Raw genomic sequence first — 69,831 nt, 5'->3', positions numbered from 1 at the left:
GATTATTCCATTTCCGTACAATTGAAATGTTTCTGGTCATCCTGGTGTTCTAATACAATATTTTTAAAAACGCACGTGCGTCTGAGTAGTAATGATTATTGGATAGCGTTTTAGTCTATTTTAAGTGTATTTTAACGTCAGACTCTTGTTTCACTCTATTGTATTCAAATTTGTTACAGGTTTGTAAATTAACCAAACTTAGTGTCCATTTTTACCGGTTGAAACTAGGGTCTAGGTTAAAAATATGGTCTGTCCCATTAAATCTCACTATGGATGGGAACCAGTAGGGGCGGATCCAGGATTTTGTAATGGGGAGTGGGGTGGAGGGGTATCACAAAATTATAGAAAGGGCACAGTGTAATATATTTGCACCGTGTTATTTTCCATTGGATACATGGTACTGGTGACTTGGTCATCATTTAGGAGCAGCCAGTCGTATGTATTGAAATGTTAACACACGTACGTGTGTAAACAACCCATGTGTTATCAAAAATAACGCATGATGGTCTCACCAACGGGTGTGTAAAAAACGAATGAAACAAACGTACTCACATTGATAAAGATGACGTTAAAGAAATAAAACTTCCACTGTCTCCTGGCATACAACGTGATTTTGAACTTCTTATTCTGTTTCAGAATGTTTGCTCTGATAACTGAAAAATCAAGATCGCGTTGTGGGTACACATTGCATACTGAGAGATCTATAGAATAGATTATATGTGAACATGCGGGATAGAAGACGTCCCCTCAAGATGGTGGAAATTTCAATCTGGGACGAAGCCGCCAGTAATATGTCTTTAAATTGTTATCACACGTATGTGTATTATTAGTACGTGTTATCATAAACAACGATAGATGTCCTCGCCAACGGGTGTGTAACAAAATAGTTTAAAGTCTGTATGTCTTATATCAAACTAAAATTGAGATCCAGTTTAAAAAGATTAAGGTCATTGATATTGATGATGCCAGGCAGGAATTCCGGGCAGAAGGTAGTTTGACATTTTCCTACATAAAACCACATTTTTCTGCGAAGGTACCATTATCGAGGTTCCAATCCCAACTTGTACATGCACGTTAATTTCGTTACGATACAGTCAAAACGTTGTTTGTTTTGTTTAACGACACCACTAGAGCACATTGATATATTAATCATCGGCTATTGGTGATTTTTGACAGTAGTCTTCAGAGGAAACCCACTACATTGTTCTGTTAGCATCATGGGATCGTTTATATGCACCATCCCACAGACAGGATAGCACATACCACAGCCTTTGATATAAAAGTCGTAGTGAACTGGCTGGAACGAGAAATAGCCCAATGGGTCCAATGGTGCATATAAAATATAAAAGATCCCTTACTACTAATGAACAAAATGTAGCGGGTTTCCTCTCTAAGACTACATGTATATGTCTAAATTACCAAATGTTTGACATCCAATAGCCGATGATTAATAAATCAATGTGCTCTAGTGGCGTCGTTAAACAAAATAAATTTCATGGAATGGCTTTGCCCTTAGGATGAGAGAAACTACTGACTTGGTTTGTACATCTACATCGTTGTTCATCTTCTGTCGATCCCTACAGTACAGCAAGCAATATGCAAATGTACTGTGTTCTACTTACAATTTAATGCCACTAACAAGATGGACATTATGTAGTTATAACAGTCCAGCTTTAACCATTTTACAATATTGGAAAGGAAAGCAAAGGAAATGTTTTATTTAACGATGAACTCAACACATTGTATTTACGGTTATATGGCGTCAGACATATGGTTAAGGACTACACAGATATTGAGAGAGGAAACCCGCTGTCGTGCTTCATAAACTACTATTTTCGATTAGCAGCAAGGGATCTTTAATATGCACCATCCCACAGACAAGGTATTACATACCACGGCTTTTGATATGCCAGTCGTGGTGCACTGGCTGAAACAAAACATGATTTGTATTAGTTAAATACAATAAAGAAATCAATCTCAACAAAGTAAAAATTATAATCTATTTATTTATTAATTCTATAACGTAGTGGATATTCAGCTTTGTCTTCAATGATTTCGCAGTATGATTTAATGTTAGTTTGCGTGTGGAGTGTGTGTGGGGGAGAGGGAGTGGTCGGTGGGGGGTTGAGGATTGAAACCTGCAAAAAGCAATTTGTTTTTGGAAAACAAAACACGCCACAAACATTTAACATAAAGACAAATACCGTACACACACACACACACACACACACACACACACCCTTTGACACCTTCCTAACCTACTGTTCAGTGTATGTGGCCCATTGAGCCTAGCGGTGCACTCATTATGGCTTGCAACCGGTACTGGCATGAAGAATCCTCTATTGCCTCAGGTGAGATACGAACTCAGTACCTAGCAACCTCAATTCCAACGGCATAACCACTATACCACCAAGGCCGGTCTAAAAGCAAATTTTCATATTTTAATATCATACTTTCCGGGAGGGCATCACTCAAACCTCCCTAGAAACTTCGTACGCCACAGCATCCCCCAAAACGAAACTGTGACTGCTGCCAATGAATGAATGAATGAATGAATGTTTAACGACACCCCAGCACGAAAAATACATCGGCTATTGGGTGTCAAACTATGGTAATGCAAACAAATAAGGTGATGATCAACATCAATATAAAAATTCAAGATTCAAACAAAAATAGTGTAAAGAACTGTGCAAACATACAAATATCACAGATAGATACTGAATTTTACTCAAAATTTCATTTTGTGCTGTATTGGCCATTCTCACCATTCTCAAAGAAAATGTTACACCCCTGCACCACGGTGAGGTTACAGCATGCGCAGGGGCTGCCAATGATAATCATGTATCTGCAAAGGCAAAGAAAGAAATATTGGTTTAACGACACCTCGGCACATTTTAAACTACGGCTAATTAGGGTTTACAACTACATGGATAACATGTTCAAGAGTGTTGATACGTAACCTTCTTTATTGTTCAATCGCCGTGGATCATGTGTAGGCCGACCTTCATTTTCGTCAACTATCTTTTGTGTAAATATTTTTTCCAATTTCCATCCCTGGGTAGCTGAATGAAGAAACAAAAAGCAATTTAGAAAAGCATGAGTCATTTTATTTTAGCTTGATTTTCGTTCGTTCATTCATTTATTGTTATTTCCCTGCTTGTATCCAATTAAGATTCAAACACGATGTCCTGGGCACATACTTCAACTATCTGAACTGTCTGTCCAGGACAGTGGGTTAATGGTTAATTAGTAGTCACTGGTTAGTGAGAGAGACGTCGGTGCTGTAGCATTACATCCAACCCATTGAGTCGTTAAACTCGTTCTGGGTGGGAACTGGTACCTGGATGTGAACCATGTACCTACCAGCCTTATAGGTAGTACTATACCAAATAACTTCCGGCTGGGTCAAAGTTCGAGGTGCACCGAACTTTTGATAGAGAAGTGAACACCACAAGTCCTGTGATTGGTTATAAATGTGAGTGTGTTGGTTGTAAAAAATAATAGTTTCATCTGGGTAAAATAAATGTGCAATTTTATTTCATCTAGTACCAATGTGTCAAGTAGCCTTGTGCTTGAAACATGTATGGGGTACCTGTAAAAAAAAGTACTCAAATTTTGTGCGAAACTAGGGTAGTCATAGACGTTACCCGTTATCTCAGAAACGAGCAGCTTGACCCCCATTGTTTTCTGATTCACTTTAAGTGTAAGGGGTGGTAGTATTTATATCCGTGGCGTTTATGTCGGTTGATACGTTGCAGGTAGGAGTTTTAGCCGTATATGTTACTATTGTCGTCTATGGGATTTGATTTGGTAGTGTACACCCTATATTCGATGGTTTAACTACTACACCATTGAGGCCGGTTTTAATGTTGATGCTTATATCCTGCTGTTCTGCAACACTACAGGCAAAAACCCGACAGCAACCCCTTTCAATATGTCCGCTGGCTTAACCAGACACCACCAAGGTCGGTGGACTAGTCTTGAGTGATACATACCTTTAAATACTGAATCAAATACGACAACGTTCTCAGCGGTTTTTCCTTCTTTTATTTCCACCTCAGTTTTCGGTCTCCTTGATGATACCTCGACGTGCAGTTTCTTAAAGAGTAATGAATATTCATTATATGTTCAAGCTGAAATCTCACTTCCCTTCTTTTTGAATCAAAATCGGGGAAAAAACTTTATCAAACGTGTGTTTTCGCTTTCAACTTATAGGATTTATTGCCTTGATTTTGACACTTGGTGTTTAGCAACTGCATCTACAAGAAATATATTATAAATGGTTAAATATTAATAATTAATCATCATAATCATATCCGAGATTGCAACTTTAAACTAGTACAGTAATTTTTATAGCATGAACTAAGTTCAACTTACAAGAAATATTTCATTCCTTCATTTATAAATTCATTCGTCCATTCATCTATCCATCCATTCATTCATCACCCATTCCACCCGTCCATTCATCCATCAATTATTTTTGTTTCTGTTATTTATTGTCGTTCATTCATTCTGTTCATCCATTTTTCTTTCATTGTCTGTATCTTATTCTAAGTTTAAATTGAAATTTATTACACACCAGTGTAAGATATTGCTCATGTCATAACAATCACTCAATATCTAACTAGTGTAATATTGGCGTGACGTGAGCGTTACGTAGATCACATGCTGACCCAATTCGTAGAAAAATAACGTGTAGTAGGTGTCGACATGTGCTTACTTCTGCGTAGTAGATTCTTTGCAATTGGTGTGTAATAAATAAATTACTAAACTAACTTGCCTGTCATACCATTTTTATAAAACTCGTGAACAGTGTTGGTATACTGACTTTCGCTCGTTAGATACCAAAACTGTTCACTCATTTCATAAAAATGGTATGACAGGCAAGCTTGTTTAGTATTCTATATATATATACTCTACTTTTAGAAACCCAAACGAACCTGTAAATCAAAGGGAAAATCCATAAGCTCCAAAATTTCTATAAATGTAGCATCAACTATGTAACTACAACGAAAACCCCATAAAAACCATTATTGTAATAAATATTACAGTGTAAAGCACATATAGGAGCAAATTTCCATATGTATTATATATCAAACACTGTTAAAGACACAACTCGCCTGCCTCTCTGTGTGTATGGCAATTAATTATTAAAAATATATTACAGATTGCATATTTAAACAACTTGAAGCAATTGTTTAAAACTCAAAAGAATACCAATCCGAAGGATGTGCCCTAAATAAATTACAGTCTTTGCCTTAAAAAATGCTTTATTCTCGACTCTTTTCGTAATTAATAAGGGCTTCACTCTGCGAAATAAATTTAAATTCTTTAAATAATCCAGCGTAGTAATTTAATAAGGGCTTCACTCTGCGATATAAATTTAAATTATTTATATAATCCAGCGTAATAATTTAATAAGGGCTTCACTCTGCGAAATAAATTTAAATTCTTTAAATAATCCAGCATAATAAATTAATAAGTTAGTAAAATTTAGTATTTAACGTACGTTTGGTACTATTTTAACTGTCAACCTTTTCTGGTATAATCGAATAACTAATATATTGTCCACTCTATATGTGAGTAGATTACTAGGAATATATACATGTAATACTTATATTATGTGAATGTCAAAATAATAATAATAACCTTGAAATATTACCTCCAATAAGGTTTTGTGGATCATTTTCAGTATCTAATATTTGATACTTGTGATGAAATTCTGAACAGTTCGGAAAGTATATCTGCGGGTCCCATTCTTCAACCTACAAAAATACATTATAAAAAAAATATATATATATATATATATATATATATATATATATATATATATATCATTATATATATATGCATACACAGGCACACACAGTTTTCACATATATAACTAATTATAGTGATCATTGTAAACTTCATTTATTTTTGCAAAGGTAGGCACAAACAGTTTTTTTTTTTTTTTTTTGAGAGGGGTGAATTTATTAATACAATCTTCAGAAATATAACTGAAAATTTTGTTCATATAGCTCATTACTGAACAAAGAAAGCGGTCAATATATTTTTTCCCTTTTTTATTTTTTTTTTTTATTATATTTATTTTTGGCGGGGAAGGTGTTTGGGTTTGTTTTCGTTTGTTTTGTTTGTTTGGGGTGGGGGGCTTTTGGTTGTTTTTGTTTGTTTTTTTTGTAATACATTTGTTAATTTTTAACACAATACGTGAAATATAGTGCACCACACTAATCACAGCAACTTGAAAGGAGCGATAAAACTCTAGAGGTTTGACATCCGATAGCCGATGATTAATAACGGAATGTGTTCTAGTGGTGTCGTTAAACAAAACAAACTTTAACTTTAACGTTTTGACTGTATCGCAATGAAGGTAACGTGCATGAACAAGTGGGGAATTGGAACTTCTATAATGGTACCTTCGAAGATAATTGTGGTTTTGTGTAGGAAAATGTCAAGCGAACTTCTGCCCGGAACTCCTGCTTTGCATCGTCAATATCAATGACCTTGACCTTCTCAATCTGAATCTCAATTTCAATCTAAAATAAGACATACAAACTTTAAAATGTTTTGTTACGCACCCGTCGGTGATAATACCATTCGTTGTTTATAACACATACCAATAACACACGTACGTGTGATAACAATTTAAAGGCATACGACTGGCTGCTTCTAGGTGATGATCAGATCGAAACAATCATACCATCCAATGAATAAAGGCACGATCGAAATTGATTGATCTGTGTCATTTGAGTTCTCCTGAAACTGTGACGCATAAGTTAGCTACAAGTGAAAGGGCTGCAAATAATTAAGTTGGAAAAGACGTTTAAATGTGTTTAAAATCTGGGGGTTTTAGGATATAGAAGAAATAGAATACTACATTCGTGCACGTTAGATACCATTTACCTTACAGCTCGATGTTTAAACATATATCCAACTCGCTTTCCACTTGGAACTGCAGGAACTAACGAGTCTTGTTAAATGGGTTTTTCTTATTGCAATAATGTAGATGATTTTCGAGGAACCACTGTTTACTCCCAGTGGCAAAGCATTATAATTATCAAATTCTTGTGCAAACATTATGCGTGGGATCGTTTAATTACAAGTACTTATTTATCATCATAGCTACCTTATGAACTTCCGGTGGTCTTAGTGCTAAGATCGCTTCGTGGAACGGTGCTCAGGTCAGTGCACTACGACTGGTATATCATGGTATGTGCTATCCTGTCTGTGGGATGGTGCATATAAAAGATCCCTTGCTACTAATGAACATATGTAGGGGTTTCCTCTCTAAGACTATATGTCACAATTACCAAACATTTGACATCCAATAGCCGACCATTAATAAATCAGTGTGCTCTAGTAGTGTCGTTAAACAAACTCTCTTTTTTTACAATGCAGAGCAATGGTACTATATTTAGTAACATTCGGAACATTATGCATTGGAATTGAAACCCGTTGTATTTCTTCGATATAAATTTGAATATATGAAACTATATAAAGTTATAACTCCTTGTTTGTAAACCTAATTAAATGTCACAGTAGTTGCAGATTATTTTAGTTTAATTTAAAGTAAAAACTCATTTAGGTGTACGTTTTGAACCAATAAATGAAATTATGTCCAATAGTAATTTATTTGTGAATCATAATGAGAAATATTACCGCAAGCGGTAATGACGGATTCCCAAGCTTCAACAGCTGTACATTACTCAGACATATTTATATTGAAAAAAAAATGAATTCTCATAAACCATATATAGAGTTAACGCTGACAACTATGTGAAAATGCTTATTTACACATCATTGGTCAAAATAAAAACGGTTGTCATTTTGAGAAATGCCATTTATGCCACATGGGTCGCAAGGTCAAGAGAACCCTTTGTATGTCGCAATTAAAATAAATGTATATTAAACCTAAACATTTGTCTAAAATATGCCACCTCTGTAGTTGTCAATACAATATCGTTTGAATTCAATGAATTGTGATAATCTTTTTTATCTTGTTTTGGCAATTAAAAACAAAATTTAAACAAGAAAACCAACATATTAATGGGGGTGGGGACCAGAAAAAGTATATTTGTTTCGCATGGTCGCATAGTCGCATGGCCACATTATAGCTCATTTGAAAGCTTGTTGGTTTTTGTTTATTACAAATGCTAAATGGACGATTAAAATTGGTCACAATTTTAAGAAAATCACATCACGCGACACCAGTAATTTTGGTAAAAAAAAAAAAAAAAAAAAAGAAGTTACAAATAAATAGCTATATCTCTGAATTTGAAAAATAAAGAAAATGTTCACTTCTTTTTTAAAATAATGCTCGTCATAGCAAATATAAACAATAAAATCGTTTTGAAAAATCCTGTAACAATTTTACTTTTAAAATGTTTCTTCAACAAACCTTAGAATATCAACATGGTATCTTTTTTCGGTGTCTTTTAAATATGCAATCGAGAACTTTATTCAACTTTAACAATAACTTTATTCATCAGGTGTCATAAAGAAGGAAGGAAGGAAATATTTTATTTAACGACGCACTCAACACATTTTATGTACGGTTATATGGCGTCAGACATATGGTTAAGGACCACACAGATATTGAGAAAGGAAACCCGCTGTCGCCACTTCATAGGCTACTCTTTTTCGATTAGCATCATCCCACAGACAGGGTATTACATTCCACGGCTTTAATATACCAGTCGTGGTGCATGGCTGGAACGAGAAATAGCCCAATGGGCCCACCGACGGAGATCGATCCCAGACCGACCGCGCATCGAGCAGACGCTTTACCACTGGGCTACGTCCTGCCCCCAGGTGTAATAAAATGACACGCTGCATTATACATGTTGGTGTTTACCCTGCTAATGGGTTGAACATTTTCCCCTCACAAACACAGAGCTGTGAACTGAACATGAGCTGTGTTACACTTGCAACGCTTTTGACATCCTTTCTTGGTGCCACATGAAACCAGTAGGCCTACATAGCAGATGTGCAAGGTTTCCGGATGAATCACTACGTGCAACTCATACATACCACCATTCATCATGATCCAGCCCTAGCTGATAGGCAAAACGAGCAAAGATGCTGGAAGCAGTCTCTTTCCCTAGATATGACGACCTTAGCAGACTGCCCTCTTTACATTTTGTTCATGTACAGCTAGCGTGGGTGATTCTTTCACACAGTTTCTTTCTGTCATTATTTATATCACGTGTCATAGATAATATAGGTGCCTCTATTCCACCCACCCCACCGACCATTATAACATTCTGGTGCCACCATCAACATCTGGACTATTTCAGTGCATGGCATCAACATATGGACTATTATAGTCTGGCATCAACATCTGGACTGTTACAGTGCCTGGCATCAACACCTGGACTATTACAGTCCTTGGCATCAACATCTGGACTATTACAATGCCTAGAATCAGCATCTGAACTATTACAGTCTTTGGCATCAGCATCTGAATTATTACAGTATTTGGCATCAGCATCTGGACTATTAGCGTCTGGCATCAAAATATGGACTATTACAGTCTCGCATTAACATCTGGACTGCTACACTGCCTGGCATCAACATCTGACTATATTCACTTCATCGATAATTATAACAGCACAGGGCGCATACTACGAGTGAATTCTGCTTTGGGGATTAATATTTACAACACACTTACATTTTGACGAGTAGATTATTTTGTTCAGCAACGAACTGTTAATAGGATACAACAGTTATTTTAGTTTATCAGTCGCATAACAAATCTAATTGTATGACGTATCACAAACTTCCGCTCAAGCTATTCTGAGTGTGATATTACACAGTTAGTTTTGGTACATTCCTTTATATATTGGTGGCAAATTTTATTTAATATTCTATAAAAGAATAACATTTTCAAGTCTGTATGACACTTAAAATATACCAGTGTGCCTTTAGAACCATTCCAGGTGATGGTTAAAGCGGTATTTTATAATTTAATCAAACATTTGAATTCATTTAAACCAATTTTGACCTGTACGGTAGGGGGCGGGATGCAGCCCAGTGGTAAATCGTTCGCTTGATTCGCGGTTGGTCATGGATCGATCCCCGTCGGTGGACTCACTGGGCTATTTCTCGTTCCAGCCAGTGCTCCACAACTGGTGTTACAAAGGCCGTGGTATGTACTATCCTGTTTGTGGGATGGTGCATATAAACGATCCCTTGCTGCTAATCAAAAAGAGTAGTCCATGAAGTGGCGACAGCGGGTTTCGTCTCTCAATATGTTTATGGTTCTTAACCATATGTCCGACGCCATATAACCGTACATAAAATGTGTGGAGTACGTCGTTAAATAAGACATGTCCTTCCTTCCTGTACGGTAATTTTAAAGACGACGACCAGATTGATGTTGAAGAGCAATATACAAACTATCAAATTACACCAGTTATTTGTTTTTAAGAAACAGCATGGGCGTACATAGGATTTTGAAAAGGGGGGTTCCAAAATAGATTGCAGAGATATTGGGCATATATTTCTATGTTGAGTTTTGAAAAGGGGGGTTCCAAAATAGATTGCAGAGATATTGGGCATATATTTCTATGTTGAGTAAATATAATAATGTCAGATATCAATGTCAGATATATTAAATTATTTTAAAACCCATCGACCCCCCCCCCCCCCCCCCCATGTACGCCCATGAACAGGAGTATCAAAACAGTATGTTACTGCGTTTTCTGGAATGGTCTGTTATACGTTACTACATATATATAATTATACAGCTATAATAACATAACACACACACGTGCTCGCGCGCACGCCGAGACACTTAACCAACTGCCAAATTTGTTCAGACAAATCGGCTCATAACTTTCTATTTAACATTTGTTTTGACTTACTTTGTAAAATGGTTAACTGTTTTACTATACTTTTCGAGCTAAATTTAACAATATGTCGGTTAGCAAAATGACCATTTCTAAAAAATATATATAATATGCCCGTGTATGATGCGATGAAACAGTACTTACTGGAAGGATTTTGGGCCTTTTTTCGTTTGGTGTTTTAACTGTGTATTCATTTATGTTAGAGCCCATATTGTTCAACTTGCGTATTCCTTTTCACCGTGTTTCTTCTAATTTGTTATGCGGTAACAGGAAGATCGTAACTAAGGGTCCGTTTGTTGCATTGTAAATCAATCAATGTAGTGTTTTTGAAGTAGGTATTATCTCATTGTGTGTCTATATATGTAATTGGCTATAGCTTACAACAAATAAAGGAGCATGTCACATCATATCTTGAATTGCGAATGTATGTCCATTGTTGTGATTATATTTATCTCTCCCACCATCAACAAGGGATCAATTTTCTAACAGACCCGACCCAGAACTAGTCAACAAGAAAACACTGTCAAGAAAGAAAAAATGGCGTCTACACATTTAAAAGCAATATGTCAATATAACATAATAACTCATTAAACGATTGTTCCATGAAGAAAGAGCTAGCAACTGTACTATACGATCGTATGTAACGTTCCGAACATGATACAAAGCAACCGAAACCCATTGTATCTCTTCAACATGAATGTCAATACATTAAACTATATAAAGTTATAAATTATTGTTTATATTTGTCATTAAATCTTACAGTATATGTTAACCTTATTTTAAGCATGCTATATTAGTATAATATGAGGTATAAACTCTTAACAGAGTGCGCCGGCCTCGAAAATAAGTTGAAATGAAATTATGAGAGAGCGTTTTGCACCAATAAATGAAAATGTATTCAACAGTAATGTATTCCCTTCCTTCATGGGATCAGTCGCTGTCCATGCCAGAGTCTGGGATCATGTGGATATGCCTAAACATTGAATGGACATGTTAAGGGTATTTGAACTTGTACTAGCTGGTTATCTGTGAAAAAATGTGTGTGTGTGTGTGTGTGTGTGTGTGTGTGTGTGTGTGTATGTTTGTATATATATATATATATATATATATATATATATATATATATATATATATATATATATATATATTAGTCACACACACATACACACACACACACACATACACACACACACACACACACACACTTTTAAAACCGCATCGACGCCAATAACAGGACCCATTTTCTCATTGGGTTTTCCATCCCAAACAGTGCCCCACGGCTTGTATATCAAAGTCCGTAGTACGCGCCATCCTCTCTGTTAGAAAGTACACATGAAAGATCCCTTACTGCTAATGGTAAAATGCAGTGGGTTTCCTATAAGACTAGCCTATATGTCACAATCATCAAGTGTTTGACACCAAATAGTCCATTATTAATAAATCAATGTTTTCTGAGGTTTAGACATTACATTCAGTATAAGAATACAAACGTGAATTTAATATCATTGCGTCTGGGGGGGTTTCAACCGTTAACCGCCATCCAAACTCTACTCCCTCAAAAAACATTTAAAAATTAAAAATCTGAAATTAAAAGAAAAAATGTGTCACATACTAGATTAAGATACGCTTGTACTACTTTTAATGCAGACTTAAATTATTGTAGTCTGACGATTATTATGGATCTCTCATGTAATGTCATTGGATATCATTTTTACAGCAGCACTCATTATTATGTAAGCAGCGACTAATCTCTTTTTCTCTTCTCTCCTCTCTCTCTCTCTCTCTCTCTCTCTCTCTCTCTCTCTCTCTCTCTCTCTCTCTCTCTCTCTCTCTCTCTCTCTCTCTCTCTCTCTCTCTCTCTCTCTCTCTCTCTCTCTCTCTCTTCCCATGGCGCTCGCATAGTATTAATCATCATATACATTACTTTCATGGCTGTACCAACATTTAATTGCTTCCGACGCTCTAGTCCGGAGGGACGTAGAAAGTGTGGTTCTTTCTACGTCCGGATGTTGTTACATACCCTATATATAGCTGGTATTCAAAACTTGTGGTACCATGTTTCGACCGAAATAGTGCAACAAATGGACACACAAACCAAACATGTATAACCTACAGTACTCGCTAAATCCCGATTAAAGAACTTGCATCAATATTAACAAAATAAATATTTCAACAACAACATACTAAGTATCAAAAAGAAGAGAAAAAAATACAATCTAAGTTTTAAATAAATTGTGACAAATTGACCACAATTTGGTGAATTTATCATAATTGCACACGGAAAAAACTGCTGCTTTTGTCACATAATAGTTCAAACTCTTTTTGGATTCATTTCAAACTGGGTACATGTGCGTTGAAATGACTAAATATTAAGTGTTTTGTAACAAGTACAATGGCATTAACGGGATCATTATTTCTGGTTTTAAAACCAAAAATTACATTTTCTTTATTAAATTTAATGTTGCTGCCCGTTTTTATATGAATCCAGTTCTGAATATCAGTCCAAATTGAGTTGACTAAAGTGCATTCTCAAAATAAATGGATAATTGAACCAAGTTCTAAATTACAAAAAGTATCATTTCCAATCAGAATCTTTCATATTTTTTTACATTTCGGTACGCTTAATTTTATCAGGTTTTCCATTCCATACGAAAGAAAAAACTGCCTCTGTAGTAGTTGAATATCATCATCAGGTGGATTAGGAAGGGTTGAAAATAGGTGATTTAATTTTGGTAAAATAAGGCTCTTTAATATTATACTAGACCAAATTTTTAACAAATTCTTTATTGAATTTAATTTATTCTTATAATTAATCTGTACCATATTTTCTAAGTCAATATCAAATTTTATACCTAATAAACCAAACGTGTGTGTCCAATCAAATTTCCATTCTTTACATAATTTGTATCTACTCCTCTTCTTAGAACCTATCTATATTAGCTTAGTTTTCTCCACGTTAACTTTAAGGCCCGAAAATCTTGCATAAATCTCCAATGTATTTAGAACTGCATAGAGGCTTTTCTCTGTTCCATCTAAAATTACTGTTGTGTCATCTACAAATTGAGTTAACAAAAATTCTATATTTGCAATTGTTAAACCTTTTATATTTTTGAGGGGTTTTTAACATCCTGTTAAGAAGCTCACCACAAATGAGAAATATATATGGAGATATCAGATCCCCCTGACGGCAACCTCTTTCTAATTTAATAAAGGATGAAGCAAACCCATTAATAAGAACAGTAGATTCAGAATCTTTATGAAAAATAGAAATCCATTTTTGTATTGAAGGACCAAAACCAAAATATTTCAGAACATTAAAAATAAATCCCCAGTCTACAGAGTCAAATGCCTTTTCAAAGTCAATTAAAAATAATAAGCCAGGAATTTGTTGAGTTTCTGTATACTCCATGATGTCATATATTAGTCTTGTTACGTCACCTACATATCGTCCTGACATGAAACCTTTTCGTTCTTCGCTAATTATAATAGGCAACACTAATTTTATATGAAACGTTTAACAATGAGATTGGCCTCCAATTTTTAAAAAAATATTTAGGCTTATTTCCCTTGGGAATGCATGTAATAATACCTTGTTTTTGAGTTATAGAAAGATTGTCCGTTTGATATGCATAATTCAATTATCTTAATAAATATGTATTTAAGTCATGCCAAAAAATTTAAAGAATTCTGCTGTAAACCCATCAGGTCCTGGACTCTTTTAATTTTCCATCCTTTTTAATACTATTAATATTTCATCATATGTCAATTCACTTTCAAGTTTTTCAGCATCTTTTTCATTAAGTTTTGAAAAAACATTTTCATCAAATAATGTATTAAAATTTATTTCACTAATATCTTTTTTATATTATAATTTTTCATAAAATATTTTTGTTTAATATAATATATCTGATGTTTTATTAATAATTTTGCCATCCTTAGTTTCTAATTCAGAAAAGGATTTATTAAAAAAAAATCCTCTATTCTAACTTTCAAAAATATTTTGTCGGTTTCTCGCCTTTTCCCATCCATTTAGCTTTAGACCGTATAAAATTTCCTTTTGCTCTTTTAATACTTATATCTTCTGTTTTACTTTTTATCTCTTTAATTTCTTTTATAATATTATTTTTTACTTCAGTATCATTTGAAATATCTAGATCTTTTGTTAAGTCATCTAGTTTTGTACTTAAGTCTATTTCGTCTTTCATTTGAACTTTCTTTTTAGTTGATGAATATATAATTGTTTTTCCACGTATCGTAAGTAGTAATGTTTCCCATAATAAATGGTAGTTTATGGTGAAATCTGACTTATTTTCTGTATCTTTATATTATTCCAGAGTTTATTTTATAGTTTCTTTGACTAAGCTTACATATTTATGATCATGAAGTAAAGAATTGTTAAATTTCTAAAAACCTTTTTCTCTTTCAATTTCTTTTAATTTCAATGTTAATGTAATTGGTGAATGATCAGACTTAAAACTTGGTAGAATATTACTTGAAGTAATTGAAGATAAAAGGTTATGCGAAATAAGAAAAAAAATCTAATCGAGACTGTTTTATTGCGGTCTGTTGCCTCCAGGAGAACCTTTACAAAGTTGGGGGGTTTTCCCTCCAAGGATCTACAAGGTCTAATGTTTCTTTAAAATCTGTAACTTGTTTTCAAGCTTTTGGGTTATTCAATCTTTTGTAATTAAATAATCAAGGGCGGGATCTTGAACAAGATTCCAGTCCCCACAAACAATTGTATATTTATTTTCAGATGATTCTATAATATTTTTTATATTAGCAAAAAATCCAGGTGTATCTGTGTTAGGGCCGTAAATATAAATGAGTAATAGTGATTGAGCATCTATTTCCCGCATTATCATTAATATTGTTTGTAACCTTAAATTCAGAATTATTATTAAATAATATAGCTATGCCACGGGCATTAGATTTATATGAACTAAAATAGCATTGACTGTAACCCCATTGTTGCTTAATGATTTGTTCTTGATCTTTGGTAAAATGTACATTTTGAAGACAGTAGGCCTATGTTAAGAAAAGTATTGACTTAATGTACCCCGTGCACTACCGACACTCCTTTTTGGAGCGTACGTACGAAATAAAATGCTATAGTCGTGTCCATTACTTGAAAAGAAGGGAATGTTATTCCATGTGGAATTGATTAAAGAAATCACCGCTTGTCGAAAATCGGTAAATTGTAACGATTTGTTGCTAAAATAACTTTTATTATGCTGACCAGCGCATGTTGTTCCCTGTCTCTCGGTGATGTAGCAACAATTTAAACTTAATATAATTGAATTTATGTTAGTTATTGACATGTGATGTTCCTAAGATGCTCAAAATCTACAACTTATTCATCAGTAGTATAGTAGAAAATCGACAAAAGTAATACGGTAGACTTCCATGGACAATGCCGTGGCAAAAGCGTGTCAAAGTGTCGTATATACGGCTGATGGACTAATAGCCTCGGAAGAAAAATACCACATATTTTGATGACGTAGAACACACTCAGTGTAAATTAGGGTATGTCATTTAAAGCTTGTGACATTTATTTAAAAGGTTTTTATGCGATTATTATATGGTATATTATGTAAATGTACACGAAACCACCGGAATAATATTGTTGTTATATATTACAACTTTTCTTACATATAATTTGGTAAGTTTGTTCTAGTTTGTCAAGATAAACCTCGAGCATAAGCGCAACCTCGAGGTTGGGGCCTACTCTTGTGCTCGAGGTTAATCTTTCAATATGAACTAAGTTTGTTCGAAATGTAGCTATAGCAAAAACTAGGGTAGGTTCGAAGGCATGAGTTCGACCCGTACCCCCTTTCAATGGTTGGTGTTAATTTTAAGGTTTAGCTTAGTCTTAGAGACTTTGATATAGACTATAAATATAATAGACTCATCAGTCTCATGGTAATAGTCATAGACCCCTATTACTAGTATTAGAGGGCCTGGGGTACGGGTCGAACTCTTTCCTAACCCTCAAGCGCAAGTGCAACCTCGAGGTTACGCTTGCACTCAAGGTTTATCTTGATGAACTACCTCAGTCTAAGACACAGTGTAGTCAAATCAAATCTCAAAACTTACCCACTCACTTTAGTACTGGGTCGACTTGACCAAATACTACTTTAATACATGAACCAGAAATTCAAAAGTATCTAGTTGATAGCAACACTTTGTGTGGAGACCTTGACTGCTGGGTAGGCCTAAAGAAAGTTAACCAAATACTCTGACCGTAAGAGAGCAAGAATATTTGGACAGTTATACACTTTTTACCGTAGGAGTATAATGTATCTCAAAACTGCGCAGTCTGTTCCAACCATACGGTAGTCAAAGATTCTCATTCTAATGCAACAACAATCCTATATTTGACATTAAATACCTTTACATCGATAATTTTCAAGTTCCCTGATAAATTGTTTTTTCACATATTAGTCACTAGTGCACACACTACAGGAAGAAACCCGACAGCACCCCTTTTCAATAATGTTCCGGTTACATACATAATTGCTGACAGGTTCCTTCCTGTAGTGTTTGTTTTAATTAAGAATTGGTTCATTAGAAAATTGATATTTTACAAACTATTCACTGGTATGAATGTATTGCATACCCAGTATCTGTCTTGACATCAAGTTTTGTTAGCGATCATGGGGGGAAAAGAGGTGAACTGACTGCTCTTGACAAATTTAATTTTTCCATTTTAAAAATGTTAAAATCAAAGTGTTTATCCACTGTGTATATTTCAGAAACATATTTTGTCAAGTGGCTTTAAAAATTGAAAAGGATTAATTATGCATGTGTAACAAGGTTATTTTTCCAAACATATGCTTTCCTGTTTACTGGATGGTGTTGATTTGTTTCATTAACTGATATGAATATATTTTATTTCATGTATTCTTTCCATAAGTATCGTATTCTTGTTTTTGTCATTTGCCGAACACTGTTTGGGTAGTTGATGGTACCTCATTTGTATATAGTGATTTCGTAGAAATATGGCAAGGCATGGTAGACCAAACACTTTTGGGGCATTTTCACCATTTTCGGGGCACTTGTATTTCATTAAAAATAGACAAAAATTAATTGAAATAAAAATTAATGTAATTTATGTGTTTGCTTTAATAAATGAATGGCAAAAGATATAAAAGGCATATTTATTAATTAATAATACCTTTTTGGGTGTTTTATAAAGACTGTTTTAGAATTGATTAGTGAAAAAGGCTTGTTTAATCTCAGGGCAGCATGGTGCTGGTTAAGGCAAGATGGCACTAGACTATTGAGGCATGGTTGCCGCACCATGCTAAAACAAGCTAGGGAAAACACTAGTATATACAGTGAGCACACTGAGTAACACAGAAGGGTTTTGAATCGCCATGTTATCTTGGACATTTTTTCTTCAGAACTCTGGGGATGTGCTCAAAACAGATATGTTTGAATCATCAGACTTTCTGCCATACAGTATAATGAGTATGGCGCCATACACAATTTTGTTTTGCAGATTTATTTATTTTTAAGTTGACCTTTTAACAAAATGAGTGACTTATCATTACTGTATGATTTTCTCAACCCTAACCCTAAACCGTTTAACCTAACCCATTTTCTTTCTGGGGGAGGACCCTCATACCCTCTATCAACTGGTTGCATTCAGCACACACATTGTAAATATTCCATTTCACAGCGCCATACCCATAAATTTCATTTCTGGCAGAAATACTGTCAATAGATGTAAGCACTTGTTACATTATGTTAGATTGATTAGGACTTCAGTACTCAAAATACGAAGGAAAATATGACCTGCTGTTATTAAATTCGAAACAATAAATTACATGCAAAAATAAAAGCTGAAAAAAATTGGACAAAAAAAAAGGACGTAATCTTGTTCAGTCAGATATTGTTAATATTCACATTTATATTCACATGCATTAATATTCTGCCAATTAATTTCAGGTGATGGCCAACATTCTGTTACACTTGAAAAACATTGACTATCCAAAGTGCACACAGGATGCCTTGAAGTATCTCATGTCATGTTTTTCATCACATGAGGGCGCAGCAATTCCAGGTCTTGGTCAAGGATCAGGAAATTATGCAGCCGAAGTATGTCAAGAGTATATTCTTTTCCGAAGCAGGACTGGAGTACAAAAGGTTTATGTCATATTCCATGTTCAAAATATACTCATCTCCATTGGATACACACCAGACAGATTTGTACTTGTAAAAAGGTTATGTGAAGAAGTAATATAATATAATTAACTAATTTTGTATAGCTGGATTTATGCTGGTAGTCGAAAGTTGTATACATGTACACGGTTAGGTAACAACTGAAAATTGGATGGTGTATTTTCAATGGAGTACATTGTATGCTACTTAATTTTATTGAAATAAAAATTAAATAAATTTTAAGAGGTTGTATTCAGCTGGTTTACCGGTATGATGAGTAATTACTATTGAATAATCTTTGAAAAGTATTGTTTTTACTGTTTCTTTTTATGTCCAATCAGAAGATTATATCAGTTTACTAAAGAATTCACTTGTACATTTGCTGTACGTAATTACAGTTTATGGGAATTATATTCAGCAATAACTGAAAAAACCAAATGATTGTACAAACAATATTGAAAATATTTGTAGCGTTATAATTTAATTGTTACTCAAATTATTGGGGTGTTTTAATTTCAGACTCTGAATGCTGTTCATGAATTGCAACTGTTAGAGATGTTATGCACATGTTTTAAAGAAGCACCAACAAAGACAAAATATCAAATCTTCAACCTCATCTTTGGAGGAAGGGGAGATAATCACACCCACTCACTTTTCATCAAGTTGGTATCGATGGCATTATCTGTGAGCTGCAGTCCTGTCTTAGACTGTGCTGCCATCTGGATGCAGGTTTATAATTTTTAATATTATTGTTTTAGACTTATAAATCTGAAATAGTTAAACGGAGATCATATTTGTTTCCTCCCATAGTAAAGGACACAACAAACCGCACATACATTTTTTAGATTTGGTATTGCCATTATTGAATATTTCATCAACAAAAAGACATCTATAATCGAAGGTTGTACCGATATATCAAAATTAAATACTTGTTTGTGTTATTCTTAAGCGATGACTGATATATTAAGTGTTTAGAACCAGTAGGTTTATTTGATTTACATGTAATTACCAAATGTTTGACATCCAATAGCCGATGATTTAAAAATCAATGTGCTCTAGTGGTGTCATTAAACAAACAAACTTTAAACTTTAATTGATTTATTTAACGTCTAATGCTGTCTTTTAATAAGTGTTATTACTTTTACAGAAGGATTTTGAGATTAGAAACAGAAAACATTAATAGATATAAAAAGCCTTTAGTAGATTTTTCCAGATAACTTTTAGTGCTATCCGAAAACTGTTACTGCTCTCCTGAGGTGCTTGGGTCGGAGGATTGAACCTCCTTAGCTGACCCATTGATTTTTTTTCCCATTCTAACTAGTGCCACATGATTAAGAATTAATCCTCTTTTTTTTTCCTTCTTGTTTTTTTGTTTTTTTTTATGTTAATCTATTAATCACTTAATATGTGATTTTGATTTTTCATCAGTTATTATTTTTCACAATAATATTTATCGGGGTGTTATTTTCAGGAACGAGGAGCTGATTCGACACCCGTTTTAGCCTTGACAAAACGACTTGTCGATGATTACTGCCTTCTGTTTCCCGATCCCTCTCAGGTGCTTGTAAAACTTCCATCAACTTCACCGCTGTTTGTGTGTAACTTTATCACATCAGTTACAACAGCTTTCACATTCTTTGGTAAGACTTTCATATGTAGTCTAACCTGTTCTAACAGACCATGTTAATATTCTCTCAAATCTATTAATTTCTTATAGAGACCATGTTTTGTTTCTATTGTAAGTAGGGGTGGCAGATATGGCTAATGGTAGTATCCTTACCTGACGTGTGATGGGTCCTATGATCAATTCCCATTGGTGGATCTAATGGGTTTTTGTTTGTTTTTAAATCCCAATCAGTACTTCATGACAATCTAATTAAAATTAGCTCCACTATTACATGTGGATCTAACAGCAGCCAGTTGGAGCTCATGTCCACCAATCAAAACCTTACTTGCAGAATCCTGCCAATGATTTAAAAATAATTTGAAAACATTCCGAATTATCCTGAGGGTATACGATATGTTTCGTGTGAATTACGAATGCCTTAAAACATGTTTTATTTTATACAATAAATAATTTTTAATGTAAAATTGAAGACTGATAACCCACCCCGTACGTATTGGTATGGTTCGCTGTACTGCGGCCACTAAAATAGACTCGCCCGATATTTTTAGAATTTGTATGCTCCCAAATAACGTTATAAAAGGTGAAGTGTGATTGGTCTTACAGACCTGGATTGGAGACTGTGTTGTTAGCAGTCTGATTAAAATTAGTTCTACTGGTCTAAATAAGGCATTCATAATTCACATGAAACATATCGTATACCCTCAGGATAATTCGGAATGTTTTCAAATTATTTTTAAATCACTGGCAGGATTCTGCAAGTAAGGTTTTGATTGGTGGACATGAGCTCCAACTGGCTGGTGTTAGATCCACATGTAATAGTGGAGCTAATTTTAATTAGATTGTACTTCATGACTACTATGCCAAAGGCCATTTTATGTAATTTCTTGCCTATGGCAAAGCATATGTAAAAGGAGTAGCATATGTGGAGACTGCAGGTTTCTTCTCTTAAACTCTATACCAAGTGTTGCAATGACTGCATATTAAACACCAGATAGCCATAGGTTACAATGTGTCATAACAATTGCCTTTATTTTTATGTTTCCTTTTCTTCTTTGGTTAAATGAAATGACTGATTAACACAATTGATAGTACATGTAATCTTTCATTAGTAGTATTGCCTTGTGGTATATGCTATTGCATATATCTTGTATGCAGCAGGGATTCTAGATTATGGTAGCCCCATTCCCATGGCTAGTGATCAAATGTTGCAGTAGTCTATTTTGCAAATATGAATATCCTGCTCCACCCCACCCATCCCCCCAATGTTAGTGTTTTTAAGCTCTGTTTCCCTCTGCAGGTGACATATATTATTATTACTATTATTTAATAAAATTGTATTAACTAAAAGTAAAGTAGGGCTAGTGAATTTTTAATCGTGGCTAGTAAATATTTAAAATCTCTGATCCCAGTGCTAGTGGATTTTATGAAAATTGTAGAAGTCCTGAAATTGCAGTAAATGTATTTCCTGTTTTACTACAGATGGCAATAGTGTGCCTCCGTGTGTGCTACTGGAACATGTCACCGACTGGATCAACCAGGACTGCACGCTGTGCTGCGAGTCGGTGCGGCAGATCAGCATACACAACACGTACTCCTCACCCATCCCGGGCCTCACGGGCTGGTGCATCAGGGGACCCGTTGTGGCTCACAAACTGACCAAATCGAACCACCCGGGCTTCTCGCAGAGCAAGCTGTCGAAGGGTCTGTCCGTGCTGTCGCGGCTACATCTGGGCCTGCTGCAGAGTCTGGAGTTCTGCGAGAACAACCACATGTCTCAGTACCTGCTGAGCATCACTGACCTGTTCAACATCGTCAACTCGCTCGTCTTCCTCTACAAGATGTCGGGGCTCTCCGAGGACGAACCCTGCGTGCACGTCGCGCTCGAGAGAGTCGCTCAAGTCATCCAGGTTGCCGTCGTCAACGGCTGTCTGAGGGTGGATCCGGGTGAGTGTGGAGGAGGGTTGGAGGAGTTTGAGAGAAAAATGGGAGGTGTGAGAGGCAGTGTGTGTGTAAAATAAGTCTGACATGTGGAAGTCGCTATAGCCCTGCTCATATCTAGATTCTGTTGCCCGTGACATGTTTGCTTGGGCTATGCCAGACCCATCACTCTAACATAGTGTGGTAAAATTATAAAAATAGTTGTTTTAATTTATCTTTTTATGATATTTTTATTTACAATTGTTTTACTACAACTGGGTCCAATTTCACAAAACATCCTAAGCTAGGTTTTACACGTAAACGTAAATCTACGACTAAACTACAATTCTTATTACTATTATAGTACAATAAATATAGTCAAAAGTACACATATGTCATTTTCTTTTGTCCTTAAAATACTCCATCTTCTGTAATGATGTAATTTTCTGTGTGAAATAGATGCCAAACACATGTAAGTGTACGGCCTGATATTTGCAGACGTAAACTTGCGATGTTTTGTGAAATAGGTCCCAGACCATTAAAAATAAAAGTTTTTCTTAAAATAGTTTATTAAACAGTATGTGCTATAGTTGGCATAGTTGTGAAAAGTATCATGAATAAATCGCATCGTATTTAAAAAAATAATAATCATCATCCCATCCTAATACGTCTTGGTACATTTATCCCATGTATCCACATGGAAAAGATTTAAGTCTTGCATACACACATGTATTTCAATGCATTGGAATGATCTAGTTTTTAAAAATGTTTAGTTTCTTATTTTAAATGTGTGTGGGGTTTTCTGGGGGGAGGGGTTGCAGTTTTAGTTATCAGAAAAGATCACAATTTGGGCTCATGCAAGTTCTAACATGTCTGTAAGATTAAGTGTAATGAGGATTCCTTTTTTTGTGTGTGGAATAATAACAAATTATCCCCCTTGGATTGGTCAAGTTTTTAGTTTTATTTTACATATTTCATAAACCTTTATTTGTGGTTGGTTGAGACAAATTTACTAACAGTGTTTTTATTTTTTGAATGCTTTGTTGTTATTATTATTATTATTATTATTATTATTATTATTATTATTTATGTCCATTTACTTAGTTAATTACTGCATGCTTTTGAGTTCTCTGAATGTATATAAAAGTTGATAAAACCACTCTATGTGTAACACAAAATTCTAATACAATCAGAGTTTATTTATTATAGTAGTAGTATATTAAATATTTGGAGTATTAATAACTGACCATGCATGTAGTTGACAATTACGTTATTCCCTAATTATAATCTAAAAAATTAAATCTTTGTTTTAGAATATTATTTTATGGTGTTTTCTTTATCTCATTGCAGTCAAATTTCAGGGGTTTCGATCATTAATACAAACGAGTCTACCACCTAACAGGTAAGAGAAGAACAAGATTCTATGATTGTTTTGAATGATCTTGATCCATGCTTAAAAATACCTGATTCTCTGTGTGTTGTTTTTACACTCCCGTCTTTGCGGGGTCGTATTATTGTATGGCAGTGTCTGCCTGTCCGTACTTCAATTAGTCTGTCCGTCCAATCATAAACGTTTTGTTTTCGTGGCATATCTTTCTTATCAATTCATACAAACCTTGTATGCATGTATAACTTGGGATGGTGGTGTGTTGCGAACCATTAACTAGGTCACTGCGACCTACTTTTCACGTATTACTGCACATTAAAGGAAATTCTTGTCTGGGTCATATCTTTGTTATCAATTCATATAGGATCATCAAACCTTTCATGCAAGTACAACTTGGGATGAAGGTGTCACATACCATAATTAGGTCACCATGACCTACTTTTCACACATTATTGCATATTAAAAGAAATCCTTGTTTGGGCCATATCTTCTTTATCAATTCATATAGGATCATCAAACTGTGTTTCCAAGTCCAACATGGGAAGGCATGGGAAACCTTGCATGCTAGCACAATTTAGGATGGTGGTGTGTTGCATACCATACCTAAGTCACAGCGATCTCCTTTAAATGCATTACTGCACATTAAAGGAAATGTTTGTCCTTATCAATTGTAACAAATTCAATAATGTGTGTGCTTCTCCATCAAACTCCTGATGGGTGTATCATGTACCTCACTGGTACTCTTGTAGTTTTTTGCCTTGGATTATAGTCACTAAAGCCAAGATATATATTTTTTTTACTTTTCTGATGGTGGCAACATCATCATCTTTTATATTCAGGTCGTTTTTGTGTTTACCTCTGTTTCTTTGAAATTTATAAAGGCTAGATCAAACCATGCAGATTTTTTTTTTATCATCTGTCACTTGTAGATCTATGCATCAAAGACCATGGCTGTGTAAAAGGTTCCTTTGCTTTCAGTGAAAATGAACACAGTTGAATGTAGATACACCAAAAGCTGTGGTATGTACTGTCCTGCCTGTGGGAAAGTGCATATAAAAGATCCTTTGCTGCTTTATCAGTAGGAGTAATGTGTGTAGTGGCCGTAGGTTTATCTTTCTCTTGACCGGGGCCCTGTTCCATGAAGCGATCTTGGCGCTAAGATCACCTAAAAGTACATGACTACCTTATACACTTACGGTGATGTACATAAGGTGATGCTAGCACTAAGATCACTTTGTGGAACGTTTTGTTTTGCTTTAATGACACCACTAAGAGCACATTGATTATTAATCATCAGCTATTGGATGTCAAACATTTGGTAATTTGTACATATAGTTATAGAGTGGAAACCCGCTATATTTTTCCATTAGTAGCAAGGCACCTTTTATATGCACGATCCCACAGACAGAATAGCACATACCACAGCCTTTGATATACCAGTCGCGGTGCACTGGCTGGAATGAGAAATAGCCCAATGGGCCCACCGGCGTGGATCGATCCCAAACCGACCGCACATCAAGCGAGTGCATTACTACTGGGTTGCATCCTGCCCTCGTGGAATGGGGCTCAGGTGTAGTTATGCTGTGTGAGTAGACACAACCTAGCCATAGTTTTGAAATGTGCTGAGGTGTCATGAAACAGACATTCCTTTCCTTTGTTTCTTTCATTTGCCAGATTACTACAGATGGTTGTATCTCACATTGCTGGAGACAGAAGAGGAGAATCCAGCATGGACGTCTCGTGACGACAGAGTCCTACAAACTGGCTGGTGTGAATGGGGCTGAGTGAACAACACAATTTCATATTTACCATCTTCATGTGTACATATTAAAGTCATTCCTTACATCTCTTTCTAGTTTGTTTTGTACTTATGGGGTCGAATTTACAGAGCCTGGGTTTTGTTTTAAACACAGGTGTTTAAGCATTGTTTAGTGTAAGACATAATCAGACTTTGTAAATTCGTACCACAGCTTTTAGCTGCTGACTTTTACATGTAACTCCGAGAGTTAGGGCATTTACCTAAAGCTGTATCCTAACTGGACGCGAGCGATTATTTTAGAAATCATTGATTTCAACTGGCGTATTCTAAACAAATGCATACGGCGCGACAGATGTTGCAATGCATCTGTTTAGGATACAGCATTTGAAATCAATGTAGTCATAATAGCTGTTGATGAATGGTATTGTGGTCTATTAGAGTGCGGCCCAATACCTCTGACTTCAGCACTCGAGGTTTCTGTTGGGATTACCTCACCCTTAGTCCGTATCAGTCTAGCCTCAACCCACTGATCAGTCCAGCTTGGGTGTCCCTAACAGAAGCCAAAACTCTTGCTGGCATAGCTCTCTGGGTCACTGATACATACAACCCCCCTCACCACGTCAAGGAATGGACTATGAAGGGGATTGAAATAATGATTTCTAAAATAATCTCTCGCGTCCGGTTAGGATACAGCTTTAGTTTGACAACCAATAACTGATGTATTTTTCATGCTCCGATGATGTTAAATATTTATAGAGAGATGGTAGTATTTTAGGGGCCATTTACAACTGTTTACAATTTTTACCATGTACTCATTTTGGATATCAAAAGTGTTGACTTGTCTAGGTTGTTTGGTTTTAAAAGCGTACACTAGCATCGATACCCTCCCCACCATTTTAAATTTGCTAAATAGAGGGAAGCCCGGACCCCCCCCCCCCCCAAATTTTGCGATAGTTGTAATTTTATTATATATTAATTTTCATTTTGTTACAATCCCCCTCCAAACCTCCCTTAAAGTTCCACCTCATGTCAATGCCCCCCCCCCCCCCCCCCCCCCCCCCCAAATGGATTTTCTGGATCCGCCACTGATACCAGAGCAGAGTTCAGCCATACCGAGCAGACACACGTTCGCTAGTCTAGTCAAATAGTTAGCGATACGTTCGCTGGTTGAATTTGGGGCTGATATTGTTCTTCACGAAGATGATATGTTTTACGACTCTGTCCTGGCATATTTACTATCCATCATATATTACTAATTTTTACGACACATAGATTGTGCTGGGTATAGTTTTCCTGTTAGTAATATTTCCTGTTACACGATTGTGTCGAATATTAGTCACGGGTTTTATTAATACTTCATATTTTGTATTTCTGGGTAAAAGCAGATGTGCTTGTATTATTGATTAGTGACCAGCTGTTGCCGTTATCTCGTACACGTGTGGTATTGCTTCACACAGCATGTGAAATACGTATTACAGGCTCGTGTTTTAGCCAGACCTACGCTAGTTAGTTTGGAATAAGGGAAGGGATGAGTAAGCGGATTGTCTTTTGACCCTAAACTGCTCAAAACCGCAAAGAATGAAACATGTCATGGCGAAATGTGCAAGTTCGATATCAATACCTGGGACTTAGCCAGAGAGGAAATAACGCCGAGGAAATACCAGACCTGTAAAATTTATATCAGTGTCATGGGAAAAATATAATAAATATTAGTGTCATGGGGAAAATAAAATAAATCTGGGGAAATTTCAGATGAGGCAAGCACCTCGTCTGCCTCATGCTGGCTACGTCATTGAATGCGTTTGTGTCAAAAATAAGTTTTCTAAAAATAATGGCACATTCATGTATTATGATGATTTGTGGACTTTATTAATAATCAATATAATAAATATCAGAGACATTTAATGATGATGCATTTATGCGTCGGAAGATGACCGCAACTTGGGGTGCGGGGGCTCTGTATTAATATGAATTTTAACTGTGAAGGAATGCATTATTGTAGAGTAGCCTGCCCCTGGCCTCTTACGCTTCCGATGGCTTTGAGATAACTCACACGTCGGGTTTCCTGTGTTTATTAGGTACAAATATACGAAACTATTTCAGTAAAATAAGTCTATATTGTAAAGCCTGTCATCTAGAATTTGTTTTTGTTTTTAATCCGAGTAGGCTTATTACCCCAATCTGACGTCGGTGCTATTTTGAGTTAATTAGATTTTGTATTGATTAATACCGCAGGTCGGTGCCAAAAACTCCGTTCCCATGTGAATACGAACTGCAGGCATTGTTATATAATCCACCATACATATCGATAATCGATAATGTATACAGTTCTTCGACAAAGAAGTCTTAGATCTGAGATTACAAACACGAAATATGTTCGCACAGAGTTGAATACTGGTGGTGGGGTTTTTTATTGACTTCATAGTTTTGTTGTTGGGTTTGGGTTTTTTTTTTTTTTTAGTTTCGGTGGAGGGTAGCCCGAGTACTCTGACTGTAAGAGAGCTAGACGGACATTTGGACATAAACACGCTCTCATTACAGTCAGAGACCAACCTATGTCTTTTTTTGGCAATTCCTGACTACCAGACGGTAGGCAACGAGTCCCGCTCTAATACCACAACAATCCTATGTTTGACGTCAAATACCTTTACATCAATCATTTTCGAGTTAAGTGATACAAAAAAATCCACATATTAATCACTAATACACTTACTACAGAAAGAAACCCGACAGCACCCACATTCAGCTACGCTTCGTGACACTCCGTCGCAACAATTGCAAAGCTCGGCGATCTATTTCGAGACTGGGCGATTCCGCCTTGTGCAGCAGTTACAGGGGTCATCTCATAAGAGGAGGCAGTACGTAGCACATACTTTTGCCGTATCCTGTCGATAACACCCCAAATGTATCCTTCAAATTCAAAATGGAGTCAATAATGTGTAATTGTTTTGGTTTAATGACGTAATGAAATCCAAATTCATCCAAAACGGCATTAGCCAACTCTTCCATGTTGTAACTTCGCTTGATATGAGACGGCCCCTGTAACTGCTGCACAAGGCGGAATCGCCCAGTGCGCGATCACGTGGTCTACGTCTCGAAATAGATCGCCGAGCTTTGCAATTGTTGCGACGGAGTGTCACGAAGCGTAGCTGAATGTGGGTGCTGTCGGGTTTCTTTCTGTAGTAAGTGTATTAGTGATTAATATGTGGATTTTTTTGTATCACTTAACTCGAAAATGATTGATGTAAAGGTATTTGACGTCAAACATAGGATTGTTGTGGTATTAGAGCGGGACTCGTTGCCTACCGTTTGGTAGTCAGGAATTGCCAAAAAAAGACATAGGTTGGTCTCTGACTGTAATGAGAGCGTGTTTATGTCCAAATGTCCGTCTAGCTCTCTTACAGTCAGAGTACTCGGGCTAGGTGGAGGGTTGTTGGGGTTGTTTTTTTTAGGGTGGGGTGTGTTGTTGCTGTTGTTTTTTCGGGGGGGGGGGGGGTGGTGGAAGTTTTCATGCTACGCACTCTGGACTATCGGCTATCAATCACAACATCAAAAGTGTGCAAATAACCATGCATACCACTCGTCTGTTTATGCGGTAACTTTAACCTATCCCACTGCAATAAATCTTGAGCAATGACTTTTTTATGTCCCAACTACTGGCTGTAACCAGAAAGACTGTCACACACAACGTACCCAGATTGGCTTAACGAGTTCCTTTTTTAAAAATTAAGAACCTGTAAGCATGCTGATTGTCCATACAAAAAACATATACCTTTTTAAGAGGTTTCAGGCAGGTATGGATCGCTTCTATCTTCTCTGGTTTATGGTCATAATGTTGCAAAATATAAATGTCAAAACCAGTAATAAGAGTCAATGAGAAATCTGCTTTGAGGCTGTCCCCGAGATCAAATAGTCCTTTTGTCCTTCACTTGACTGAAACTATATAGGATCCAGGGCCGGGATGTAGCCCAGTGGTAAAGGATCGATCCCCGTCAGTAGGCCCATAGGGCTATTTCTCGTCCAGCCAGTGCACCACGACTGGTATATCAAAGGCTGTTGTATGTGCTATACTGTATGTGGGATGGTGCATATAAAAGATCACTTGCTGCTAATCGAAAAGAGTAGACCATGAAGTGGCGACAGCGTTTGTTGCCTCTCTTAATATACGTGTGGTCCTTAACCATATGTCTGATGCCATATAACCGTAAATAAATGCTATCTTGTCTGTGGGCTGGTGCAAATAAAAGATCCCTTGCTGCTAATGAAAAAAATGTAGCGGCTTTCCTCAGACCATTTGTCAAAATTACCAAATGTTTGACATCCAATAGCCGATTATTAATAATCAATGTGCTCTAGTCGTGTCGCTAAAAAAATATTTTTTCTTACTTTTGCATAGGATGCAGCCAGTAACACAACATTCGATAAGACGATTCCAACTATTAAGGCCATACAATGTTTGCAGCCAGTAAAACTATGTTATAGCAAAAAACACACAACTAGGATGTAAAATAGCATGTAAATATTTATTACAGAAAATGATCGTCTGTTTACAAATATCTCCAGGTCGAATTTATGCACGGTGATGATCACAAGTTTATTGCAAATCCTAAACGCGGAGAAAGCATTGCGTAAACAGTAAACTAAACAGTTGCGTTTGTCGTAAATTAGTATGTATGGTTGGCTAGAGATGTTACACAACCATTTTATATAAGGACTCCCCTTTTGTCCCTTCTAGAACGCAACCTTTAAGAGCAAATATCTAAAGGTTGAACTAATTTGTAGTGACACAGGCTGCATATTATATGTAGGCCTACCGCACTGGGCCTAGGATTAATCACTAAATTACACAAGCTTGAATCATTGTTTTAGTTTTAAAAGTATATACCACGGCCTTTGATATACCAGTTGTGGTGTACCTACACAGAGAAAAAGCCGCTAAAGGGCCCCCCCCCCCCCGCTAAAGGGCCCCCCCCCCCCCCCCCCCCCCCTCCCCCCCCCCCCCCCCCCCTCCGAGCTAGAACGAAACCCTAGATAGAGATATTCGGGCCAAATCTGCTAAGCTGAAGTCTTTTTGCCATATATTTCCATCATTCTACCCTCAAAATTAGCTGTAATCCATGTAAAAATGAGTAGTGATCCGTTTTCAACCCTTTATAGTTGTCTGGAAGTAATGCTAACATGAATAAATGTTATCCAGATTCGGGTTTTGGGTTTTTTTTTTAAAACAATGATTTAAAGTTATATAATATACTACATTATTCCTAGGCCCAGTGGATATAATAATATACAGCTTTTTGTTTCTACAAATCGTCAGATTGAAAGGTGGTTTTTGGACGGAACAAAAGGAAACGCATATGCTTGGTGCTCACCTACCGATTCACGCCGACTATACTGTCGAGTGGGCAGTAGTCTAAAAATGACAGGCCTCGATGACGACGACGTCGTGGTCAAGCCATCGGACATAAGGCTGGTAGGTACAAGGTTCGCAAGTTAGTTTTAACGACTCAATGGGTAGGTGTAAGGTCACTACACCCTCTTCTCTCTCACTAACCACTAACAATTAACAACTAACACCCTGTCCTGGACAGACAGCCCAGATAGCTGAGGTGTGTGCCCAGGACTGTATGGTTGAACCTTAATTGGAAATAAGCACGAAATTGAAATGAAAATATCTGAAAATGTGCACCTGCATACACCGGCCGACATGACAGTCTAATCGAGGCAGTTTTGCCCAGACAGTCGAGTCGGCGTTAACTGGTAGCTGTGCACCAAGCGTTATTTTCTATATATTATAATACATCTTATTAAATAATATGAATAAAAAAGATTCAGTGGTGCTTTGTAGTTTGTAAACGTGTTCGATAATATTAAAAAACATGAGACAAGAAAGATATACAGGATTGTACTATTTTATTATTGTTCAGTGCATACCATTTTTACGCAACAGTAGACTAGCTTAAAGGTCCTATGTCAAAGTTGAAACTACAATACCGGCCTCGGTGGTGTTGTGGTTAAGCCATCGGACATAATGCTGGTAGGTACTGGGTTCGAAGCCCGATACCGGCTCCATGTAGGTTTTAACAACTCAATGGGTAGGTTTAAGACGATTACATCCTCTTTTTCTCTCACTAACAACTAGCCCACTGTCCTGGACAGCCAAGATAGCTGAGGTGTGTACCCAGGACAGCGTGCTTGAACCTTAATTGGATATAAGCACGGAAATAAAGTTTAACTGAACTGAAACTACAATATTTCGTTATTTTCTCATTTATTTGTAATAAATAACTACAAATTAATGGACCCCGTGCATAATCTTTTCATAGTTAACTCTAGAATAATAATTTAAAAAAAAGTCTTGTACTGGGCGACAAGAGGGGTTTCCCTAATAATATGTGGCTAAATATAGCATGGTCATCATCTTTGTTTCTTTGTCAGGTGATTGCAAAGATTTTTGGATGCTGAATGTGTACACATAGAACAGTGACGCCACTAGTTAATGCATGTGACACACTCTAAAGACCCCCCCCCCCCCCACACACACACACACCTAAAAGTAAAAAAAAATTCTACTATATGGAATTACTTGGTTTTTATTATATACACATGTATATCTTTTTATAGTCATATAGCTGAAGGTATAAACTTTATGTTTCAAACCAAACATCAATAAATATTTTTGGCGAGAACTGCCATTATTGCAACTTTGACACAGCACCTTTAATTGTAATTACCACAACAAGCTATTATATGTTAATAAACTATTTTTATAACTAGCATAAAACGAATCAAGAAATGTAACTAAATGTAAATTAGTTTTAAGCCATCGAAACAAACATTTTACAAATACATGTACACAATGCCACTATATCATCTAAAGTCGTTAATGGCGTAAAATTCTGTATCATTGACCATTCATATTCATATCTGGTTATAGGCGGTCAGTCTAGGATCGATCCCCGTTGGTGGACCCGTTGGGCTATTTCTCGTTCCAGCCAGTGCTCCACAACTGGTATAACAAATGCTGTGGTATGTACTATCCGGTCTGTGGGATGGTGCATATAAAAGATCCCTTGCTGCTAATCGAAAAAAGTAGCCCATGAAGTGGCGGCAGCGGGTTTTCCTCTCTCTATATTATCTGTGTGGTCCGTAACCATATATCTGATGCCATATAACCATATACAAAATGTGTTGAGTGCGTCGTTAAATAAAACATTTCCTTCCTTCTTCCTTCATATCTGGTTATAGAGACATATAAGCACTTTGTTGATCGTATATTTTTAGCGGCCATCTTGAATATTATATTAATTGTTTTCTATTATCTGCTTCAGATAATCATTTTATTGAATTCTTTGTTTTTTAAAACATACAAAAGAAATATAATTAATGTTTTTACCATATCTGGTTACAGATATATAGCACTATGTTGATTTTCAGATTCTCTGGCGGCTATCTTGAATATCTTAAATTGCTCAAGGGTGACAACTCTACACCCACCTGGATATTACTACATACACCCCAGATATAAATAAACACCAATAAATAAATAAAATAAAAACTACAAGCGAACATGTTGGGTTATGTCTCTGTATAATGAGAAGTGAATACTTTTGAGACCAAGGCATAATAAATTGTGATGTGGAAATAAACAGACACGGGCAAGTACCGAGGGGTATTTGATCCGATCGGAAAACAAAATTCCATGCTCATGTACCACTAAGGTTTCGAGCATGTCCCCACCCCCTAAATATTTACCACTGATTTCTTGGAATGTTCTACCACCCGTCTCCCATCCTACCCCTCAGTCCCAGACCTGACTGTAATTTCCGTATTTCAATTTCTTTGTCAGTCAGAAACCCTGATCTCTTAGCTACGACTGGTTTTCTGTACCAGAATTGTATTTGAAGATTTTTAAAGGCATACTGTCACTGATTTAAGGACCTTATTTCTCTAAAAATGAATAATAAATCAAAATTATATTGATTTTTACAGACCAAATCTAGCTATTGCATCACTTTAACTACACTATGATGGAGTGAAATCCATGTCAACCCTCTCAGTAATGTTAGTTTTTGAATTATGGACCATTGCCATAATTCAATTATTTTTACAAAATATCATTAATAAGTGGTGTATGGTGGTTACGTAGATGGTTGAATAAAGTATATTTAGGGAGAAATCAAATATATATTTTTTTTCAGGTAATACTTTGTTAGGCCATGTAATGGGTCAGTGGTATGTGACAATATGCCTTTAAGGTCTGGCATTACTAAATAAGCTTTAATACACACATGGTTCATCGGCTTGTATCATGTATTTTCTTTATTATCAGTTTCCACTAAATTATGACATAGCACCTACGTGAAACTGGGTAATGCGATTATAACCGGCTTAGTTTCAATAACATTGACTAGTATATTGATCAAAACAACGGAAGAATGAAAAAAACCATTTCAGTAACAAGAAACCACAACATTTGTGTGTGTGTGTGTACGTGGGGTTTTTTCAAACAAAAAGAAGAATAAATGCATATATAAAAATAAATATATGTTATAGTCTGCGTGAAAAGGAAACCAATGAATTGGTATATAACTATATACTGAATAAAGTTAAAATTCATATAAAAATATATTATCAAGTTTTAAACCCATGCGAACTCAAATATCGTTTTTTTAAGAAAACAAATTAAGTGTGGATGTGTGTGTGTGTGTGTGTGTGTGTGTGTGTATGTATGTGTGTGTGTGTATATAGATATAGATATAGATATAGTTTCTTTAGGTAGTACTAAACCAAATAAATAACTTCCGGCTGGGTTAAAGTTTGAGATGCACCAAACTTTTGATAGAGAAATGAACACCACAAGTCCTGTGATTGGTGATAAATATGAGTGTGTTGGTGGGTACCTGTCAATCAGGAAACCCATTTTCTGTAGATACTTACCATATTCTCCCTAGTGAGACAAACATGCCAGTTCCTAGAGAAGTAATATTTAAAGACAATTACAGTGACATACTTATGAATTCTTGTAATTCTAAAAAAAAACGTATCTGTTGACACTTACCCCACTTATCCTAGCTGTGGAAACAAAGAGACAGAAATGTATGTACCTACTCACCTAGTGAGTTGGTAACTAATAATACATTCAGTAACATACCTATGGATACCTGTAAAACAAGAAACTCTTTATCTTCTGTTGACTATCCCACTTACTCTAGCTGTCAATATCAGGAGACAGAAAATAATACTAACATGCCAGTACCTAGTATTGCCATGGGTAGGTCACCATACTTTGTATATAATGACCCTGCATATTATGATGTTCATCCCACTTACCCTCGTTATAATCATAGTGATCCAGACATGATTGTGCATGCTGAGTTAATAGTTAATAACATGTTTAATGCCATACCTGTGACAAGTTCACAAACTGATGTACATACAAATATGAGTGTTTGCAATGAGCCAATAGTTAATGATACTTTTAATACCTTACCTGTGACAAGTTCACAAACCCTTGTACATACAGATATGAATGCATATAGTGAGCTAATAGTTAATAATACTTTTAATGCCTTGCCTGTGACAAGTTCACAAACCCTTGTACATACAGATATGAATGCATATTGTGAGCCAATAGTTAATAATACCTTGTACATACAGATATGAATGCATATAGTGAGCCAATAGTTAATGATACTTTTAATGCCTTGCCTGTGACAAGTTCACAAACCCTTGTACATACAGATATGAATGCATATTGTGAGCTAATAGTTAATAATACTTTTAATACCTTGCCTGTGACAAGTTCACAAACCCTTGTACATACAGGTATGAATGCATATTGTGAGCCAATAGTTAATAATACTTTTAATGCCTTGCCTGTGACAAGTTCACAAACCCTTGTACATACAGATATGAATGCATATAGTTAGCCAATAGTTAATAATACTTTTAATGCATTGCCTGTGACAAGTTCACAAACCCTTGTACATACAGATATGAATGCATATTGTGAGCCAATAGTTAATAATACTATTAATGCCTTGCCTGTGACAAGTTCACAAACCCTTGTGCATACAGATATGAATGCATATTGTGAGCCAATAGTTAATAATACTTTTAATGCCTTGCCTGTGACAAGTTCACAAAATGTTGTACATGCTGATGCATACCATAGTTTCCATCACGTTGCACAAACTATGACCCCTCATCAAGCCCAGATGACCACCCTGAACACCCTGAATAATACAGTAACCAACAACATCGACAACCATAACAAACACACATCTGAAAACAAGTTAACTAAACAGTCCCATGTTAACCTGAACAGTATTTTATCTGATCATATTTCACCAAACAGGCATCATGACAACCCAAACATATTTTTATCTAACCAGCCATATGTTAACAATCAAAGCAACATGATAGAAGCTAATTATTCAGTTAATAATGAAATAGCATACACTGATATAAACAATGACTATACCAAGTTGCGAATACTTAGTTTGAATGTCTGTGGTTTAAAAAGTAAACTAATTACACCTGATTTCTCATTATTAATATCAAAATACTGTGTTTTCAAGAAAGCAAAACTGATGAAACAGACTGTAAACCAGATCTTATCCCAGGATACATGAATGAATAAATGAATGAATGAATGTTTAACGACACCCCAGCATGAAAAATACATCGGCTATTGGGTGTCAAACTATGGTAAAATGAAACAACAGTGTGATGAGCATCATCAATATAACAATTCAACAGTTACCCAGGATACACAACTTATTTCAACAAGAGAAAAGGTATCAGACCCTCCGGCGGCATTGTCATTAGTGTTAAACATGAATTAGCTGATATTGTTAAAGTCGGTGAAAGAAATCGGTCCCAATATATCTCTTGGCTTAGTATCACAGGCACTCAAACCAAGAAAGTAAAGTAAAGTTTGTTTTATTTAACGACGCCACTAGAGCACATTGATTTTTAATCTTATCATCGGCTATTGGACGTCAAACATATGGTCATTCTGACACTGTTTTTAGAGGAAACCCGCTGTCGCCACATAGGCTACTCTTTTTTACGACAGGCAGCAAGGGATCTTTTATTTGCACTTCCCACAGGTAGGATATGAAGATAATTGTTTAATGGTTGGCATTGTATATATTTCACCTACTGGCTCACCATATTATAAAGATGACACTTTTAATATTATCGAAAATCAAATATTTCAAAATGTAGAATCAGGAAAACCACTGCTCCTGCTAGGTGACTTTAATGCCAGAACTAAATGTTCTCTGGATTATACTACAGTTGATGATGTTTACACTGATGATGTTGACATGAATAATTTTATGAATGATATAACAAATCTTGACAATCTCAGTATTCCCAGAGATAGGGCAAGTCAAGACATAGGAAGGGTTAACTGGCATGGAGTGAAACTTTTAGATCTATGCAAGTTACATAATATATATATTCTCAACGGTAGATGTGGGACTGATAAATTTATTGGTAAAGTCACAAGTAAAGACTGCAGCCTGATTGATTATGCTATAGGTACTCACCATGTTTTTAAAAATGTAACTGATTTTCAAATATGTGATTTTGACCCATTTCTTTCTGATAGCCATTGTGCTCTAATACTTACAATGTTACATATTCGTGTAAATGTAATTATACTGACGCATACAATCATGTAGATCATAGTAACGGTGTAAGAAGGGAAATAGCATGCAAAATGGGTTCCTAGTAAACGTGAAGACTTTATAAATAATATCGACAACATAATCGAAAGCATTTCTCTAATTCTTGACGACGAGTCTACTAATACAAAAGCACGTGTCACAAAAGCCACCGATATGTTAAAAGATCTATTTTTAGACACGGCAGCCTCGACATTCGGTCACGTGCGTGTATACAGTGACAGCTGTAACAAAAGGTCAGCGCACAACAAGCGACCCTGGTTCGGGCTAAGACACAAACATTTACGTACGAAGTATCTCGAGGCCAAAACAATATACGCTAGAAATAAAACTACAGATAATAAAATGAGATTAATTAACGCCAGTAAGTCTTATAAAAAGAGTATACTTAAAGCTTTTGCACAACATAAATTTAAAACAGAAATTAAATTGAGACGGTTACGGTTAGATGATCCCAAAGCCTTTTATAAAATACTTAAGAAACAAGATAACTTAGATAACAACGTTAACGTTCCTCCTATTGATACATTTTTCAACTATTTCAGCGACTTAAATAAGGGCGAACCAAATAATGATAACGTATTTGATTTTAACATGGATGAAGTACTATATGAAGTAAACAATGACAGTATTATTAACGAAAGATTCTGTGCAGATGCAATAATGAAAGCCATAAAACAACTAAAATATCATAAAGTACAGGGGCGTAGCGTGATCTGGACCTGGGGGGGGGGGGGGGGGGGGGGGGGGGGGGGGGGTTCGAATATGAACCAAGTGGACCTTTTTCTATTTTGTTTCTGCTCCACCCGAAACTCCATATTTATAAACCTGTATGTTTTAGTACTGAAAGCGGACCATTTGCTTCCGAACCCCCCCCCCCCCCCCCCCCCCACCCCCTACGCCCCCGAAGTAGCAGGTGTTGATAGAGTACGGTAGTTAACGAATACATTAAGTCAACCGCTACGTCGCTCATGCCAGTTTATGTTAAACTTTTTAATACTATTTTTGATAATGGAGTCTTACCAGATGAATGGTATACCGGTATTATTATACCAATTTTTTAAAACAAAGGAAGTCGGCTACATCCCGAAAATTACCGACAAATATTATTACTTTGCTGCTGCTCTAAACTGTTCACAACTTTACTTAATAACCGTTTAAGTTTATTTATTGAGGAAAATAATACCATTAGTGAGGCCCAAACCGCGTTCCGTAAAGGCTATTCAACTACAGACCATATTTTTACATTACATCACTTAAAGGCATACTGTCACAGATGTATGGGCCTTATTTCCTTAAAAATTAATAATAAATCAAAATTACATTAATTTTTACAGACCAAACCTAGCTATAGCATCACTTTAACTACACCATAATGGAGTGAAATCCATGCCAACCCTCTCAGCAATGTTAATTTTTGAATTATGGACCATTGCCATAATTCATTTTTTTTTTTTACAAAATATCATTTTTAAGTGGAGTATGGTGGTTACGTAGATGGTTGAATAAAATACATTTACGGACAAATTAAATACATATATTTTTAAGTAATACTTTGTTAGGTCATGTAATAGGTCAGTGGTCTGTGACAATATGCCTTTAATAGATATCTTGAAAAAAAAGGAAAAAAAAATTATATTGCGGTTTTGTGGATTTTGAGAAAGCATTCGATACGGTACCTAGAATACAGCTTTGGCATAAACTACTACATCATAACATAACCGGTAAATTTTTTAGAATTATCTATCAAATGTATCAAGGTCTTAAATCAATGATTGTTGTGAATAATCAGCAATCTACTTTATTTCCATGTAACAACGGTATCCGTCAAGGTGAAAATGTATTCCCTATTCTATTCTCCCTGTATTTGAATGATTTAGAAGATTATTTATCTAGCCATGGATGTGAAGGGGTTTCCCCTACAACAGATAACCAAGATCACCCAATAGATATTGCTTTACACATGCTTTGCTTGTTATATGCAGTCGATACTGCCCTGTTATCAACCTCTGCAGCAGACCTGCAACACACCTTAAATATGTTTGATCAATATTGCAATAAATGGAAACTTAAAATAAACGGTTAACAAAACGAAAATATTTATTTTTAACGGTAACACTAGAGATTATAAACATAATTTTAAGATTGGAAATAATACATTAGAAAATGTAAAAGAATACAAATACTTAGGAATTACTTTTACAAAATTAAACAACTTTCGAGTTACTAAGAATAGACTTAAACAACACCAAGACCATGTACTTTGTACTATCAAAATCAAAGGACAACTATCTATCAACCGAATGTAAACTTAAAATGTTTGACTCAATGGTTCTGCCAGTTTTATTATATGAATGCGAAATATGGGGATATGAAAAAGTTGATATATTTAATTATGTACAAATAAACTTTCTAAGACACATCATACCTGTTAAGAACGCAACACCAATATTTATGCTTTATGGAGAGTTAGGGAGAACACCTGTCGAGTTGACTATATATAGAAGAATGGTATGTTACTGGGCCCGACTGATATCAGGAAAACAATCAAAATTGTCTACTCTTTTATACAAAATTATGTTAAATGACCACCTTACTAACGGAACTAACTATAACTGGATTAATACTGTTAAAAATACACTGAATAACTTGGGAATGGGTGATATCTGGATAAGACAATCTTTCAAATCGGTAAATTGTCTCTCACAACACTTACCGTTTATACAAAGAACAACTATTTTTCGAAAGCTATATCAATAAGCTACCAGAAAAACTGTGGACAACACTCTTAAAATTTAGAACGTTTAACCATTACCTACCCGTTGAACTTGGACGTTGGAATAGCATACTCATAGAAGATAGAATTTGCACATTATGTAATGTAATGGACATTGGCGACGAGTTCCATTATCTTTTTATTTGCCATTTTTTCCATAATTCAAGAGTCCAGTTGCTACACCGATATTATTATACACGACCAAGTGCTTATAAATTTAGAGAACTAATGGAGAATAAAGGAATTAGTACCCTAAAGAAATTATCATATTTCATAAATATAATAACTAATGAATTCAAACGCCCTTGACTACAAACACCATCAAAACCAAATATATTTAACAAAATATTATCATTATCCACTGCACCATATACACGTTTAACAATCTATTCGTTTATAAGTACTTGGATACCCGTATATCTGTATTAAATATCTGTATTATTACATAATATATTGATGTGCGTGATTGTATGTTTTTGTATATGTGTTTGTGAATGTATTGTAATTAATGTATTTACTGTCAATCATCTTGTCACGTGTATATAACAAAATGTTTATGTATATATTCCTCCTATGCCGTTGTGTAACGGTCCGAGTGTAAATAAAGTCTTGTCTTGTCTTGTCTTGTCTTGTTGTAAAAATAAAATAGTTTCATCTGGGCAAAAACAATTATGCAATTTTATTTCATCTAGTACCACTGTGTCAAATATCCTTGTGCTTGAAGCATGTATGGGGTATCTGTACAAAAAAAAGTACTAAAATTGTGTGCGGAACTAGGGTAGTCATAGACGCTACCTGTTATATCTCAGAAATGAGCAGCTTGACCCCCAATGTTTTTCTGATTCACTTTAAGGCTGAGGGGTGGTAATATTTATATCCGTGGCGTTTATGTCGATTGATACGCTGCAGGTAGGACTTTTAGCCACATATGTTATTATTGTCGTCTATGGGATTTGATTTGGTAATATACACCCTTTAGAACGAACGGTTGCAAATACCTTTTGTCTCAGTGTACTGCATTATCGATTACTTCGATAGCAATGCAGCTAAAGCTGTTTTAGCATTTTGTCTTCACCCATGTATGAAAAATGAGATTAATCTATATAATTTAATGGCAATTTACACAGACATTTTTAGTCAGAATGTTGGTTTTAGTTGGTATGTGTTTAAAACTCAGTAATATGTTTTAATATAAGTTTTAACATTATTCATTATTATGCCAATCCATCGGTTCCTTTTTCACGCAAATGGACTATAGCTAATGAACACCGGATGTTAAACAAAAATAAACAAAAAATGCCAAAAGTAACACACACGCACGCACGCACGTATATACATAAAAACACACACACACATATATATATATATATATATATATATATATATATATATATATATATATATATATATATATATATATATATATATATATATATATATACTCGACTGTTTTCTAGTCGTAGTCTACTAACACCACGTGGTATAAGCAGACCATGACTAGAGGACACTCGAGCTAACATACATACATACACGCACGCACGCATACACACGCACGTACACATACATCCACGCACGCATAAGCACGCACACATACATACATACATACATCCACGCACGCACGCATACACACGCACGCACACATACACACACATACATACATACATATATGGGCAATTTCGTGGTCAAGTAAACCAATAATCCCAGACATGTCCTTTGTTAATTGACATAATATATAAAAGATATACATGTATTTATATTTCAAGCAGACTTTATCCATAATATTTCAATACATTACTTGTGTATACGTCCGACACCAAAATAAAAAAAATTTAATCTCCACTTCTGCTAACTGGTTGTAAAATGTTACTAAGATGCAACGTTAATTTTATATGGTTGATTAAAAAAATGTAAAAACAATTACTGAATATGTAATAATTGTCATGCTACTGTGGTGCTGTCATAGTGTACGTCTGACACCATGTACGTCCGACACCATAAAGCATGTTTATTTCTTCCAATCTAATTAAAATTAGCTCCACTATTACATGTGGATCTAACACCAGCCAGTTGGAGCTCATGTCCACCAATCAAAACCTTACTTGCAGAATCCTGCCAGTGATTCAAAAATAATTTGAATACATTCCGAATTATCCTGAGGGTATACGACATGTTTCGTGTGAATTGCGAATGCCTTAAAACATGTTTTATTTTATAAAATAAATAATTTGTAATGTAAAACTGAAGACTGATTTAGGGTTTTTTAGTTTTATAAATAAATAAATAACTTTTAATGTAAAATTGAAGACTGATAACCCACCCCGTACGTATTGGTATGGTTCGCTGTACTGCGGCCACTAATATAGACTCGCCCGATATTTTTAGAATTTGTATGCTCCCAAATAACGTTATAGTGTGATTGGTCAATATTTAAATTATTATTTACAGACGAAATGTTACCTGGACATTGGGGACTACGCAGTGTTGTCAGTTTTAAATCACTGGCAGGATTCTGCAAGTAAGGTTTTGATTTGTGGACATGAGTTCCAACTGGCTGGTGTTAGATCCACATGTAATAGTGGAGCTAATTTTAATTAGATGAGTTCCAACTGGCTGGTGATATAGATACAATACCAGTGTAATAGTGGAGACTTTTTTTAATAAGAATTTGATCAGTATTTTTTTTTTTTTTTTGAAGCAGAGCCAATTATGACCATCAGTATTTTTCTTCTTTTTTTTATAATACCAGCCAATTATGACCATCAGGATTTTTCTTCTTTTTTTTATAACTAGAGCCAATTATGACCATCAGTATTTTTCTTCTTTTTTTTTATAACTAGAGCCAATTATGACCATCAGTATTTTTCTTCTTTTTTTTATAACTAGAGCCAATTATGACCATCAGTATTTTTCTTCTTTTTTTTATAACTAGAGCCAATTATGACCATCAGTATTTTTCTTCTTTTTTTTATAACTAGAGCCAATTATGACCATCAGTATTTTTCTTCTTTTTTTAATCCATGTAAGTGGATTAAGAGGAATTTATCGAAGTGTGCAAAAGGCAGATTCCCGCCAAATGTGCTGATTATGTTTTAAAAGGTAAAAATTATACTTGCAACTAACTGTTCATCTCCATAACAAAATAACAAACCCAGTAATTACATTTACTGCCAGAATTATATAAATTGGAAAATTTGTAAAGGATCACAACTAACATGGTAAATGTGACGTCACCTTTGAGGAAATCATTTTCACATTCAGTGGCATCACCTTACTATTTTGAAATTTTCTAGTTAATTTTACAGAGATTATGTGTGGAATCAATAAATATAAAGTTACTTATCACAAATAAATGCAAAAATATTAAAATATGTCTCTTGCACCTTGTTCAGGTCCCTAGTCACCGGGGGTTGCCACAGCCACAGTTACCCCCCCCCCCCCCCCCATCTTATATGCCTTTAGTTTTAGAATAATACAATTATTGTGTGGTGCTGTCATCTCATAGTCATACATTTTTCTTGTGTCACTTGTCATTTATACGTGTATACTAGTCACAAGGTGGCTATCTTGCCACACACACACTCCCCCCCCCCCCCCCCCAACCTCACCCCATGTAGTCGTGGGTGTTACCTTGAATTTTTAAATGGTGTTCATCTTTACACTGAACTAGTAAAGTTTATGGCTAATATTTAAGGTTTCTTTCAAAACCAAAAACCTGCTTTCAAGAAAACACATGGCCAAGAGGGGGGTTCATCTCCACCCCCCCTGTACCCGCTTCTGTGATGCACCTGGTAATTGTTTTTCATTTTCTTCGAAAAAACAAATCCTAGCTCAAACTGTGTTTTTGTTTTTGATATCATCCTGTTTGATAACTATAATGACCTTTTTTCAAAACTTAAAAAGTTGTATTTCACACGAATACGTCCGACACCAAAAAAATTACACCACGGAATTAAAAGAAAGAAAGAAATGTTTTATTTAACGACGCACTCAACACATTTTATTTACGGTTATATGGCGTCAGACATATGGTTAAGGACCACACAGATTTTGAGAGGAAACCCGCTGTCGCCACTTCATGGGCTACTCTTTCCGATTAGCAGCAAGGGATCTTTTATTTGCGCTTCCCACAGGCAGAATAGCACAAACCATGGCCTTTGTTGAACCAGTTATGGATCACTGGTCGGTGCAAGTGGTTTACACCCTACCCATTGAGCCTTGCGGAGCACTCACTCAGGGTTTGGAGTCGGTATCTGGATTTAAAATCCCATGCCTCGACTGGGATCCGAACCCAGTACCTACCAGCCTGTTGACCGATGGCCTAACCACGACGCCACCGAGGCCGGTCCCACGGAATTGCACACATACATACATACATACATACATACATACATGAGTTAATAACATTATACACACAATGAACACATATTATTATGCAGGCATTATTTCCCATTATATATCTGGATTGCTAAGTGGAACGGGATGTAGCTCAGTGGAATAGATGTTACCTGAGGTGCGTTGGGTCGCCTGATCGATCGCCATCAGTGGACTTGGGTTTTCCCCCGTTCCAATCAGTGCCCCATATTGGTACATCAAGGATCGTGATATGAAGTGTCCTATCTGTGGGAAAGTGATTTATCGCCATAGGAATAGCCCTACATGATGCCTTACAATTAAAGCTTGCACATACAAACCTGCGCGAAAACAAATTTGGTTTAGCAAAACCTGTGCGAACATCAGGCTAAAGAAGCTATCATTATGGCAATATTTAGAGTCCTGTGAACAGCACAAACAGTGTTATTATGACATACCATATCGTATTCACAGCCAGTGTTATTCCTGCGTTAGTGCTGGCTTGGTGAGTTTCGTCCCCACTGAAGCTTACGTATTTCACGTCTTCGGTACTAGTGCAGTTGTCTCGTAGCTCTGTTTTCGTCTCCAGATCCCGCAGATAGTATTCCACGTCACCGATGAAACAGCTCCCGTCCAAGGTCCACGGTTCTACAAGGTCAAATATCCTGGAAATGTTGCAGCTGCAAGGAATAACTGTACCATCGAACCAGATCTCACGAAATTTGTTTTTCTCGTATTCTAGAATGAAATTGATATCTGGTATCTTCGTTTCCTTCAGTTCTATTGAGAGATGTTGTCGTAAGTCACTGAACGCCCCAGGTTTTATTTCGGTCAGGGGGTTTTCCGACAACATCAAAGAAGTAGCGGGTATTCCTCCAAAGGCATTTCGGGGTAGGACTTGTATTTTATTACTTTTTAGGCTAACCTCTCCAATATGTCTGAGACCTTGTAAAATCTGAATGGGTATTGTGGTTAGATCTAGACTGTTGAGGGTTATTCCTCTCAAACAGTCTCCTTGGGCCTCGAATATCCCTGCGTCTCGTGGAAACAACGTATCGGACAGATCGAGTTCGCTTAGACAAAATGAGCCATTAAAGGAATGCTTTCCGAGAGAGGTCAGTGGATTGTGCTCAATGTTGAGACTCTTCAGTTTCTTCAGTTCTCCAATCTTGCTAATGGGGATATCCGAAAATCCGCATTTTCGAAGTGAAAGTTTTTGTAGTGAATTCTCAAGTCCCTGAAAAGCACCATTATCCAAAGAAAGACCCCAAATGTCATTTAAGATTAAATTCTCCAATTTCAGAAGGCCCCTGAAGCTTGCTTCAGGTATATTCCGGATGGGATTAAAACTCAGCTTCAACACTCTAAGATTCGGCAAGCGTCTGATTGCCATTGGTACTTCTGGCAGCTTATTGGAGGTTAAATCTAATACCTCCAGAGACTCCAGTCCCTGAAAGGCTCCATCTTTTATTTCGGCAATGTCACAGTTGTGCAGTAAGAGCTCTTTCAGGGACGAAAGTTCCAGATCGCTGTAGAGACCTCTGGGTAGAATCCTACTCGTCTGCTCATTGTAGCTCATGACGAGCTTGTTTAACTTAGCCAGACCCCTCAGAAATGTGAAATGCTTCACGAACTGCAGGTGTATTCTCTCAATGTTGAGGAACTGCAGCGATTCTGCCATGTGAACGAATGCATCGTCTTTCATTTCAATTCCTTCGTTCGAACTCAGAAACAACATGGCGACCTTAAGACCTGGCGGGAAATCAGTCTTCTTCACGACTTCGATCCGGTTCATTTTGAGGTCAAGGCGGATCGGCTGCGGCACCGATTTTAACGGAGTCAGGTCTGGAATAATACGGACATTTCTTTTGTTGCACGACGTCCAGTATGTATTTCCCAAGTCAGGTATCCTAGCAGTTCGACACCGGCAATCATTCGGACAAGTGTCATCACACAGTGCTGGACACCAGAGGTAGGTGGTTACGAAATATAATAAAATAATATTCATGGCTTAGCAGTACAAAGGATTTCCGAGGATCCAGTTTTTCTTAGACCCTAAAATGAAAAACAAATAAAAACGAATTAACAGGGGATGGGCAGATGGACCTGTTTTGGATGAATAAATGTCGTTTATAGTCCATTTTTGACTCAACTTTTTAACCACCTGCCTACCAGACTTAAGTTTTTTTCTAACTGACTTAAGTCAGAAAAACGAAAATGATTGGTATTGTCTACACTGAAAACAATCAAGTGTTTTTGAAATTATATTTTTTTTTGGGGGGGAGCAATGACATGAGGCGGAATGCCAAGGGAACTTTGGGGGAGGTTTAGAGGGGGATCGTAAAAAAATTAAAATTAAAATATAATAAAATTATAATTGTCGCAAAATTTATATATATATATATATATATATATATATATATATATATATATATATATATATATATATATATATGTATATATACATGTGTATGTATATATATATATATATATATATATATATATATATATATATATATATATATATATATATATATATATATATGTATGTGTATATATACATGTATATATACATGTATATATATATATATATATATATATATATATATATATATATATATATATATATATATATATATATATAAACAGAACAAACAACAATAAATAAAAACAAAAAAGACAAGAAAATCCAGAAACAACAATTTGAAAATTTATGAAAACTAAATATGTCTATTATTGTCTATATAACTATTTTCATTCAGCACATTTGAGACAATGACTTAATTGTGAAACAGACTATACTCAGCCTATAGTTGAAATTACGACATGTGATCAGCTGTAGTCTGGGCAGCCATGATGATTGTTGTGTTCGGTGACACTCGGAGGGAAATTCGAAATACGCTTCGTTCTTTACGTTAATAGTAAAATAAAACATTAATTTCATTTATGGATTCATAAATTACTATAAGGTATGTGTTGCAGCTTTTATATAAAAATGTATAAGCTCTTTGTTGATAATACAGCTAGTTTACGAGCTAGTTGATAAAGCCGAGCCATGCAAATTGTGTTAAACGGTGCCACACACCCAAAACAAACAAACAAACAAACAAACAACACGTTGATCTAGCCATTATAGGCTTGAAAAAGTGTGCCTTTCGTACATTAAAGGGACATTCCCGAGTTTGTTGCATTGTTATATGTTTCCGACTAATAAAATATTTCTACGATTAAACTTACATATTACATATATTTTCTTGTTTAGAATATCAATGTCTGTATATTCAATGTGTTTCGGATCGTCTTAATATTTGTAAGAAGCCCAAACTGGATTTATATAAAATATATTTTAGAAAATATAATGAAATTTAACCTAGTACAAATATTAGAACGATCGGAAACATGTTTAATATACAGCCACTAATATATTATGCAGAAAAATATATTTGATATGTAATTACAATCGTTAAAAAGTCTCTGTTAGTCGATAACATCTTAAATACTGCAGCAAACTCAGGAATGTCCCTTTAATTAAATATTTTATTCAGTCAGTCAAAGTGTTATCTATCAACTTTATAATGTCTTTATAAGCAAGATGTGTTGTTTCGATTCTTTTATTATTATTTTTTTTATTATTTATTTATTATAATAATAATAATTAAATTAACATTATTTGTTTATCTCGAAAAATATTGCTGTTATTAGAAGAAAAAATATAATTAATGAAAACATTTCTAAATTTAATAAAAGTAAATAAATAAAATGTGTTGGTAACTAGCTAATTTTTTATGCACATTACCTTATCTTATTTTCTATTTATTATTGTTTTACCCGCACAACACCCCCCCCCCCCCCTCCCCTCCATATAATGTATTTTTACATCTTTTTTTCAAAAAGAGTTCCATCGGATGTTTATAAACAGGAAATACTTCCTTAACGACCACTCACTTAAGTTTTTCTCTCTGACTTACTTAAGTTTTTTCTTAAGTTGTTTGATGAATACCAACTTAAGTTTTTGACTTACATAAGTCAATTTCAAAAGCTTATGTCAAATACCGTGTAGGATATGCGATTTCTCGAAATATAAATGTCCAATAGAATGACGAAGTAGAAGAAAACACGAGCTCGAAGAGGTAAGTTGGAAGGTTTTTAGACATCTAAACGTTAAGAGAAATATATTTTTATCCTTTTTTTTTTTTTTTTTTTATTTTTTTTTTTTTTTTTTTTTTTTTTTTTTTTTTCTGTACGATATGTTGGCCATAAAGTAAAACAAATGATAAATTATGTTTCCAGCAGGTTAGGAAACCAAGAATGTATTAAATTGTATTCTTCTTCTTAAAGTTTGTTTTGTTTAACGACACCACTGGAGCACATTGATTTTTATATATATATATATTTGTTATTATTATTATTAATATTATCGGCTATTGGATGTCAAATATTTGGTAATTTGACATATAGTCTTAGAGAGGACACCCGATACATTTGTTTTATTGGTAGCAAGGGATCTTTGATATGCACTATCCCACATACAGGATAGCACATACCACGGCTTTTGATATTACAGTCGTGGTGCACTGCCTGGAACAAGAAATAGCCTAACGGGATCGATCCTAGACCGACAACGCATCAGACGAGCGATTTACCACTGGGCTACGTCCCGCCCCTGTCTTCTTCTTCAACCAAACCCCAGTAGCTCGAGCTAAATGATAAAGTTTGTTTTGTTTAACAACACCACTAGAGCTCACTGGTTTTATTTTTTTTAATCATCGGCTATTGGATGTCAAACATTTGATAATTTTAATATATAGTCTTAGAGAGGAAATCGGCTACGTTTTTCAGTTAGTAGCAAGGGACCGTTTATATTCACCATCCTATACACAGGACAGCACATACCACGGCCTTTGATATACCAGTTGTGGTTCACTGGCTGGAACGAGAAATAGCCTGATGGGCCCACAGACGGGAATCGATCCTAGATGGACCGCGCATCAAGCGAGCGTTTTACCACTGGGCTACGTCTCGTACTCTGCTGTACACTGCGGGTTCTTCGTGAGATGTTATATAAATATTATATAGGATTTGTTACTGAACTGAAGAACATTTAGGAGTTAGCGAGACATAAGCTAGCGAGACAAGGGGGACAGGGAGGGGGCACCCCCCCCCCCCCCCCCCCCCCATCAGTGCTGGAGTTAAACCTCAAATTCGGCCAAAAATGATAGAGACGTTTAATCAAAATATGCTGACCTGAGACCTTTTTACCATGCATTCCCATTATTCCACCCACAAAATTAGTTGTAATCCATGTAAAAATGCGTAGTGATTTGTTTGCCACCCTATATAGCTGTTTGGTAGTAATGCTAATAATTATCGTTATTAAGATTCGGGCATTTTCGTTTAATTCGGGCAAAAAACAGCCTGCCTCCACAACCACCCCCCCCCCCCCTCCTACCCTCCCCCCTACCCCCCCCCCCCCGTTCCTACAAAAATGGGATTCCGTATGCACATGGCACGAGATTTAGGCCCTACAAATACCAATTGTACTAAACAAAGACTCGAGATGTGACCTAGATAAATATTTAGTATGATGATTTAGATATATAAATGTAAATATACAACTAAATGTTTACTTATTTAAGAACCTAAACTTGTCTTCGAGCCACATATTGTTTCTACTTCACCATTCTCTCGGAAATCACTGAACACATTTACAGAGTATCAAGAAATTACATTTCCTACAGGCCAGCCTTGTACAGGGGTGGACTTCAGCGGTCATTTCTAAATTTGTTTAGACAACAAACTAAAAATAGCTTACATGCTTGTTAGTAAAAAAATGAAAAGCACACAGGGTCACCTTTTAATAATGTTATCTGTAAATACCTGCAACAAAACATTAACAACGTAGGTCTAACACTCCTTACCCAAAAAGAGGGGCCAATAAGACGCGAAACTAATGGGTCCTAACATAGGACTTCATGGGGTTAGGGGCCGTCCATAATTTACATTTTCACAAGTGTACAAAGAGTACTTTTGACCACCCCCTCCCCTCCTCCTAAAAGTGTACATCCCCAAATGAAAGATGTTGATCGACATTTTTCATTTTCAAAAGAAAATGTACGCTGGCCCCATAAACACCCCCCCCCCCCACCCCCGCGTACGGTTTGTACGCTCGTGAAAATGAAAATTATGGACGGCCCCTTAAATGAAGCACCTTTGTGTCAATTTTCCCCGTTCTTTTCTTGTGTTTTTGTTTGCTTTTATCATTATTTTTTTATTTTTTTTATTTTGTTGCTTTCTTTGTAGTTCAGAAAACCAAGAGACGACCAGCGTCCAGGAAGTGATACAAGAGTTTTTGCAACCTGAAAGCCCTATCAAGGCCACTGAATGCCCCACTACTTCGTTTTAAAACATGCGCCATTTGTGTTGCTAACGCTCACAAACTATTTGATTGGTTGTCGGCGTGGCCATTTGATTAACCGTGAAGCGCATAAATCAGTCTTGCGGATGGTTGGGGTTTTTTTTAATTCGGGGCCGGTGTGGTGGTGGGAATTAAAAAAACATATTATACTACTCCAAACTCGTGTGGTAGGAAAGACAGAATTGTTTATAATACTTATTACTAATAAGATAAAACTTTAATAATTGGACAAATACAAAATCTCACACTCGCAGGCTCACCAGTAACTTTTAAGTGAAGCGTTTGTCCATTCATTCATACAGTTAAACACACCGTTAAACAAACACACACGCACTGGAAGTGTACACACACGGGCGTAGGAAGCGGGGGGGGGGGGGGGGGGGGCACTCTGTAGCAGCAGCGATGGTTTTTATATATTTATACATGTATTTATATATACAACGTGTGTGTGTGTGTGTGTGCGCCCCCCCCCCCCCCCCCCCCCCAACACACACACATTTTGGCATCTTCCTACGCCCGTGACACATATTATTTTAGACTAATCCACAATACAGAGCGTTTACATTAGTTGTTAACTTGTTACCCTAAAGGTGCTCTTAGTATAGGTCACCCTACGACGCGACGAATCACGTGTTAGGCTACTAATCGTAGGGGTGACCTAAACTCACATTACCTTAATGTCACAGACCCAAATCAACCCGTGTAAATGGGACACCAAGTTTGGTTAACCTATAAAGTTGTAAGACATCTGGATAAAGTTACAATATAATGAAACCAGACTACGTGACGCTGAAACGGGAAAATACCCTTAGAAATAGACAAGAACTGGTCTCCATAACCGTTACTCTCTCTCAGACGTACGTGGGGTTTTTTTTTAAATATGAACAAAAATGCATTTCGTGGTATTAGAAAAATCAGGCTGACCAGAAACACTTCGGTTGTACGGAAATGGATAATCTAAACAATAAAATCTAAGTAATGTCCGATTTTAATTGTCAAAAACCGATCTAATAGTGAAAACTAGGGTGTTTCACTTTAAGAGTTTTCAAACGGATTGACATATATATGATACTAGTATTAACCATATTCGGGCAAAATGAGTTAGTCTAAGACTTTATCACCAGGTATTCCATAATTCTCACAATAATAATATTAGTTGTAATCCATGTGAAAATCCGTCATTTGGAATCCTATATATAGCTGTGTATATAGCTGTTTGCAAATATGAGTATTTTCGTTTAATTCGGGCAAAAATAAGCCCATTGACGGGGATCGATCCCAAATCGATTGCGCATCAAGCGAGCGCTTTTCCACTGGGCTACGTCTCCCCCCCCCCCCCCAAAAAAAAAAAAAATAATAATAATAATTAAAATTAAATAAATAAATAAATAAATATACACACACACACACACACACACACACACACGACGTACATGTAGATTAAATGACAATAAAATGATGAAATCTACATATTGCATTAACTAGTTTGTTAAATTCTTAAAACTCACCGATGGTCTACGAACATTCGCCTGGCTACGTATCATTAAATCACCAACAGATGCGCAATTTCCCATTAATGCCAGTGTCGTGCCCCAGGATCATACGAAATCTTTTAGTTTTTATGTTTTTTTGTTTGTTTCTTGTTGGGTTTTTGTTGTTGTTGTTTGTGTTGTTGTTGGGGTTTGTTGTTGTTTTGTTTGTTTTGGGGTGTTTTGTTTTGTTTTTGTTGTTGTTGTTTGTTTTGGGTTTTTTGTGGGGTTTTTTTTTTTGGGGGGGGGGGGGTTGGCTCCCTGGCGAAGACCCTATTAGTGTGTCCTGATTACTAGTATCTACTGCAAGTCCCTTCCAGTTTAGGTTAAGTGCCTCCCTTGCCACGATGACAATTCAGTACGACACTTCCTTGTTCTAACTTTTCCTCATATAATTTTAAAATGTACTAGACGGCAGTTGACTTGCATCTTCTTGAGTATCTTAATGATTAATCAAGAAGAACCGACAGAGTCAAGTAACAAAATATACTACGACACGATTGACCCATTAAGACGAGTATAGGCTGTATGTTAACAGCGTTCACAGCATCTTGCAATTAATAATTATAATTAAGCAGGAAATATTTTATTCAACGACGCACTCCAGACATTTTTATTTACAGTTAAAACTATTGGACAAATGGTCAAGAACCACACAGATAAAGAGAGAGAAAACCCAATGCCATCACGCCATAGGCTACTCTTCGGTGAGCAGCAAGGTATCTTTCATATGTAACATCCCACTTACATGATAGTAAACAGGCCAATCACGGACTTTGTTACCCCAGTTGCGGAGCATTGGCTGGGACGAGAAATAGCCCACTGGACCCACCAACAAAGATCGATCGCGCATCAGTCGAACGATCTACAACTGCGATACGTCTTTTGCACATGTTGCAGTAAATCGCAGGGCCGTACCTTTCACCATGATGCGAGGACAGGGTGAATACATGTGAATCAAGACATGATAAATATACAGCATTTCTAAAATGACACACACACACACACACACACACCCCACCTTCGCCTTCTTAACAGGTCCTTGGGGTAGGGTCTAACTGTCGGTAGAGCGCTCGCCTGAGATTTGCATAAACAAGAAAATGATTGGACACAAGTTTGCAAACTTAGCCTACTAGGCCGTCTGCTATATACACACAATATAATATAATAACGACAATAATTACATAATTATAATACAATAGTAATAAATACATATACATTGTATATACATATAAAATATAAAATGTATATACTAATTTATTTCAATAACAATCAAATTGAGGAAAAGAGGGTATTAAATACAACAGGATTTTTAAAGAAACTAGAGATACACGAAAAGAAACAAACGATGTTTGTCTAATACATTTTTGACATAAATAAAACAAAATTATTATTTAGATCGCTTAAGGTATTTCGTCCATATAAAAGCAGTTGTAAATGTATTGGTTGTACGTGTTGTAGCGAGTTACATTAATGAAAATACAGCAAACATTGAAGAAACATGGGACTGTAATTATGAACCTACCTCCACGTACACAGTCCATTTTACTCAGTAATTATATTTGTAGTTTAATCCTTTTGTCAAGTTTAAGGTTGACATAAATGAAGTTACCCTTTTGGATAAAGTTACAATTTAGTGAAACAAGACTGACATTGAAACAGGTAGAAGGGCAGACAACAGAAATATCGTGCATTTGATGATACAAGTATAAAATTTGGTATGCTTATTACATTCATTTCATTTCAACCTATCTTCGTGCTTATATCTAATTAAGGTTCAAGCACGCTGTCCTGGGCACACACCTCATCTATCTGGGTTGTCTGTCCAGGACAGTGGGTTAGTTGTTAATTGTTAGTGGTTAGTGTGAGAGAAGAGGGTGTAGTGGCCTTACACCTATCCATTGAGTCGTTAAAACTCGCTCTGGGTGGGAGCCGGTACCGGGCTGCGAACCCTGTACTTACCGCCTTATGTCCGATGGCTTAATCACGACGCCACCGAGGCCTGTTGCTTACTACAAAAATAACGTTAGCCACTCAAAATTCCAATACGGCTGCCATTTTTCAAGATAGCTGCCATTTTGCCAGTGCTACTAAGGGAGTATTTGTTTATTTGGTATATACATGTATTATGTTTCTGAGTCATTTATTACAAAAGTGAAGTTAGCTACCATAACTTCCAAGATGGCCACATTGGTTCAAGATGGCCATCATTTACCAGTACTGCTAAAGGAGCAATCGGCTATTTGAGTAAAAAGTATAAACTTTGGTATACAATCTAATTAAAATTAGCACCACTAAATTGTTATTTATAGATGAAATGTCACCTGGACATGGGAGTCCATGCAATGCTGTTAGATCTACTGGCAAGACCAGTAGAGCTAATTTTAATCAGATTGTTTGGTATATATAATGTTATCAGTTTACTTTTCCAAAAATAATATAACGGTATGTGTGTGTGTTGAGGGGGGGGGGGGGGGGGGGGGGGGTCATATATCATAATATTGAAATGTTCGAAGGTTAAATAGTTATTAGCACATGTAAACAATATCTACATACGAAAACATGTAACTATATTAAATGGAAAACCGTAGTTGAAGGTATTACTTCACAGCAAATTAGCAATGTATTTGTACCTTTGTTCATCCTTGAATGTAGAGTCCAGATTTAGTTGACTTTCAAATAAATAATATTAAATGTTGTTTGCTGAGGGAGGAGAAAGTATTTACTAATGATGAAGATCACCTCAAAAAGCTAAAAGGTTACCAGCTACTAATAAAATGATATCCAAACTGATGAAAATCCGCTTGTTGGAACTATTGTTGCTGTATATTGTTACAAAAGTAGTATGTTCCTCGATAGTTTTAAGGTCATACTTTGGCGCTGCCGTGAAGGTTGAAGGGCAATCTGATGACAGGATACTCAGCAATTCGTTGCTCCTGAAATGGAGTTGTCTGCCATAATACAGACAGTATCCGTACAGGCCGGAGTCGGCCATGTTGCTCATGATTCGTGCCAGTGTGCAGTCACAGGGGATTGACGACCCTCTCACTCCCAGCCAGCCGAAAGTGTTTTCCTTGTAGTCGAAAAAAAACTGCAAATTCGTTATATTCGTCCGTTCTATTCCCAAGTACATTGGTCTGGGAAGACCGTTGAATGCGCCTTTTTCGATTGTCTTCAGTGGGGAATTAGAAAGGGTTATCGTCTGCGCTCTAATACCTTTAAAAGCATTTCTCCTCAGTACTTTGATGAAGTTGTTATTGAGAAACAGGTACCGCAAATTTGGCAGTTTCGACAAGGTTTTTAGCGGTATTGAGGATAGACTCATGTTCCTGAGTTTTAAATCTTTCAAGCACGATTTCTGTCCATCAAACATGTCTTGGCGAAACAGGATTTTCATGTTGCTTATGTCTAGTTCATTCAAGCAATACGAACCGTCCAGAGAATTGGAATAGATTCGAGAAATTCTGTTTGATGCCAAATTTAACGATTTTAATCCTTTAAGGTTTTTTATAGCATTTGTTGGAACAGTTGTCAGGCTACATCCCCGAAGTTCTAGATCTCTCAGTGTCGACTCTAGTCCTTTAAATGCATTACCATCAATTATTTTTAAATTGTTGTAATTTAGCTTTATCTTTTCGAGCTTGTTCATACCTAGAAATCGACCTCCTCGAAGATGGCGAATTTTGCCATTGCTGAAATCCAGAGTTTTCAAGTTCTTCAATTGCCTAATCGCATCTGGTATGTCTGTCATCACATTCACGGCTATATCTAAAGTCTGCAAATTATCGAGACCATCAAAAACGTCTGCCGCCATACTTCCAATACCACAGCCGTACATTTTAATATAAGTCAAAGACGTCAATCCTTGATCTTTGAACAAAGCATCCGTTAAGTGTATGACTGTGTCATCAAGATCGTAACTGGGTAGATGCATATTATTATAGCTAAGATCCAGTTTCTTCAATCGATATAAATCTTTAAGAAAAGTCAGTGTTTTATTGAAAAACAACCCTGATGCTTCGAGTGTAAGATGGATGAGAGTGTTTCGCGAGTGCAAAAAGGTGTCGTCTGCGATCCATAGATTACGATTTCCACCAATGTTTAGAATGGTGATGTCTAATCCTGGTGGGAAATTTGTTTTATTCATGTCCGTTATTCGATTGTCTGCAACCGAAATTAGTTTCGGTAGTTTTACTGCTGTCAGGGGTTTGAAATCCGGAACCTGGGTGAGATTCTTGTGACCACAGTAGACAATGTAAGTCGTGCCAAGATCTGTCACGTGATCTTCGCGGCAGTCACATGGAACAGGACATGGGTGTCCTTGAACTATGTAGAGACCTTCTTGAAAACAGAACCACCATGGAATAATCCATAAAAAGAACATCTTTCTAGCTGAAGGTCTCACTGAATCCCTGAAATACAAAAACAATGTTATGAATGCAATGATGAGGGCATTTTCGTCTGACATGTGAATTTTAATGTGAATTCAGAAAATAAAATTACATCCCAACAATAGACCTCTATCACATTCCCATTGCGTATGTGCGCGAAGAGTACCGTCCCTTGTCGAATTGGACGGTATCGAGGCTATATATTACAAATTTGGAGGCATGATCGACAGTTGTCATGAGCGTCGTGAGTAGCTTCGTAGGAGCTGTCAATCTCTAGCGACTAACGTACATATTTCGTATAAGATGTTAAAATGGCTGCAAAAATACGGTCTAATAAACTTTACATCGGAATGGTTTAAGACCAAAAGCAGTGAAACATTAACCTAGATGAAGTCTCTGGAGCCGCTTGTCAAGGGTATTTTAACAGCGCAAAATTAAAAGATTCATACAATAAAATTAACTTTAGTGGAATGTGTTTGCTATTTTTAACAATTAGAATTATAGTTAAATATTCACGCGGATTTACCAGTGATGTTTAATTCTCCACATGTATCAGTATTTAAAATTTAATAAAATATGCCTCCCCTTCCTCCTAAAAAAATCCCAACAAAATCCCTAACTCACATAGACCTTTATCACAGCTCTATTTTCCCCTTATCGTTTCATTAAAAAAGACAGTCGTACAATAAATTATTTATTTATGTATATATTTATTTACTTATTTATTTATCTTATCTTATTTATTATTTTATTTTATTTTATTTTCACTATCATTTATATCAGATACATACAACTTCACTTGAAATAATATCTGATATTTACGAAATTTTAAAACATGTGAGCTGTCACACGCGACAACCTACAACTTAGGCCTAGCATGACTTCAGAAACCGAGTAAACTCGGCTGTTTGCGTTGTTTGTTTTGAAGAATTTAGAAGATGACATCTTCTTCTTTACATGAAGATCAGTTTGAAGTAAACATATATCTGTATGTACAATAGTCTTTGGTTACTATTTTGTATTTTGTACCAGAGAACATTGGTCGAGATCGTTAGCGATACCATCAGTACTTTGATACACATTTACAAGCATAGGGAGAAGTCCTATATATCGATATGGTATGCAAGTATGCAACGTACATGATTATACATAACATAAAGTTCAGCAACCTTTCCAGAGTGGTAGACCCATGCAACCCGATACGATCCTAATTTGATATTTGGTCTAACTTATAAATATTGTATATAACTTCAGGCCCGTAGCCAGCATGATTAGCGGGGGGGGGGGGGGGGGGGGGGGTCGAAATTTTTTTGTAAACAGAACTCATCAAACGCAAGCGCCATAGACAGGGGGGGGGGGGGGGTCCCAGATTTTTATATATATATATATATATATATATATATATATATATATATATATAACCCCTTGCCAAACAATGAGATGACGCCGGTTACACTCAAAAGTAATACACGAACTTTTGTTGCGAAATACACGTTAACAAGTTGCATTAAATTGTGGTATGCATGTAAAATGGCCTGGTCACAGAGCCACGACAAGAAACCGTTTGTTTTCAGTCGTACCAATGTATTTATAATAAATGATACATGGCATACTTCTCACATCCCACAAACTGGATAGCATACACGACGTTCTTTGATGGATCATTGGTTGGGACGGGAAATAATCAAACGGGGCCCACTGAGGAGAATCGAACCTTCAGCAAATGGAACCCTCAGACAGACGTTCTTGCTACGTTATCCCGGTCATTTGGGGACAAGGACTTTTATATGTAAAATCCGATTTTTTTTTTTTCATTTGAGCGGAACTCTCAATCCTGCGTGGGGGGATCGTCCGATACCCCGACCCCCCCCCCCCCCCCCCCCCCCCCCCCCCTGGCTACGGGCCTGGCATGGTACTTAATATGTTTGCTTCAAACATTCAAACGAAGTACCTTATGACTGGTACCTTATGACTGTGCATAATAAACCCTCATGAGTTTATGATGAAGAGATCATCTTGAGTTTGTAGCCATATTATCAAGCTGTCGGCTAGTGTAATCTGTTATAAATAAAATTTACATCTTTCTTAGGTTAAATAATCTTGCTTCGAATTTAAATAGCTGTATATGCAATACAGTTACATTTCTGACCATTCTCAGGTCGGCAGCAACCGAGACGTCGGAGGGGGGACTATAGCCCCACTTTTATAAACCGGTTTAAAATATGGCTTTTTCCCCCAACAACTAGACTGTGTCCCTCCACTACAGATTGTGCCCCCTCCCCTCCCCCAACTCCAGATATCATTCCTACGGGCCTGATTCTAATGTTTTATATACTATAGCTAAAATTTCATATGTATTATTTAATTTTATTCCAAATACCGAACAAAATGTTTAATAACTTGGTGAAAAGAAATCCCGACAAGAATCCTGAATCTATTTATCTGTATATTGCTTTATAAATATTTAAATCATGTTAAATACAATAAATATCTGCATACATACACGCGCGCACACATTAATATTATTCAATAATTCACAAATGTCTCCAATAAGTCTTGTTGGATGTCGACAGAATTTTCGGGTTCCCTACTGATAGAATAATTAATCATGGAGATATTCACATTCCTATTGCGTGGCCTCCCATTGTCTATGCCCCCCAACTTGTCCACAGGTCTATTTTTGCGAAATCTCGCGTGAGTTCGCGTTTTGCGTCCTTGGGTTACCCCGCAACGGGCACTTGCGCAGTGGAATGTGAAAGAGGTCTATTTAAGCCAATTAATCAAATGGTTTTCAATCTCATCTTCTTTCAAAGTAAATCAATTAAATTAAGAAATAGTATGCAATATAACTGTATTACGCACCCGTTTGCGGGATTTTGATGCACAAGGCACCATTCTCAAAACGAAAAGACAAGTCCAGACAAAATAAAACGAATTTGAAAAAGGTTAACGTTTGTTTTGTTTAACGACATCACTAAAGCACACTGATTTATTAATCATCGGCTATTGTGTGTCAAACACTTTGTAATTTTGACATATAATAATATACACCATCCCACAGACAGGATAGCACATACCACGGCCTTTGATATACTAGTCGTGGTGCACTGACTGGAACGAGAAATAGCCCAATGGGCCCAGATCGATTGAGCATCAGGCGAGTGCTTTTACTAATGGGCTAAGTCCAGCCCTCAAAATTGAAAAGTTGTTTTTGTTTAACGACACCACAAGAGAGAAAAATATGAAGAAATGACAAAGTTTAAAAACAAACAAAAAAACAACAGCAACACTTACATGTCACAGAACAGAATGTTGTCCTGATCATGGCGGTGACTATAAACTCTTCTGTTTGAACATCATGGCAGGAACGATTACAGACAATTGCTGTCACATGGCGTCAATTTGGCTTCATGATAAAAACCTGACATTTACCACAGTTCTGACAGTAATGACACGAAATAGAACAATCATAGGATAGAGCGATTTAGCCGTAGACATAAATCAGTTAAGTATCGGGGCGTCCACGGGATGCATGGGGACTAATTTAAGTGTCAGTGTCTGTTATACAAAAACCGTAATTAGTAATAATGAAAACGTATTCATATACACAGGTATGTATGCGCGTACGAATTTTAGTAAGGTTAAGAGTTTTGTTTTCTTTAATAACTACATCACTGGAGATTGATTAATTAAACATCGGCTATTGGATGTCAGACAATTTCGACATTTTGACACGTAATCTTCAGCCCCTGCGCGTGCTGTAACCTCACCGTGGTGCAGGGGTGTAACATTTTCTTTGAGAATGGCCAATACAGCACAAAATTGAAGTTTTGAGTAAGATTCAGTGTCCGTAAGAGTCTGTGATATTTGTGTTTTTGCACAGTTCTTTACACTGTTTTTGTTTAAACCTTGAATTTTTATATTGATGTTGATCATCACTTTATTTATTTGCATTACCATAGTTTGACACCCAATAGCCGATGTATTTTTCGTGCTGGGGTGTCGTTAAACATTCATTCATTCATTCATTCATTCATTGTAATCTTCAGAGAAAACTAGCTGCATTTGTTTCATTGGCAACAAGGTATCTTCTAGGCTAGACTAGGTTAGATAATTGTATTTACGTGCCTCTAACCAAAACAATTCAGTGTCTGAGGAGGAACATTTATGTGCACTTTACCACAGACAGGACACCACATATCATGACCATTGATACACCGGTTGTGGGGCACTGGTTGTCGCAAGAAGAAACCCAATAAGATAATGGATCTACCTAAAGGGTTCGATCCTTCGACCCAAACATCTCAGGAGAGCGCTCTACCAACTGATATAGATTCCGCTTCCAGGGATTTTAGTATTGATCAAGACAATAAACATATTATTTTCAGTATCAGAAATACATTTAGGTGATAGGAAATCGGGTAATTACGTGTAGTTGAACGGATAAAAAGTTTGTTTTGTTTAATGACACCACTAGAGCATATTGATTTATTAATCATCAGCTATTTGGTAATCATGACATAGTCTTAGAGAGGAAACCCGCTACATGTTTCCGTTAATAGCAAGGGATCTTTTATATGCACCATCATACAGACAGAATAGCACATACCACGGCCTTTGATATACTAGTCGTGGTGCACTGGCTGGAACGAGAAATAGCCCAATGGGTCAACCGATGAGGATCAATCCCAGACCGTCCACGCATCAGGCGAGTGTTTTACCACTGGGCTACGTCCCGCCCCGTATCAGAAGTATATTTGGTTACTAGGAAACCGGGTAATCGCGTGTAGCTAAACGGGTAATCAATAGGTCTTCAGATCGATCGGCCTTAGTAGTTTTTAATTCCATCTAGTGATCCACGACTGGCTTATCAAATGTTGTGGTATGTCAGATCGTTTCATTTTGAAAAGTTAAAACAAATTAGTTTTGTTCAACGACACCACTAAAGCACATTGATTTATTAATCATCGGCTATTGGATGTCAAACATTTGGTAATTCTAACACACAGTTTATCAGAGGAAACCCGCTACATTTTTCCATTAGTAGCAAGGGATCTTTTATATGCACTTTCCCACAGACAGGAAAGCACATGCCACGGCCTTTGACCAGCTGTGGTGCACTGGTTGGAAGGAGAAGAAAACCGAGGTGGTTCGATCCTGCGACGCAAGCACCTCAGGCGAGCATTCAACCGACTGAGAAAATCCCGCCCTTCATTTTTTGGAAAGCGCTAATAAACGAGCCTTTGCTTTTAAATGGGAAGAAGTAACTTCTATATAGTCAGATTTCAGTCTAACACTAGATCAAGTGACGTGGCATAGGCCAATATTGGAACTGGAACTGATCCTGATTAAAAGAGACCGTGGTGGGGGTGGAGGTGTTAAAGTAGCATTTAAGCAATTCTTTCATGGGCGGAAGGGCTAATGAATTGTCATCAAAGACCAAATTTTTTATTTGGAACTGCTTTTAGTTCAGGAAATAATATCGTCATTTAATAATTACTGTCATACAAATATTACTGTCATTTATATGACAATAATACTGTTTGTGGTTGTTTTGTAGTTATTGTTTAGGAGGTGGCTGTTATAGTTTTGTAGGGTGGGGGTAAATACTATTGGGATATTTGAGGTTTTATGTTTGTTTGGGCTCCTTTTTTTCTGACTGTGTTGGCTTTGTTTTTGCTGTTTGTTTCTTGTGGGGTTAAACAATTGTGTGTGTGTGTGTGTGTGTGTGTGTGTGTGTACTGTAGATCTTGAAATTAACGCGTCCCTAAATTAATGCGAGTGACGCTGGGCAGACTAAAATGCGACATGAAATTAATGCGAGTGGCCTCCTTTTGAAATATTACCTTCCTAGCAACACACGTCCGTGTACTTTATGGTTCTATCCAAGTTACAGTTGTCTTCATTGAGATCAACTTATTAACATATCTGTGTACACATCAGCTAACCTGTTTAGTCCTTAGTGTTTTTGGTGAGATCAACTCGAAGCATATTTTGCAGCGTTCAATTACGTAACGGGTATGGTTACATAAATCTGGTTAAACATTAGCATGTAGGGTCATTCTCCATTAACTGTAGCAACCAATAAAGTATGAATGTTGAAAAATAAATATCTTCTGAGAATGTTAAAAGTGACCTGCCTGCATAGTCTTAAATTGTCTGTAACTATTTAAAAATAAATTCCCCTGTAAAGAGTCACCCTTTTAATAGTGGCGGATGTTGAACTAAGGAAGTCGTACTGATAACGTACGTGACCCGTCATGCCCTCCTTAGGAATTGTACCCTATAAATATACAAATTGGTCATGTTAGGAAGTGAACAAAATACATTTTCTGAACAAGAAGAAACATCTTTAATGAAATCAACTTGAAAAATACAACTTTCTTTACTAATTTGTTCAAGATCGATGTTTGTAATAACACACTCGGACTATATTTTTATGCACAGATTGATACCTTATGTTCCAAACTGCATAGAATTGGTGACAGACTTGCTCCAGGTAAATTTCACAGTTTATCTGCACCTAACAAACACATGAAATAACATAAAAGGGAAGTATACTACTCAGAAGTGTTCACTTATTATTGACAACTGTATCAAAAGAAGAGGTATGGATAACGTACGTGACGTTAAATTAGGATATGGTCGTTTGTAAAAGTTTCTTGCAATCTGTTTACATTTACTAACAAAACTATCCATCACCATGACCTTGGCTAACATGTAGAATGATAATCTAGCGAATCATGTGCATATTGCCCATTTAATTAATGAATGTCACTGAAAATATGCCTGTAATACAAGTAAATTGTTCATAAATTGATTTTTGACCAACAAGTAAGTGCTTAAAATAAAACAATTCTAACAAAACACGTACAGGGTTATCTCCCCTAACTATGACATATATAAGATACCAGCACATTATCTCCAAAGGACACACGAACGGTGTATCCTCACAACATCTGGGGATAACGTACGTGACTCGGTTTGGTTTAAAATTATTGTTCCATAGTGCCATCCACATGTTCAAAGAATAACGTCATGGTTAGGCCCTATGTAATTCAATCCCTTTAATCCAAACCAAGTACCTTCATTATAGCGTCCCACTCACACGGGTTAACTTGAAAATGGCGGCTGCGGCTTGTTACAGGAGTAGGTTTGTCAATTAAGGAAATGACATCAGTATTGGCATACTATACAACATCATCAAACATGGGCCAGAAAAAACGATTACGCCCAATACGAGACATTGCCTTCACTTCCAAGTCGTCCTCATCTACGGCTTGTACCATTCCAGGATAGAGCTTGCCATCGTACAGTACTATCACCCATTTGTTCAAACAGGCGGTTGGATGAACAGGAGCGGGAATTGGAACAAGTTCTAACGGTTTCTGATGCACGGTCTCCACGGCAGGGCCAGATACTGTCGCAGCCGGCTTGGTTGGAGGAGGGGTAGTTTGTGTGACCTCCACGGCTGGGCTACTTGTAGATACTGTCGCAGTGGGGGGAGGGTTAGTTACTGCATTACGATTTATTTCGGGGCTTATTTTTTTCAAACTTTGATTCTTTATGGGCTATATGTAGTGAACTATCAGTACATGCAAAAATATCTAATGAATCTCTAGCATACCTGATGTATTTAAGAATAAAATCGGGGTCCAAACATGTGCGCCATGCAGACGACAATTTGCCCGTCGATGTTGTATCTAAAATGTTGATTCAGCCTGGAACGCAGACTAATGGATGTCGGATAACGTACGTGACAGTTTCGTACGTGACATTTGCAGTAAGAAGGGCCTGTAGTCAAACATGCACTAGATTTTATCATCATTTCTCTGCTTGTGCCCTTGTACATCTCAGAAACTCCAAGCCAAACTATGTATTAATGCGCTCAAGTGTACTTTTGTAAGACGGGAACGTTCGTACGTGACACCCTTACAGACACGGTCCAGTATTATGGATTAATTGTCTTTCTGCATCTCTAATGTACATTTTTCAGAGGAAGGATAAGCAGATACACATAATTAAGTATATTTACCAGAATTTAGTCATTAATCCCAATCGATCTAGGTCGTCAGGCCTACGTAGTTTCCTCTTTCAAATTGGATAACGTACGTGACCTAGAATTTGCGACATGATTTATTAGTGAATATTCCATAATTTAAGATGATTTTAAGTAGAGTAGACACATGTTTTGAAAAGGTGCCATGCTGTTGTGCTTACCCGAGTATAAAAACATACTTTAGAGGTAACAATCATGTATTTGTGATGCCCGTTTTATGCTGATCCTCATTTGCGACATGGGTATTTTTAAGGGTCGGCATTTTCCGACGGTCCTTTTGGAGGGAAAGGAGAGTAATGGCAGGTTCAATAATGACTCAAAAGTACAGGGAATGAACTAGACAACTCAGAAATAGTGTTTATTTTACAATACATTTAAATATTACTGTACAATCAGAGGTCAAAGTGCTGCGACAACTATTTTCTACAGTTGCTACAGTTAAAGGAGAATGACCCTGTATGTACCATTACAACTGTATCTTCCTAAGAATGTAGACATATTTCAAAGTCATAACAAAAGAACAGTTCACCCAACTAAGTTGCAGTGAACTTGAACAGTGAAATCAAAGAAACGGTCGACCTCAGGATTAGCGTGGCTGGCATCTTGTTAGATTATTGTACAATTAGTATGTCTCGTCTACAATGAATTGTGCTCCAGTTGTTTTATAAATGTATTAGAATTTTAATCTTTGTTTTAAAAGTGTGACACATAGCTTGCTGAACTAGTCAACAATTAGTCAGACTTGCCTACAATGAATTGTTTTCCAGTTGTGTTATATGTTAGAATTTGAATCTTTGTTTGTTTTGTTTTAATAACGTGGGATATATAGACAAAACATAGACATAAATGCGTCATATTATTAATGCGAATAACACGAGCTCGCATTTTTCGCATTAATATTATGATCGCATTAATTTCAGGATCTACAGTATATATATATATATATATATATATATATATATATATATATATATATATATATATATATTCCAGTGATGACAAACGAGTCACCGGAAGGGGTCACAGTTTATTAACAAAGGATTGAACTTCCGCACACACTCAGTATAGATAGTACAACGAAATAAACGACATTTTGCTATGGGCAAAATTACAGTATGGCTATCACGTAATCATAAAACAGTGACCACTACACAATAAATTATAGCGACTGGTATAATAAAAGCCGCACGGACAATTCGCCCCAATCGTTGGCGGGAAACATTACTTGGCCGTTACCCGTATAGTATATTCTATATGGGAAAACCTAGTAAACGAATAAAACATTAATTAAAGGTAAAATAAACAATTATGTACCGAATAAAACACATTAGTGAAAGGTTTACGTTATAATATTTACATGGACCTCACACATTTCACTCACTGTTACATATATAAAACATTCAAATGATATATGTTAAGTATTAATTTTAAAAACTAAACAATACATAATAATAAAATAAAATAAATAACAGAAAAAGACAGCAAGAAAAACAAAACAAAAATAAGAAACATAATTATCAATTTCACAAAAACAAAAATGCTAGCTACTTGATGAGGTAAAGACAACATGAATCTTATTTTAATGAATTAATCGTTTTGATTAAAATATAATTAATTCACTTAAATTTGGTGCACGTTTAAAAGAGAAAATGCGGTTTTGCTATGGAAAAACGAATTGTGTAACAATCAATACTGCGTATTGCTTTAACATGCTCATATACCACGAAGGTTTCGAGCATACAATCAATAGTACGATATTTATTGATATTATGACGAAGTCTTTTGCCACGTTGAAAACGTACTGTTTAAAACCAACAAAGACATAAGAAAACCAAAGGTTTCGAAATTAATAACACTACGTATGAAACATTGCATTAAAGAACAACGCTTTTGAAACGAATTCTTGGTTTTCACGGTTTTACACGTCATTCTATATCGATTACACTAGTCGACCATATGTCTGTCTGTAGTCGGCAGACTTCACCATCATATAAACGCATGTAAACAAAGAAGCGGCCTCTACTTTAACAACCTACTTCTACGATATGTTACACAACTCACCATCAACCGTTGGTACCACGATGTACCTATCAGCCTAATTTCATTGGACGATTATAGCACATCTTTCTCCATGATGCAGTATCTTCTTCTCTCCCATCTATTTACGATACCAGCTCATTTCCTGGTAATTTATAGTTTTACCGTACATTCACGGTGGGAAGCTGCGCACTGCCGCGGCATCGGCAGTTCCGTCTCAAAAGCTGTTAATTTTATTTCATTTCAGCTTATTTTCTGTGCTCATAACTAATTAAGATTCAAGCACGCTGTCCTGGTCACACACCTCAGCTATCTGGGCTGTCTGTCCAGGACAGTGGGTTAGTGGTTAGTGAGAGAAGAGAGAGTGTAGTGGTCTTACACCTACCCATTGAGTCGTTAAAACTCGTTCTGGATGAGAGCCGGTGTTAACGGAATGCAGGCCTCAGATTACAGTTATCTTCCCATTTGGTTGTCCAAAATCCGGAAGTTTCACCGCGCAAGTAGTCTGCTGTTTGACTGTGATTATTTCATGGCAGACAGCTATGAAGTGGCAACTGTTTGACTGAAGTGACAGGGGATAGCATGTAGTTTGTAAACATGTGTAACTTGTTGACATTGAAGACTTGTTTGTGGTAATTCCGGCCCATGCAAAAGTAGTGCTTTTTGTGTAAAATGGGTGTACTCCGGCCTGGTTTAGAGGGTGTGTCTGTTTAAACCAATATGCTGGGAGAAAGAGCTGGACAACAGGGGTTGTCCTTTTCAGGGTGTGTGTCCCCCATGCAGGCAAAGGTACATACAAAACTTCACGGGCCTGCTGATATTAATAAAAATGTTATAGCCACTAAGGCTATATAGAAACATATAGCGAAATTAATTGTGGTCTGAGGCCATGCAAGTCCGTAAGAACAGTTGTCTGCCCGGACTTGGTCTCCTGGACAATCAAAATTTAAGTCCGTTGGTACACATAAAAATTAAAGTATAAATGTAAACAAAACGAAACGCAGTTTCCTTTCTGGTTATGTAATTAACTTATAATACTGGGTTCTCTCTTTATTTAAATATTTTCTATTTATTTCAGTATTTTCCATTTGTATCATTTGCAAGAGTATGTACACATTTTGTTGACCTTATTACATGAGCAGAACCAAGGTCTTTATTCATTGCGTGTTGTTCCAACTAATAAATGTTTAAACATTTAAAAGTAACTCGAAAAGATTTTCCATAATTCGAAGCATGTATTAGTACTCGCAAATAAGTATAACTTGCCTATATGATATACCAACACAATTATCTGTTAGACATTATGTACATGGTATTTGATAATGATAATGATAATAATAATAATAATCATTATCATTATCATTATCATTATCATAATCATAATCATAATCATAATCATAATCATAATCATAATCATAATCATAATAATAATTCAACTATAAAAATGTAATATTTGCAAAGCAAAAATTAATTTGGTCTAACATATGACATATCAGACTCTAGGCTCTATAATATCTTAGTCCCAACCAACCATACCATCGATACAAAAAAAAATGTTTTCATTAAGGTTTATCAATTAAGAGATATCTCAATGACTAAGAGTGGATTTCAGCAGCTCAATGGGGCACTACACCGACTAAAACAAAACAGTAACTCCTGAACAATAATTATCATACTGTCAATAATATGCACACAATTTACAAAGATACTTTTAAAATGACAATCTAATTAAAATTAGCTCCACTATTACATGTGGATCTAACAGCAGCCCATTGGAGCTCATGTCCAGTTGACCTTTCATTCGACCAATCAAAACCTTACTTGCAAAATCATGCCAGTGATTTGAAAAGAATTTGAAAACATTCGGGTTTATGCCGAGGGTATACGAAATGATTCGGGTGAATTACGAAGTAGAGCTAATTTTAATCAGATTGATAAAATGACTAACCACTCATGACACTTTTACACCTGACAGTTTTGGTCACAATAGGCATTCAGGCTCCCATTTTAAGAGAAGGGGTGGGGCAGCCTGATTTTTATTGCCCGAATGAAACGAAAATGTCCGAATCTGGAACACAACGTATATTTATATTCGCATTACTACTCAGACGCTATATTGGATTCCAAACAAATCAGTCTGCATTTGTACATGGATTACAACTAATATTGTGAGTAGAATGATGGAAGTATATGGTGAAGATTTCAGGCCAGCTCATTTTGCCCGAACGTGTTCAATGCCCCCCCCCCCCCCCCCAGGACTTCGGGAAGTGACCCCCAACCCCCACCTCCACCCAGTCTCGAACGCTTATGATGTTCCTAACGGACAGGTATAATAATACAGAGACTCTTTCCCCAACTCGTCTCTTATGCTTATGATGGTCAAAACTGCCATAAGACAGTCAGTGACAATTAATTTCAAGTGTTTTTATGGTATTTTATACTGTTCCTAGGAACCTGCGTTCCGTTTACACCGGCACCGGGCTGCGAATCTAGCACCTACCAGCCTTATGTCCGATGGCTTAACCACGACACCACCGAGGCCTGTCAAAAGCTGTTCAAATGACTGTTGAATCTTGACTGAAACTCAGCATCGTTAATTCACTTAAAAATGATAATCTAGATGTGTTTAATTAATTTTAAACACAGTTAGTATGTTACAGGCTGAAATTTAAAATAATTTTTGAAACAAAGTTAAAGTTTGTTTAGTTTAACGACACCACTAGAGCACATTGATGTATTAATCATCGGCTATTGGATGTCAAGCATTTGGTAATATTGACAGTCTTAGAGAGGAAACCCGTTACATTATTCCATTAGTAGCAAGGTATCTTTTATATGCACCATCCCATAGACAGAATAACACATACCA

The 69,831-nt window shown here is 36.3% G+C and overlaps 2 protein-coding genes and 1 long non-coding RNA gene across 4 annotated transcripts; 1 reads left to right on the top strand and 2 right to left on the bottom strand.

Annotated features, from left to right (window-relative positions):
* The first annotated feature begins 16,374 nt into the window (after nt 1-16,374).
* Nucleotides 16,375-25,797, top strand: LOC121378844 (uncharacterized protein C7orf26-like). Its single transcript, XM_041507183.1, has 7 exons — nt 16,375-16,515; nt 18,807-19,004; nt 19,539-19,748; nt 20,491-20,659; nt 22,126-22,590; nt 23,914-23,965; nt 25,625-25,797. The coding sequence occupies exons 1-7, from the start codon at nt 16,435-16,437 to the stop codon at nt 25,692-25,694; spliced, it is 1,245 nt and encodes a 414-aa protein (XP_041363117.1). The 5' UTR covers nt 16,375-16,434; the 3' UTR covers nt 25,695-25,797.
* Nucleotides 25,798-34,920: 9,123 nt separating this feature from the next.
* Nucleotides 34,921-38,138, bottom strand: LOC121380185. Its single transcript, XR_005958890.1, has 2 exons — nt 35,404-38,138; nt 34,921-35,353 (listed from the first exon to the last, which is right to left on the bottom strand). It is a non-coding gene; the product is annotated as an uncharacterized LOC121380185 (long non-coding RNA).
* A 6,468-nt stretch (nt 38,139-44,606) lies between these two features.
* LOC121378545 (leucine-rich repeat and immunoglobulin-like domain-containing nogo receptor-interacting protein 3) lies at nt 44,607-67,522 on the bottom strand. Of its 2 annotated transcripts, none has more exons than XM_041506766.1 (2): nt 66,987-67,514; nt 44,607-46,586 (listed from the first exon to the last, which is right to left on the bottom strand). In XM_041506766.1, exon 2 carries the CDS (start codon nt 46,537-46,539, stop codon nt 44,947-44,949), a length of 1,593 nt encoding a protein of 530 aa, XP_041362700.1. In that variant the 5' UTR covers nt 46,540-46,586; nt 66,987-67,514; the 3' UTR covers nt 44,607-44,946. The 2 variants fall into 2 exon arrangements, with proteins under 2 accessions (XP_041362700.1, XP_041362699.1); XM_041506765.1 differs by lacking the exon at nt 44,607-46,586 and adding an exon at nt 54,959-56,887 and having other exon boundaries at nt 66,987-67,522.
* Nucleotides 67,523-69,831: the final 2,309 nt, after the last annotated feature.

Source organism: Gigantopelta aegis, chromosome 8, assembly GCF_016097555.1.
Source record: "Gigantopelta aegis isolate Gae_Host chromosome 8, Gae_host_genome, whole genome shotgun sequence".
In the NCBI taxonomy this organism is placed as follows: Eukaryota; Metazoa; Mollusca; class Gastropoda; order Neomphalida; family Peltospiridae; genus Gigantopelta; species Gigantopelta aegis.
Note: the sequence above shows the minus strand (reverse complement) of the source record. Positions and strands in the feature narration are given on the sequence as shown.

Bases quoted from the DNA above. Each gene is read 5' to 3' on its own strand.
- LOC121378844 (XM_041507183.1), top strand. From the start codon at position 16,435: ATGGTATATTATGTAAATGTACACGAAACCACCGGAATAATATTGTTG. The intron at 16,516-18,806 runs GTAAGTTTGTTC...AATTAATTTCAG, and splicing joins CTTTTCTTACATATAATTTG to GTGATGGCCAACATTCTGTT. The intron at 23,966-25,624 runs GTAAGAGAAGAA...TTCATTTGCCAG, and splicing joins ACGAGTCTACCACCTAACAG to ATTACTACAGATGGTTGTAT.
- LOC121378545 (XM_041506765.1), bottom strand. From the start codon at position 56,859: ATGTTCTTTTTATGGATTATTCCATGGTGGTTCTGTTTTCAAGAAGGT.